Source organism: Chelonus insularis, unplaced genomic scaffold (genome assembly GCF_013357705.1).
Source record: "Chelonus insularis isolate UGA/USDA-ARS -01 unplaced genomic scaffold, ASM1335770v1 contig_41_pilon, whole genome shotgun sequence".
NCBI lineage: Eukaryota > Metazoa > Arthropoda > Insecta > Hymenoptera > Braconidae > Chelonus > Chelonus insularis.
This window is the reverse complement of record NW_023276571.1, coordinates 288,446-360,534: the sequence shown is the minus strand read 5'-3', so window position 1 is coordinate 360,534 and position 72,089 is coordinate 288,446. Positions and strand designations below refer to the sequence as shown.

The 72,089-nt window shown below is 30.1% G+C and overlaps 2 protein-coding genes across 2 annotated transcripts; both read left to right on the top strand.

Moving 5' to 3' along the window:
* Nucleotides 1-10,385: 10,385 nt before the first annotated feature.
* LOC118069552 (LIM/homeobox protein Lhx9-like) lies at nucleotides 10,386-20,732 on the top strand. The gene is made up of 7 exons (XM_035087742.1): nucleotides 10,386-10,912; nucleotides 14,711-14,849; nucleotides 15,154-15,313; nucleotides 17,335-17,508; nucleotides 17,594-17,817; nucleotides 19,669-19,904; nucleotides 19,961-20,732. Exons 2-7 carry the CDS (start codon nucleotides 14,738-14,740, stop codon nucleotides 20,213-20,215), a joined length of 1,161 nt encoding a protein of 386 aa, XP_034943633.1. The 5' UTR covers nucleotides 10,386-10,912; nucleotides 14,711-14,737; the 3' UTR covers nucleotides 20,216-20,732.
* Nucleotides 20,733-38,256: 17,524 nt separating this feature from the next.
* Nucleotides 38,257-65,236, top strand: mfr (misfire). Its single transcript, XM_035087671.1, has 28 exons — nucleotides 38,257-38,427; nucleotides 38,496-38,637; nucleotides 38,840-38,993; nucleotides 39,346-39,517; nucleotides 40,711-40,900; nucleotides 41,225-41,430; nucleotides 41,720-41,888; nucleotides 45,170-45,363; nucleotides 45,852-46,166; nucleotides 46,262-46,594; nucleotides 46,733-46,849; nucleotides 46,924-47,058; nucleotides 47,167-47,328; nucleotides 52,953-53,207; nucleotides 53,915-54,128; nucleotides 54,195-54,421; nucleotides 54,581-54,652; nucleotides 54,947-55,081; nucleotides 55,530-55,674; nucleotides 56,486-56,615; nucleotides 56,736-57,093; nucleotides 57,734-57,862; nucleotides 58,659-58,846; nucleotides 59,031-59,266; nucleotides 60,520-60,689; nucleotides 63,092-63,192; nucleotides 64,480-64,715; nucleotides 65,188-65,236. Exons 1-27 carry the CDS (start codon nucleotides 38,257-38,259, stop codon nucleotides 64,658-64,660), a joined length of 5,001 nt encoding a protein of 1,666 aa, XP_034943562.1. The 3' UTR covers nucleotides 64,661-64,715; nucleotides 65,188-65,236.
* The last annotated feature ends 6,853 nt before the right edge of the window (nucleotides 65,237-72,089 follow it).

The window sequence follows — 72,089 nt, the reverse complement described above, 5'->3', positions numbered from 1 at the left end:
GACGAGTAGAACGGGGTTTTTGCTTGAGGGGAAATGTTGCCTGAAAAACTCGGCTAGTTCCCACAACGCAACTTTTTAATGTCTTTTTATGTATACGTATAGAAATATATGTAAGGTACCCCGTGGTGTTTCTCATCTAGTGTTATCAATTTCGTCACAAAGTACCGCGTTTTGGTATTTTCATTCATCCATATTTCCTTTCTTTTTATACGAAATATTAATTGAGTGACAGATTTTTTTTTTAGTTTGACTATTGAGAATTGTTATTTATTTTCCAGAAGATGGTCTACGTTTTTTCTTACCTCGGTGGTCGAAGGAGAGGCTTTAAAAATGTATTGGGGAGGGTGTGACAAATATTAGAACATATATTTTGGACAGCGCATGCGTGGATGTTCCGTTAAGCGTTTTGAGTGCGAATCTTTAATGAATAATATCTGATAAAATAATAATAATACAATAAAAATTGAAGAGACAAAATTTGTAGATTTTAAGTTGAGGAATCTTTTCGTGTAATTAATTTTTTGATTTAAATTTAAATTAAATTTAAATTATTTATAATAAAAAAAAATGGTAACTTTCGAAAGAAATGAAACGTGTAGTATGACAAATTTTAGTTTTTCCTGTCAATTTAATAAGCGTTTTAATTATTTTATAGTTAATATTCAAATTATTATATCTTTTGATTTTGAAATATATCCATCGAATAATAAAATATAATTTTCCCTATCACTACAACTTTTATCACAATCCGTAAAATGAAATATAATTTTGTTACTTTAAATCGTACATTTATGAGGGTTAATAAAATTATATTATTTCACCTTCAATGGTATAAGGATATGATATCCTTGACACAATTTTATCATAGTCATATATAATACTACCTACTTTAGCATAATTACAATATATTTTTAACCATATGACTTTTTTATACAGATAACTTCATTTATTTCCTATCCCTAAACACAACATCAACTAAACACTTTTATTTTTTATCGAATTATTAAAGGTGACAGCTTTAATTCAACACGATATTATCACATTGATTTCGGGTGGAGTGGATTAATGATAGACAAACCAAGTATTGAGTAGCTTAACCGGATCCATAAAAAGAGTAAAAGAGAGTGAAGGCATGAATGAGCTGTCGTTATGGGTTCAGTTGACAGATAAGAGGAATCGTTAATTATCAAAAAAGTAAGTAGTAGTCACTTAAGTATTTATCAATTTTATTGATTGAATTTTTATCTTTTTTTTTTAATATAATTCGCCATTGAGTGTTGTTAATCTTCATTTATTCCTCGATGAAAAAAGGTAGAGAGGAAGTGTGGAAAATATTACGTGTATTAAGATTTGAGATTGGTAATAAAATTTAGAATTTATATCTATCATCGTTATAACATAAAATAGTTTATTCAGTAAAATAAGATGATATATAAACATTTTAATAATTTAAATGCATTTTTGGCTAAATTGTTATAATTAAGAAAAAATAGTTTGAATTAAAAATTTTCCTTGCATCAAAAATTTTTATTATTTTAAATATTATTGGTTACAAAAGTATTTATATTTTATTTTTTGTGGTTATTTATATTAAAAAAAAAAATAAGATTTGAGTCTTTTTCGACCTAATAATAATAAATGCATCTATATATTTTTCTTAGTGCATCATTGTGCAATTTAAAGTCTTCATAAAATAAAATGAATTAATAATAATCTTATTTTTTGGAAAACAAGGTAAATTTAATTTTTATACTTAAATATTAGTAAATAATTATAAACTTATTTTTAAAGTATAAATTTTAATTGCACTATTGTTTAAATAATTCACAATTACTAATAAGAGAAAATAATTATACTTTATGCATAAAATATGCTTGATTATACACAAAAAAAATGTACGAAAACAACTGATAATTGAAGTGAAAAAAAAAATGATGTGCCTTTTGGTTATATTGACATCCGGTTCTCGTTTAAGAGTATCTTGATCATAGTTACGATACGCCGTCGATCCGGAAATAAACTTTTTGTTTACCAAGGTGTAAAATGTGAAACGCGCGAGTTATTGCAGCACAGAACATCAGAGAATGCCGCTGAGGAGTCTCGTCTCGTTGACGTACACGTCAGTATTTCCGGGCATATACTTAAGTACGTCAGCCACTCTCTTGCTTCTGTGTTTAAATCGTATATTCATTTACATCGAAAAAGAGACAAGTATAATAATATTTTTTTAATCTTCAAACATGCCGTGGTTTTACTTTGTAATTCGAGATCTTTAATTTGGAGGGGTTCAAAATATGAATAACAAATTACTCAATTGACAAAAAAGTTATTTACATTTTTAAAATTAACAGTGCAAAAAATGTTTACTTTAACGTTCACTTGATACTATTTTTTACTCATCAGTTTTGTCATGAATAACATATGGCTTTTGTTGTGATAAATATATTTATACTATTGACAAATACAACATATTTAATAAAAAATTTAAGTATTATTTATAAATACAAAGATGTGAAAACAAGTAGATGTGACAAAATGCAAATTAATAAATTATTTACCATCTAACCAAAAACAGCCCTTTGGGCCTAAGGGTATTCGATCATTAAGCGAATTTAAAGATTAATCTATAAAAACTGCAAAAGTGTTAGCTAATAATTCCAAGAATTCAAGTTCGCTTTATCAATAAATTCCACCATTTAGTTTAGCAATAATAAATGTATAAAGTTCAATTAAAAGTTAGGTTAAACACTAAACCCAATGGCACCAATAAATCCATATTTCTCGTAAACAAAACGGTCAAAAGTTTCATAATTTTGTTTTATTTAATATCAAATATTGTAATTTATCTTTAAATTAAGTTTCAACAGGTTTTCCCTATACTATATTATTGTTCATGATCGAACAACCTTAAATGACGAATGAACGATAATAATTGTTCATGAAACTATATCATTTAAAATAATACAAAAAGTTCTTAAATCATCAAAAGCCAAGTATTTTTATTTTTTAAAAAGATTATTTATTCTCAAAATAATTTTGTATTTGATTACATGAACTGGCTCATCAATTTATCATCTTTCATCAATACCCCTCAAACTGTTCAATGTGAACATTCTGTCAACGTATGTATCATTCCAGGCTTGACTCTTGCATCCCCAATCCAAAAAGGACCTTTCCAAAGTGTCCTGGCTTGACGTCCATACGGTGCCCAGTGTAAAAACATGAGTTTACATTCTCACTCTTTGTTTATTTCTCCTCCAGTAGTTTGTGGCTTATCACACTGTTTTTTTTTTTTTTTATTTATTTTCAACCAAGTTGTACACTAATACGATTGTTTGTAGATGTTATAAATCATTTAATATTTAGTTGTCAATTATCGTACACAGTAAGATATCACTTTTTCCAAGTCTTGCTTAAGCTTGGACAAGGTGTATATGTTATTGGAATGTAATAATTGCCGGCCCCAGGAAACACAATACACAATTTATATAATTTTTTTTTTTATTACATTGTATAAAGTAATCATTACTTTACTGCTTGGTTCAAGTGTCGTAAAACTAGTAAATATATACATAATGATATTCAACTGTATATTAATTTCAAATTTTTTTATTTTTATTGTTGCCTGGAAGCTTTTTGTCAGCACTGTATCTTTAATGCATTTTAATGTGCCTAAATTTATTTTTAACATTTCATATAATTTGTATATACCTCATTTCCATGAGGGTAATGATGCCAACAAAATAAGTCACTCCACTTACTCTATTCTCCGTTAAACAATCTGTGATTGAATTGTTAAATAACCCCGTGATTGACATATGTCATTGATTAAAAGATAACTAAGTTCATTATTTAATAGAGCTTAAAAGCGAATGCCAGTGGTAATTTAAGTCATCCATACGATAATATTTCAAATAAATGATACAAAAATGTATAGAATATGTTACATTTACTTGAAATAGAATTCATAAGGAAATTTATAAAACAATTAATTAGAAATGTGGGTTGCTGAAGTGAGTTGCATTGCTTTAGTAAGTAGATAGTGTAAACTGGTTATGCTCTATACCCTCTTTCACTGAGATTCTGACTACGATAGAGACGGAAGCTCAAATAAATCGCTTGGCCGCCGGATGCTCAGTGCAGAGTAAACTTTAGTAAGAATAATGAGAATTTCATTCCTTGAGTTACACGCTCGCGAGACATTCAGTATCATAAATATTATGAGACTTGAGAAATTTCAATTCATTATTTTTATTGATTCATTCTCTGTGCTTTCTTTATTTAGAGCACATTAATTCAAATATCATCGTGGATTTATATACCATTCGTGTTAGTAACAAATACAAATTTCATTTTGGTCCAAATTTTGATTTAAATTACTTGAAATTTCTTTAAATGTATTTACAAGTAAATGAGATAAGAAAAGTTTGATGATGAAATAGAGATAAGATCATTTGGCTTCAGAACCGGTAGGCTTCCTCTCCTGGATATTCAACAGATGCTATCTCGATATTTCTTTCTAGACTGTCGTCTTGTCACGTCAACAACTTTGGGATATGTGTCTGTTGAGATATACTACGTGCAATTTCTAAACTTACATATAAGTAAAACTTAATCATTGTAGTAATTAATGTATTGTAATAGCATGCATTAAAGCTATGTGTAAGTATATACTGTAAAATCGTTGAATGATAATAATTCAATCTTGACGAGTAAAGATGTCTTTAGTTATTTAATTTTTTTACATGCCGTCACATTAAAATTATTTAAGAAATTAAATTTACCTTGAAGTTTAATTTCTCCCTTCTTGATTACAATTAATTTGACTCCTAATTAAAGTATTTTAAAGACGAAAATTTGAAAATCTATTGATCTTGTACAAAATGTTCCTAATTTAAGAATAATAGTTTTTTTTTTTAATTTCAGTTTCACAATATTTCTCTTAGTTTGGTGTTACTTGAATCAGATATTGAAGAAAAAAAAAATGGTAAGTAGACGAAGGAAAGAAGAGTAAAAGACCAACATGGGTCAGTCGGAGTTGAGCCTAAGGATTTATCTGATGTGAACGCGCGAATATCTTGCCACGGCTTCCGGCGCCCAACCCGTGATTACCACGTCGATTGCCTGTGAATGGCAGTATGAAGAAAAGAAAATAAAATGTGGGAGCGAAAACAAAAAAATGACTCGTATGAATATATGATTTACCGAAATGAATGTGCAAAATTATTTACTTAATATATATTTAACAACTCACGATCATCAATCACCACACGCACATATATTTATAATTAACTCCGTGTAATTATGTACGCCTTAGAAGTTAAATTAATTTTTAAAAATTATTTTTTCTTATCAATATCACAGAAAAATAATTCATTTTTATTATTGAATTTCTTTCTTAAAATCTGATCAAGAAATCTTAGAAGAAATAATATATATATATATATAATAAAAATATAGACACTTATAGATATTAATATTTATATATTTTGAAAAAAATAAAATATTTTAAAAATATTATATCAAGTTAATTCTTAATGAAATTAGTATTACTCAATATAATATGGACTCATTTACAAAAAAAAATATAATGGTGGATCAGTATAAGATTTTTTATTTAATATCATTACTTACTTTTATTAATACAGTAGCGATCGAAAATACTTTGATGAATATATTAATTCCGTTAATTAAAAACAAAGAAGAAATACAAAAATTGATATGTTTTTTTTTAAAAAAAGATATTTAATGATTTAATGCGTCCAAAAAATTACAATCAACCTACTCCTTATTTTATTAAAGAAATTTTTCAATGCAGTTTTAAAAATAAATTTTATATGTAAAAATATTTTTTAGCACTACTGTATATTTACTTAATTCAAATAATTCTTTATTTCGTACATTTTAATTTTTTCCATCTCAAAATAACTTAGTAAATATATTGATCTAAGTAACTCTGCTTAGAGGTAAGTACACTCAAATTATTATAAATAAAATTAGAACCCAGGTAAGTTTAAATTTACTTCGTTAATTTGGTTTTATTTTCACTTAACAGCTGAAAAAAAAATGTGACTTTTTCACATTGACTTTTATTAATTCGTTTGATTTTGCATAAATTATTTCATCTGTGACTGTTTATATTTATTTATAAATTTAGCATATGATATAATTGCGTGTAATTAAAATAACATTGAGGTTAATATTAATTTGAAATAGTAATTTTATGATTTAATGTATCAACTCATTATTATCACTACATTGAGCATCGAACTACTTGTAAGTACACTGAGAAAAAAATTTACTTCATACAAAAAATATTTCATTCGATCATTAACATCGAAATTTCAAATAGTCACAATAAAATATTTCTTCGAAATTATGAATATTTAATTGAAATCATTTTATTTACTCAAATGAATGAAATGTCATTTATGTTCAAACTTGTCGCAACATGGAACCAAATGACAAAATGTGTTGTTGATAACACTACTATTAGTCTGAATAAAATATTATCTTGAGAATACTCCAACTTTCTTTTATTGATTGAATAAAAAATTCTTTCATTCAACGAAATTTTTTTCTCAGTGTAGTTTTTAAATTTATCAAATATAAATAATGATCATCAATAGTTATAGAGAAGGTAATAAAAGCAATGGTTGATATTTTTTTGTTGTAACATTCGTCAAAAAGTCACTATAGATAAATTAATTACTTCAATTGGCAAGTTTAATTGTCGTACGGAAAGTAATTTAATTGGATTACCGTGGTAGCTTGTACAGCATATCCTGAGTGTATCGATAATCTATTAATTTAATTTTATAAGCACAGGATGTATGTATGAGTAGTCATACAACTTGTTTATACACATAAGTATGTAACATCCACGTTAAATACCATGCCGGTAGATTAACCAGTGATACACGTTTCTATCGTAGTAGATAGCATCTTACTGAATTGAAGTTGTGTATTTTTGTAATAATTACAATGTAGATTGAAAATTTTCATCAAGTTTTCTTATCTTTTAGCATTGTATAATTATGTGAATTTGTTATTTCAATTACTTGGTGATATTTATCGTAAGAAAAAAAATTATTTCAAAAAGTGTTTACACAGAGAGAGAATTTTTTCACTAAATGTAAGTGTAAAAATGATAAGTGCACATTTCGAAATTTAGAAGTAAAAATATTTTTATTTGATAGTAAATTTTGAGTTCTTGTATTCACTATTCTACAATTCTATTACACACTCGAATTGTAATATTTCATATTTATCCTTGTATAGTTCACAATTTTGATTAATAATAAAACTTTTACAAGAAAAAATTTTAATGTATACTAATTAAATAATTTCTTATTACCATTTTTCTATCCAAAGCGACAGACTACTATTTATTGGAGTAAAATTTACAATTCCTTTTTCTCCGTGTAGTAAAATAATTACTTAGGATAACGTAAAAATTATTTACAATAACCTAAAATTCACTGTTGAACAGAAATATAGTTAACGTATAAATTGAACGGTTAAAATTTTTGATTGATAATTTTTCAAAAATTCCTATCTTAATTACCATAAACATAATCAAGATAATTTTTCCTATATATTTTTTCTCATGTACATGTAAATAAATATGTATACCCTTGTTATATATTCGTTTCATCAGCATTCAATTGTACAATGAATACGCGCGGACAAAAATTGAAAGCGTATGTGCAAACTGAAAGAACGTCTTTTGCGGTTGTCTTTTCTGATTCGAGGCCCGGAAGATTGTTGGGACTACGCGCCTGTCGCAGTGAAACGTACCATTTATCCACGTCAACCTCGTTCGCCGGCACCGTGAGGCGTCTTCGTATTTTCTCTTTATATACTCTTCTTTTTTGTTAATCTTTTTATTATTCTTACCCTTTCTTTTCTTTCCATGCCGACATCAACACAATATTCTGCAAAATACACACATAAAATAAAGTATGTCTGTAAAGACACGTACAACAGTATACATTTCACGTATCCAGTTGAACTATTAATAATTTTTTTTTCTCTAACGACGATGAAATAAAAAAAAACTCATCAACTATCCCTAGAAGGTTTTAATTTTTATTATTCGATATTTTTCTACTGCAATAATTAGCAGTAATTACACTGCAAATCTAAGTGTGTTATTCTTGTAAACACTTTTAACACACTAAGCCTCTTCAATGTTAAATGCCATAAACAAACTATAGATTTTAACACACTATGAAATGTGTAAAATCATGTATAGTTTGTTTATGGTCATTTTACATTGAATATGCTCTATATGTGTTATTTTAACACGTTTATAAAATCTTGGGATTTGCAGTGTATTCCATGGAATAAAATAATACTGTAACCGGAAGTGAAAAGTTTAGTTAATCGATGCAAAAGTTATCTAAAACATAATTCAATTTTTCAACACCAGGGGGGGGGGCGGAAGAAAAATGAAATTAAAAAGGTGTTTAATTAATTCATTTCTTATATTTAATTTCAATATTAAACAGTTAACTCAATTAATGTTCAAAAGATTCTTTATTGTTTTTTCAGATTAAAAAAGGCCCAGCAGTCTTGTACATTTGTATACATATTCAGAGTTGCGTATTCCGGATAGACGCGAGCGATAACCATGCTTAATGCGGAAATTAACCGTTATATCTTTGCACTTATTTACACATGCCTCAGCCGAGATAACTTATCCAAACGATATTTTCGCAAACTGCAGCCTACAACTAAATACAATTATTATTTTTATATTCTTTGTGTTCAAATGCCACTTCAATCACATCTACTCTCTGTTGACTTGAGGTAAGTGTAAAGATAGAGTACATACTTTATAAAAATGAATCAGTGAAGATCCAATGTACTTAATATTCACTGATTTATTTTTAGGGAGTATTTTTTAATTTAATTCATCATTTCATTGCTAGCTTTGATTAAAATTACTAAAAAAGAAAAATAATCAGTTAAATGTCATTTAAGGTTCCGTAATGTGGTTCATTTACTTTATTAGTCTACCAGTAAATAATTCCTAGCAGTAAATAAAATGCAAAAAAATTGTCTATTATACTTTCTAGTTGCTGAAGAGTCTTAGAGATATTTTATAGAATAAAATATAAAATTCTAAAATCAAACATTTGCCCACGAGATGTCTCTTGTTACTGGCATCAGTTCAGATACCAGTTCGACAATTCTCTTGCTCTCTTCATTCTCTTTCTCATTCACTTCCCAGCGACTCTCTACAACCAATGACGAGGCGACTTTATCATCGCGAACTTGCTTGATTGGTCCGCGTATCGTGACTCCTATCGAGCGATTCACAAACCGCGCCTAGTTTCTCAGATTCTATACTTGAAGTATTCAGGTAAGTTATGCCACACTGAGGGGTTACAACTCGCCACCTAACCACTTGCTTTTGTGTCAACAATCAACATGATGTCTTGGAGCTGAAAAATACAGAAAACCCAAATATCAATTGATAGAGGGGAGTTTTTGTTGTTGCTGTTGTGTGATGTGCGTATGAATCAGAAAAAGATGAATCTCTCTATTGAGGTGACTGACTTCTAGTCTTTTTAAAAACAGTCGAGTGTCTGTACAAGAGTCCTTGAAATTTTTTAAAAGTAGACTCCATTGCATTATTAATTTAATTTTGTTTGCTCCTGGGGATCAAAAATAGCTGATAAATAATTGAGAATATCTAAATGGAGAAAAAAATTAATTTGAAAGTTTGTAAAATTTTCTGTTAAATAAATGTTACTAGAGAGAGAGGGAAAATAATCGCGCAAGCGTCGCGATATTCTCGACCCTTCATACTTCTCTGCAACCCTCTTGCGCTGAGAAACCCCTCCCTATTCAACGCGCTCCGATGTTCGTCAGCTACCCCTCTTCTTCTCTTCCTTCCTGACGTCTGCTGCCGCCGGCAAGTTCTCGTTAACTATATCCAAACGCTTCCTCGTCGGGTCGTCGTAACCGACGGTATATTTTCGGCACAAGCATCAATTTTACATCAATCTCGTTGGTCCAAGTGATTATTCAAGTGTTTTATTTTTTTTTTTTTATCATCTCTTCCTGTCATCTTTATTAATTACGTGATTGTTATGATAATAAACCCAATTATCCAATGATCATTGCAATAATTGGATTAACAATCATCTCCAATGGATTGGCAAAAACCAAAAAAAAAAAAAGAAAAGCCGGTGAAACTTGTGTAAATGACAACTTTTAACAAGTGATTACTATAATTGTGCTCGTACATTTCTGCAGTTTACACCTTTCTTAATCACGAAAATCCAACAACATTTTACGATAGATTAAATAAGGATATATGTAGAGACATTAACATAATATTTTAATTTAGCAAGATGGTTTTTTTTTTTATGCCTTAAAGTTGATTTAATTTAAATTGTTAATTATATTGAAGAGTTAAATGTTATTTGGTTATCTTAACATGTGAAAAATTTAAATGAAATTACCGTTAATACATCATCCCTATAAAGAGAACAATGATGTAGCTTTCAAGAGCCGCCGCTCTTAGTCGTAAAATCTTATCTGTTGATCGCGGAAGAACGAGAAATAAATGATGAAATTATACGCTTATATAATTTTATACGCGTGTGCAACTGTTGACTTCAGTTTCTGACATATGGGTTTATATTAAAATCCAACACCTTTTTTAATTTTGAATTTTCAAGAAGATTCCATTCAATCACTCTGAATTTTTTCCTTTCTTAAATTTATCTGCAGTGATATGAGATACTATTTAAGCTCTTTAAATCATTCATTTTGGAATTGAAGCAGATGAAATTGGCAAATAAGTGATTGTAGCTCAATCAATGACTCTGGTAGCTAAAAGAAGACTCGTGTTGGTTCTCAACGAATTTATATCAACACCAAGTTGAGGATTCAGGTAAGTGTGCTAGGAATTATGTAATTGTTGGTAAAATTTTAATAAATAAAACACAAAAGTTATCTCAATTGAAAATTTTTATCAATCATTTTGGAACATTTTTTTATTCTGATGAATAAATCTAGCTAAATAGATGTCTAAATTCTATATATTAAAACTCATGTTATAATTAAATGTTTATAATATTTTTTTTTGTAAAATCATTGAGAGTACAATTCAATAATGATAATAACAAAAAAAAAATTTTAAATTACCGTAATAAATACCAAAAAAACAATAATTAAAAAATACAAAATTAAATCGACCAATCAGAAAAGCGTAACCATTTTATTCGTGCGTTGATTGGTCGATTTTATTTTTAAATATTCGAAATGAATAAAAATAAAATAATTTTTTACATTGTTAACTTGCGACAGTTATTATTTTATTTACTTCCTAATACTTATTTATTAGTTTCAATTATCATAAATAAACAAAGCTGACAACATTTGTAATAATTAATATGTTCATTAACACTTTTAAATTGACAAGAAATTTTTTAATTCACCAGAATGTGTGTAAGATATCTGTATCATTACTTATTTCACCACAACACATTAAACTGCCTAACAATTTTACTATAAAATATTCTCAGTACATAAAACTAGAAAAATTTGCCCTGGTGCGATCAAGATATTGCCATAAATCAGAAAACTTTCTTTTAGCTGAAAAAGTTGATAGACTTTAATTGTATGAAAGTTCATGAGAAAACAGGCCATGAATGATGCCGAATCCACTGGAATTTCCATTGTATTTTATACCAGAAGAGAAAAATACTGTTATCATTATCTTTTTTTTGCTAATAATCATGAACTGTAACGTAATACAACTATTCAAACGCTGGAAAGAAGAGATATTCAACAATTAGAAAAAAAAAAATAATTTAAACAATAACAATAAAAAATTGTTCTTCACTGGTAATATTTACTTTCAATGAGCTTACATTGATTGATATTCTTTATTTATTTTAAATGAATTCACAAAATTATGAACTAATTAAAATTTAATAAATAATTCCACTTTTTTTTTTTCTACCAAACGAAAATGATGAAGTTGAACAAATTGAATCACATGGCGAATGGAATCGAATCAGGATTAAGCTGATATTTGTCACATGCCAATAAAAACTCACATTCCATTCGTTCCCATTCTTTCTTTCTCTTTTCTTGTATTGACAATTAGTATTAATAAGCTTTGAATGATAACTCAAGTTTTTTTTAATCTCGATCATAGCAACAATCACTTTTTACTTTGATCTGATTTCATGTCATGAAATAGACTTGAATTCATTACTCTAGTATACATGAAACCCAAGTTGTGTCATTTCCAGTGGGGAAATGAAACTTAATTCAGCATGCTGTTAATCCAGTCATGTAGGAAAGTAAAGAAAAAAAAAATTCAATTGCTTGACAATAAAATTAGTATCAGTATCAGCAGTGAGAATATTTTTTGTGTGAGTATGTAAATATGTTGTGCATCCTTTGAAGTGAAAGATATAAATGACGACAATGTATTTAGATTGGGAAAACAGAAAACAACTCTGCTCAGAGTGCGAAATAACATCTGTTTGCATTCATGAGTTGACTATTATTTAGCTAAATCTACCTTATGGGATTAAATAATAAATTGTTTGTAAAAATTTTCAACTTTTTATACAAAAATCAATGTGAAATTCGATATTTTTTCAATTTATCTATAAAAGATAATTGTTAAAAAAAAATTCTAAATAAAACCATGCTGTAAATTTATTTTGTTTAATTTTTTTTAAGCATCTTTTTATTTAAACAAAAACATAAAGTAGCCAAAAATAAATTGTTTAGTTGTTGGATGACTATTACAAGTTTTATTCAGCACAGTTTTTAATCTTAAAAAGCCATTTCAAGGAAAGGAGAAGCAAAAAAGATGAAAACAGAAAATTCTTAGCTTTTTAGGTCAAAGTGAACTGCTTTTTTTTTTTAATATTTTCTGTTTTAAATAAAAATTACATTTTTTACTGTCTAGTTTAGAGGCCAAAAAATAAATTACGATAATTACTCAAACAGTTTGGAGTATATTTCTCCCAGAAATTTATCAAATTCATCATAATAAATAATCAAAAAGTCACGAATGTTTTCTGATGAGCTTTTAATTAATTCACTAATATGAATGTATCAGAAATAAATAATGTAAACCAACAAGAATGTTGTCATTACAAATAAGAAATCCAAGTTATTCGTATCATCCTAGAGTTATTGAATGAACGCATTTTTATTGAAAGGACAATCAAAGACATTCTGATATTATTTATATTTAGTTATTATTGAATTAATTTCCTGTAATGTCAACATAACATTTTATATATTTATTTTACCTTTCTATACATGGAGTAAAATTTTTCCTCAGTTATATTTATTTTAGAGAAAATTCCTGTACAGTAAAATATAATGATTTTTCATTTTTTTCCCTTGGTATACAGTAAGGTAAAAATTAAAAAAAAAAAAAAGATTTATTTATCAGAAAATGAAGCGAGTTTTATACTGTAATTGATATTTCTCTTCCCATGGACTTGAGAAACAGTCGAGTACCCACGTAGCAGAATCCTCTCATATCATACTCGACTTTTTCTCTCGTTCATCTTAGAAAATGAAAATACAACAAAAACATTAATCAGCCTATTCCTGCAACATACCAGTATTCCTTGTATTGTTGTAGCTTTTTAACGATTGTTATGGCAATAACTGCCTACGGACGTGAACTGAAATACCCGAGTGGTGAGTTAATATGAGAGTATGGTACCATAAAGCATAGACAGGCATACAGTACACGATAAATGGATAAAAAATGTCAGAATGCCAGGAGCAAAATGTAATAAGCCAAAAGAAAATAGTGATGATGGTGAAGGAGGAAAAGAAAAGAGTCTGTATGGAGAGTAGGGACGTTGAGTTATCGCCGAGAGACGTTTGCCTTGGCTTCTACCAATTAGCTACTTGGTCGATTCGAAACTGAGCTACTACTCCGGAATCCATTCATTAACGGGACGCCGGTCACGAATTGTTTTCATTCATGGATTCTCGTGCGTAGTATAGACACGAGCACGCGCCTCTGAGCGTGTCCTGAATGAACGAGAAGCGGTCTTTTTCTCAGTGTCTTCTCTTCTCTTCTTTCTCTCTCCCTTGCCATTAGCGTGGACGTTAACGCGAATGACTTTGTTTCTACCAGGCGCGACGATACGGTCGATGATTTCAATCTCCTGTGAGTAGGATATCTTATCCTCGTTCCGCACTCGGTGGCTCGAGAAATCCTTTTGACCGTCTCTATCATCCAATGCGATTGAATTAAAGATTCGACGTTAATTGGTATCTTATTATCATGTTCCCTCTTAATTTCTTAATTACTTTTCTATATAGAGGCACCTGAGAGACACTGGGCTTTCGAGAGCTTCAATAATCATTATGTATGTCTACTGTAGTTTTGATACAGATGTCCTTTCATGCTTCTTACATTCAGAAACAACTTTACATCCTGGTTGGAATTATTTCATGCCAGATTAGACTATGAAATGATCAGAAGGTAACAATTACCTTATGAAAGAGAATATTCTTTAAAAAATGGAGCAGTGCAATTCAGTGAGCATTGCAAGAGCATTGATCAGCCTTTAGATGGAAAAAATATTCGACAGGATGCTAAAGGGATAAAATTAACCCTCTAGTGAATTATCCATTATTGATTAAAAAAAAAAAAATTAATACAGTTTGTTAATGTTTTAAAATTTTTTTCCAGAATGTTTAAACTAACTGGAGGTCCGTAATGCTGAAAGAAGTGGGTTGTGGAAGTAACACACCCCCATCAGGGGAGCGCACCCCTCGACAAGATGTAGAAAATGAACGACATTTGGTGGATGGCGGACTAGCTTGTGCAGGTTTTTTATTCATAGTTTACTTTTGACACTCAAGTAATTTATTCACAACTATTCTATATTATATTTTAAAAGTTGGTAACACTGCTCAATCAACCAATTGATTAATTAACCATGATCAAATTCATCCTAACAGCAAAACAAAATCACTACTTGAGATTAAATGAAATTAATGATTGTAATTAACTACACATTACATATATCTGATGTTAATCAATCTTACATTTTATTTCAATAGCTATAAATATTTATAATTGATAATTACAAGAGCTAATAATTATTATATTACACGTGAATGCTTCTGTAGGTTGTGGTCAAGATATTGCTGAAAGATGGTACCTGAGGGTGACTGATCGAGCATGGCACTGTGGCTGTCTTCGGTGCTGTCACTGCAGGGTGCCTTTGGCAGCTGAACTCACGTGTTTCTCCAGGGATGGAAATATTTACTGCAAAGAGGATTATTACAGGTTAGTACGAAATAAATGATCATAGTTTCTGGGGGGGGGGAAGAGAACTCAATGCAGTCCTCTATCTAAATTTCACGGTCTCCTATGCTCTTCCAAGCTCTCTACCATCTTGATATTTATTACGGCAGTTTCAAATTTGCATAAAAGTCAGTTGTAATTCTTTGGACCACACAAAATGTTTGCTAATAGACACTGTTTAAATACTACTTTTGTTGGTATTTTGATGAAATGGTTATTATTTTTTTATCGATCATCACTATTGATAGATAATTTTTAAAAACTTTTTTATTTTTTAGATATTATATCGTTTATTGTTATGTAATGTGAACATGAAAGAACAAGGAAGACAACATGATGTAACACAACAACAGTTTAAAAATATTTTGATTGACGCAACTTGTTGTTTAGTAGACGTGGAAATCGCAGTCTCGTTACCCGTTGATTTATTATTACGACATACAATTGCACATATTCTAACATCTGGGATGCACAGGAAAAGTCTTATCTTTTACCGGTTCATATTTTTTTATCATTCAAAAGTGAAAGCTCCTATTTAAAATAAGAAAAAAAAGCTAACAATCATTTTGATTGTTCTATTGTTTTAGAATATTTTGAATACGCACTATCTTCATTAGAAATTCATTGATTTAAACTTTTTAACAGACTTGGTTATAAAAAAATTATAATAAAAGCTCTTATCATCTGGTAATATTCATGAAAAGTTTCCATTTCTCTTCACTCTTTCTTTTCTATTATAACTGGATTTGCAATCAAATCTTTTACATATTTTATTTTATGTATTATCTCTTCAACATAGAATTTTTTTTTGATAAAATAGATATTCAATGGAAAATAGAAAATCTTAAAAAAAGAATAATGCTACCATCTCAATAGAAAAAAAAACAATTTCATTTGTAACTATTGAAAATTTTGATTTTATTAATTAAAAAAAAAAAAATATTACATGTTGACAGTAAATTTTTTTCTCAATGTATAAAATTGGAAATAGAGAGGATGAGAGAGAAATGTAAATTGAAGTTGATATTTCCATGGTTCTGGTTCGTTAGGGTAGAAAACATCACTCCATGCAATATGCAACAATAAAATACGACTCGTGGTTGGACCAGAGATGTTGGGATGAATAGAAGTATGAGAGTCGTAGCAGGCGAATAAAAGCAATAAGAAGAAAAGCAAATGCCTTTGTCTCTATCGTTGTATATTTCAGAAATGGCTAAGTCGTGAAGCTTTAGTTCTTTCGATACCAAGAATTAAAAGCCTCTATATTGTCGAATGAAAATATAGCGGCAGTGGAGAGAAAGCAGAAAGAGAGAGAGAAAGAGTATTGTCTGCCATTTCTGGGATATTTGTGGTGGTCTATTGAAATGCGGGAGGGCTTCTTTAAAGGAAGATACGTCAGATCTTATTTGCAAAGCCATTATTATAGTCTTTGCTGGTACCTTGTTGTCATAATCAGCAAAAAACGTGGGAGTCACGTTGGCAGAGAATTCTATTGTTCATTACAAAGGTGTACAATGATTTTGACGTTAACGAAAGTAATGTCGGCTTTTAAATGATCTTGACTTATCTTATTTTTAAAATGGTATTGACTTCAGCTTCTGATAATTGGAACCGTCAAGATCATTTATTCATGCTGAAGACATATTCAAAGTCCATGACATTTTCAAGATCAATCTCCACTTTTAATTCTTTTAATTATCAATTCCAACATGAACTAATTATTTTATCAGACAATATTTCCAAAAATAATGATTGTTGGTTGCTATTGCAACTCTGCTATCTTTACTCTCCCATTTGATGCTATTGAAATGCCTTACATTCATTTTCATTTATTGAAAATCTCAGTTTTTTGGAGTGTTTTACTTCAATACACTGAAAGTATCTAATTAAAAATAATAATCTGCTAGAGTAATATAAAAGTTTAGATAAAATGAGGTGTAAAACTTGTAGATCATGGTGATACAAACCTTCCTACATGATGATCATAATTTCATATTTTCCAGACTCTTCGCAGTCTCAAGATGTTCACGTTGCCGAGCAGGAATCTCTGCTTCAGAATTAGTAATGAGAGCTAGAGAATTAGTTTACCACATAGCCTGTTTCGTCTGTGCTTCTTGTGGTATTCCTCTGAATAAGGGTGATCATTTTGGACAACGTAATGGCCTCGTTTATTGCAGGTAATTTTTTTCATTAAATTTCTAAAACACCCAAGAACATAAGTTGTTTTTTGTCGACATTAAAAAACAAAACCTTTGCTTACAGACCTCATTATGAACTAATTTGCTGTACTGCCGATTATGGGAACACTTCTGGAAGTGTTGAAGATCTTGGTTCTCCAGGAGTTTCACCACTTCCGGGTTATTACAGTGCAGCAGAGCAAAGTCCAGTTGCGTCAGTACAGAAAGGACGGCCTAGAAAGAGAAAACTATCAGAAGTTACTGGATCAGAAATGTCTGTGTCTATGAGGCTTGGAGCTGGAGGACTAGGTAAGTTTTGAATAGAGTGTCCCCTCATTATTGTGTATAAAGTAGAACAAAAGATCTCATGAGAAGTAAAAACATTCAGACAGTATTGAATAAAGTATTACTATTCTCAAGAATACACCCTCGTGAAAATGAATGCATGACAATTGCTTGGTAAATACAACAGCTCAATGGTCTGCTGAGTATTAAGCAAATAATTTTTTTATCAATTCGCTTGCCAGCCGGCCAATTACACTCTCGACCATTGATAGACGTTTTTTGTTTACTTCTAACTGCTTCGTTAATTGATGTCACGCTTATCAGCTGGTTGTATGATTCCAAACCAAGCTAATGAATCAAAGCAAACTTGTCCATTGGTGGAAATGAATATTAACATCTAACACCTAATTAGTAGTAAAAACCTAAGTATGATGAGACACTAGAATGTGATACAATGAGTATTTCAAGTATTGATAGGACTGAAATGTTGATGATGCTGATCAAGATCCAAAGACATTCCAAAAAGTTTAATTGGAGAAATGCTATAACAAATGATATGAACAAAGTTGGTGGATAAAAAAGGTCTGATAGTCAACACAAACCTAAACTAATTATGACAAGTGGTATCGCAAACTAACGGATGAATACCCTGATCACGTCATTCTCAGTTATTTTATAATCGTTGGACAATTAAAGAAATACCACTAAGTTCGCAACGAAGAATTTATGACCAGGAGCTATAAAATTGTTGGTTCAGTCTCACTATCAGGTTTCTCAATGCCTATTTTTTCTCATTCCATCCACCTATCATATCTTGGTACCAAAAATAACAAAATGATCCAAGTTATAGCAGCATTATTATAACTATCAAATGTTTATATGACATTAGTTGATCAATATTTCATTGATTTAAGTTGAAATGAAATAGAAGTAATGTTTATAGATTATAAAGGACTGATAAAAGAGTAATATATCGTGGATAGGTAATAAAAAAGCAAAAAAAGGATGAAAGAAAGAAGTACGTTGGGGCCCGCGGAGACAGTGACAGATGGGTATCGATGCTGAGATGCATCGATTGGCCGCTCCCTCCCGGAAAAGAATGCCGCCGCGGACCAATACCCAGCCACTGCGACCAGAATGGCCGTCGAACATTGATACCTACATTCCCTTACTTGCTGCTTCTTTCTTATTTTCTTTTCTTTGTACCATCTCTCCCTTATCCAACTTAGCAGTTCGTTCCCAATTTTTGTCCACTACGTGACAAATTGTGACCTCATTCTTGAAGCATCCATTCCGCATCAACTGTCTTCCTCGCAATACGTGTGCCAGATCTCCTTGACATGATCGCAAAAATAGCCTCCACTTAATTAGGCACTTGTGCATCGTTAAGTTTTTCAGATCAAGGGAGCACATACCATGTAGTAAGGTTCTTTCTTACACCGGAAGTTATACACCTTGTTGAAATATTTTCTTTTGCTGTAAGTTTAATACTAGCAAATCATAATATATATTTCTTTCTTTCTTTCATCTTTAATGTATTTTTATTTTATTATTCAATGATTATTTTATTTGATAAATACAATCGATAAACTTTAATGTAAAGATTTTTATTGGTTCCCTAAAATTGGTAATGGCGTCTCACAACCTGTCTTTCAAGACTGTTCCGTTATACTTGAACCAATCGATCCGGTCTTCAATGCTTTTTTCCAAGGCAGCTGCTACGCTTTTTTTCCTCCCCACAATCCATTGTCTTCTTTTTATTATTACCAAGTTAATACATGGTCCATCCAGAGCACGTGCTTTCAACATTTCCTCTGAACAAATCATGTTTACTAATTGTACCACGAATCTACTATTATTTTTATTTATTTACAGAATTACTTCACCCAAATGAATTATCATCGTCCATGGAATCATTAACAGCGTATGATACATCAGTTGGTTCACCTGGTCCAGTTCACTCAACCCAACGAACCAAACGCATGAGGACGAGCTTTAAGCATCATCAATTACGTACTATGAAAAGTTACTTTGCTATTAATCAAAACCCTGATGCCAAGGATCTTAAACAATTGGCCCAGAAGACAGGACTTTCTAAACGAGTACTTCAGGTATGGCTTTATTTTGTTAATTTTGTTAGAGGATTTATTTGTGATGTTCTTATCAGGTTTGGTTCCAAAATGCCAGAGCAAAATGGCGACGTAACATGATGAGACAAGAAGGAAATAGTGGAACTAATAGTGTTGGATGTCCTGGAACACCAGTGCCATCATCAACTGGCAATTCTCCTAGTCTTGGACCCAGTTCTTCATTCCTTGGAGATAGCAATAGCCAACCATCAACTTCCATGGATGAAATTCATGCTCTTCATCATTTACACTCTAGTGTGTCACCACAAGTTTCATTCTCTGATCTTTATTGACATCAACTGCAGCTTAAAAAATAATGCTGCTGGTAGTTTGATGAAGAGTTGAACAAACAATAGACTTACGGTGCTAAGTGCTTACTAATTTAATGGGTGTCATATAAAAAGTAATATTTAAATATATTTATCAGTTTGCTTATAATCATTAGTAAACTAATTTTAGATATATCTAAATAAAGATCTCATTTTTTAAATTAATACAGCCATATTCTATCTGATGACGTATTATAAAGTGATGGAGAAATAGAGGGAAAGAGTTGGGATCAAATGGTGATTAATAAGGGATCATTTTTAGGATTATTCATTGTGAGTGGATTTAGAAATAGTGATAAATAACAATTATTAATTAGAACTAGTGGACAGACATTTTTCTCACTATATAACTGATGATTACTCGTAAAAGTAAATATGAAACCACCATCTTCGTATTAGATGACAAGAAAAATTCAAAATTATGTGCGGGAAAACAATCACAAAGAAATGAACTGGATCACATTTTGATTGTAAATTGACATTAGGCTTTCATAAAACAACAATAATAATTATCTTAATTTTTATTATTTAAATATTAGGATTAAAAAATCTAAATAATTTAAGTCTAATTTATTAAACATAAAATTTATTTTTGAAAAAAAAAAAAACTATTACGAGTGAGAATATTTGTTCATCCTATCAAATCGTATTTTTGGGTGGAGTTCTATCTCTTGACTATCCTCAAATAGCTGTCTGGTCTGTATCGTCGTTTTTCTACTTAGAACATCAGTTCTCATGAATACTTATGGAATAGGTTTTTAGATGAGAGAGTCTTAAGGTGTTGCCTAGAAATAATAAAATGCTAAAATGTTTTTAATTAGTCATGTCAGTATGTTGCTTAACTTATAAAAAATTTTGCTTTTTCTAAAAAATGTGCAATATATTTTAGTAATGAAAACCTAAACAGCTTTCATTTACTCTAGTATTAATATTTCACGATCCATAAATGATAAAAGCAATTTTGGTCTTAATTTGAGCTAGAGTCTCCCTTGTAATATTTATTGTTTATTAATACACTTTATTATTATACTCTTTTTATTTTAATTTTATTTACTCTAGATTTAATAACTTTTTTTTAATATTTTTGAATTTATCCAAAGCAAGTACTGATGTTATTTGTGTTCAGGAAAAAACCTTATGAACTAAACATGTATGATCAGGTGATATCAGTTCTAACTGTAATTCTACTTCCGGTTGAAACTTTTGCATTAAAAAATTATTCTTAAATTAATTTATTAAATATTTTCAAGTACTCTCTAAAATGAATCAGTGGATATTCACTGATTATTGGTGCTAATTCTATCATTGAATGAACCAGTAATTGGATTAGCACTGAAAATCAGTGAATATTCACTGATTTTCAGTCGTTTTCACTGATTCAGTTAAAGAGAGTATTTCATTCATATTATTTTTTATTTAAAAAAATTAGCTATAAAATGATCAGTATGATAATTTATTATTGTCAATAAGTTGAGAACTGATTTTTTTTTTATCTTTTATGAGAAGTAGATGTGTATACATTGAATGAGATGAACAATAACAAATTTTTGCAAGTTATGTTTAGTATTAAATCGGTATAAAATCGTACATTTTAAATAGTAAAGAGTTAGTAGGTACTGATGAATTCTAATTAGCATCAAATTAGGTATATAAAAATTTCACGAAGACAAGGGACACGAAGGCGTGTCTTTCGGTCATTCTACTTATAGAGCTTATACTAACACATTGAGTCTCGTATATAAATTTTAACTCTACTCAGGTTGTACAAGTACACAAGGTCTAAACTCTTTTCATGCTTACGAGTATGGGAGTGAGAACCACATGTCGTATATTTTGTCGGCGCTCATATAAGTTAATTTTCAATCTATATGCGGGTTTCGATGGTTGCGCCGCGACTCATCAACAAAATGAAGAAATTCAAACTCTCGTTAATATTTAATGAATAAAATAAAAAAAAGTAAAAGTTACAATTATAAGTAATTTTATAAAAATGACCATCAGTGTTATCTGGACAAAATATTAAAAAAAAAAAAAAAGTTTTAACAATTGGAATCAATAGAAAAAGAGTGTTGGAAATATTGGAGATAAATAAAAGCGGAAATTCATAAATGCAGAAAATGGAGATCAGTGTTCCATACCTGATTGAATTGGACGTTAATTAAATTGGACTCGTTAAGTAGAGGAACAAGTGTGACTGGAATAATGAGGGGTTTGTGTAATAATAAATATATAAATAAAGTATGTGTCTATGATGGGATTGATTAAGGGTAGATGGTTGAGGAGCAAACAATAAAAAGTAAATTTAGTTAATAATGAAAGTTTTATCCAGGTGAATGTTTCCCACGGAGAGAGTCCAAGAGTATCTTACGAAGAATCCATCTCCCCTCAATCCTCTCGAATCATAAATCCCACCAGTCTCGTCTGGTTGCGATAAAACCTCGGTCTCCTAAACCACCCGGATCGATTCGTCCGCGACGCCGTTTGATGTACCGCGCAAGAAAGCGCGCAGCGGTATTTCCACTGTCCCACCCTAAGTTGTGTCTGACTTAGGATGGCAAAAGACAGGGAAAATAAAACAACTAAACTTGTAGCTTCTATACGAATGATGAGAGATTAAAAAAGTGGACCAATTTTCAGTAATTTGTACGCGAAAGGCTTTGAGACTCATCGTGACAGCAGAAAAGACCATCAGCGCGCCATCTACGCAAAATAAATGCGCATAAGGAGACGACGCAAGTACGCATGCGTATAAGGGTGTGAGGGTCAGCGGAAAGGGAGCTGCGACTGGCGATTTTGTCGAGAGAGGGAAGTGGAGGTAGAGAGGATCCGGTCGATAGTCTTTTGTTCTGTCAAACGTCGGAACGTGGACCGCGCCCGGTTTCTCTTCCCTCTTTTCTCTTCTGTCCTCTTTGCCATCACAACTGCCCTCCCGGTTTCTTCTACTCGTGGAAACAGGCGATGAGGACGATACAGACGCCGTAAGTTTTTATTGGGGCGGCTGCGATCTCTCTCACTGTTCGTATGTATTTGTTCTTTATTCTCTATACCGTGTGTCTTTCTTTTCTACTGTCGCTTCCCGATATGACCATGTGCTACACGGTTTTGACTCTGACGACACTCTTCTTGTATTTACAGCAAGAAGAAGGGTTGCCAGCTGCAGTGCGTAGAAGACTCTTCTAAAAGACCGCTGAATCGTTGTCTTCTTTTCATTCCGTGTATATATACTTGGATTTTACCTTTCTTCATGACAGTTTCTACTGAGAATGTATTCAATCTCATTCAGCTAAAAACTCATTTGTTACCACTAATTAATGGCCATTTTCTTTCACTGATTTTGATTAATCTTATCAACGCTAACTACTTATTTATCTCATCAAATCAAACTATTTAAATTTACTTTCACCAATTATTATTATCTCCAAAATTGAATCAATGAAAATCAGTGCGAAACAGTGTATATTCACTGATTTACAGTTATAAAGACAGCGTGACTTAAATCAACAGTACATTTGTAACTGTAAATTACTAAATAATAACTATTTTTCAGTAAAATTTATTTAAAATAAATCAGTGAAATATGTACTAATTTTTTGAATCAGTGAAATAGTCACTGATCTATTTATTACTTTTTTTAGTTTTATTTCTATTCACTGATTAATAAATAAAAATAAATAAAAATTATTTTTTTCTATATAACACATATGTTTATAATTCAGTGATAAATTATCCATCTTCAGTATCAATGCATTATTCTATTTATCATTGAAAGCGTATGTACACAGTATTATTGATCTAATTAAATCCAAGATATTCAGTACTTTCTAAAAATTAATTAATAAAAATTACTACGAAACAGTGAATGTTCACTAATTATTGACTTATACTTTTAAATGATTTTCACTGATTTCCTGGTAACTAAAAATTTCACTGATCCATTTAATTTAATTTCACTGATGATTAATTATGTGATTACTTCATCAAGATAAGTAAATTTTCCAGTGATAATCAGTGAATATTCAGTAAAGTTACACTGATTTATTTTAAAGAGTATAATTGATGTTGTACATCTAACGGCATATAAAGGCCTTGGTAGGATGCAAAGTGAAAGAGAGAAACAGTAAAGCTCGATTCCGTGTGTTTAAGTGAGTTGACGATAACGATAATGACTACTGCAGTATATCCTCATGAGTTTAGATAAAAGATTTCTAAAAGAGTAGAGAAATGGTAGATTGTTGGTAAAAGACTATTCTAAAGCAGATGCTATTGCATATGGAGAACAGGAAAGGAAAGAAAGATGGCTTCTTTTTCCCCCTCATGCATTGTCTACCGCGCTTGCCATTGTAAATAATGTCTCCAGCGTCCGAAGAGCAAACACAGAGGTTGGAGTTAACTGGAAACCTCTGTGGTTGGACTCGACGTTGGCTTGGAACCTGTCGCGCATAAACTGATGCGGTCTCGATGTCCCTTTCATTCCTCGTTCTCATTGGTCGATCAGGTTTAAGTCTTTACCCAATTCCCGATAACAGATCCTTTTTTGCTACTGTAAATTTACTGTGGCTATTTAAGATCGATATTTTTGTCATGTAGAATTATATATTGAAATTATACATCCTAAACGAGTATTCATTTTTAATCGAAACATCTTTTTTTCAGTTATTTATTTATTATTTATTTCAGATTTTTGTAAATTGATCCATTTTTTTTTTTATCATCACTTTGTTTTTAGTGGATGATTAATAAGACTGCTTTTAGACATTTATTGAGACACAGATGACTTATGGGAAGTTTTATCGAACTGACATTTGTACAAATTACAATAACACATGTAAATTCTAGAGTTTATAATATTTGTTTTTAACAAATACATGAATATTTTTGGATAATTGAATGATGCTATACAATTTGTAGAATAATTAAATAAAAAAATAATTGAGAAAAGAAGTGATAACTTTAATCAGTAGAGCATCAAAAATGATATATAATCAGACAAAATTTTTTTTCAATTCATTTTTGAACATGAGTCAAAGAAATCATCTGTTATTTATTATGTTAATATTTTAATAAATGTTAATAGACTTCACATAAAAAATGGACATTTATCAATAATGAACCAACATGATATATGCAAGCTTCATCAATGTTATTCTACATCACCTTTTTGTTGTTCTTCCACTGATAATCATTTACTCTAACCGATCATGAACAAGATAAAAAAAAGATGCCTCATGCATCGAACAATTTTTCAATTAAATATCATTAGTTTAATATTCACCGAATGGTGACTATTGGACTTCAACTCATACAACTGAAGAGGGTTTTTTTAAAATCTCGAGCGCATTTGAAATTCGATGTATTTTGGTCGAACTACCCTGTAGGTGTAGACTGTTATCTCGGTGGACTCGTGAGACAGGAAGAGTATAGAAAGAGTAGAGGAAAAAAAGAGACCCCGGAGCACAAGAGGAAGGCCGATCTGGACCCTTGACTGCAGTAAGAGTTCACGTTCCTGGTCTTTTTTCCTCTTGGATTATCCAACCGGCGCATCGCTTATTCGTGTATCAAACGTTTTTTACGCTTTTTCATTCTCGGGACGCAAAGGCAGATTCTTTGTTTGCCATGGTCGCTCCAGGAAGAGGCAATGTGGGTAAGAGAGGTTGGTAGAGATAAAAAAAGTGAGAGAGAGGATGACAAAGTGAGAAAGAAGAGCAAGGTGGAATAGGGAGGGAAGATAGTGGCCATTGTAGCACGATCTGGACAAAGGTCGCCATAGCGACGGAATTCAAAGGGACACGAAAATGGCGATTTATGCTAATTGAAGCGCTTCTGTTCCGTTCTCCCATTTCGTTATTATTATTTTTATAAATTTATTTTTTTCTCGTAATCATTTTATTCTACTCATACATACCACACACACACACACTTGCTATCAATTCATGAAAGTAACTGATAATTAAAATATACTATCAACATTTTTATGTTAATTTAGGTAATGTTCATGTCATTCAATTCCACTTTTTTTTTTTTTATTTGAAATGGAATAAATAATAAGCTCACATACGTCAAGTTGAATATTTATCGTAATGCAATGAAAAGAATCGGTAGGATTCCATGAGGACAGCGCAGGTGCTGGACGAGAAAGCCATTACGAGAAACTGTGCATAAATATCAGTGAACGCTTTCTGAGACGATTCCTTTTCCTTTGCTGATCCTAAGTAGAACCTGAGTACGCATTATTCACCCTTCAATATATATATATATATATATATATCGACTCAACATTCCACTATACATCTGTCTAGACTCAAAGTATTTTTAATAAAGATCTACCATATTTTACAATCAATCCCATTTATCACTATCTACATGTTGGAAAAAAAAAGAGACATCAAAATTATTTGGAATATTTTTTTTTCAACTAATATAATGAAAATTTTAAATAGTCATAATGAATTATTTTTATATATTCACTTTTGATGATTACAATCTCTACCATTTTTAGTTAAATTCAGTGATTTCCCAATTTCAGCCTTAATTTCACTGGACTATATTGGTCTGCTCTAACATTTCATTGAATTGATCTTTTTCTATCAAGATCCATGGTGTCTCAGAAGGTAATAATTAATGTCACTTGTATTAAAACTTGTCATAATCTTGAATTAAATATTAATTCAATGAAATATTTTATAACAAATATTTCAAATTTTTCTTATTAATTATTTTTTTATGTCATAAATTTATTTCTCAGTATATTATTTTCCTTAGTTTAAATATTAAAGAAAAAAAGCTTCAACAATAATCATAATATCAGTGTTTCAGTATAAAACAAAAGTAATTCATTCTAAATGAAAAGCAGTTTTCTCTAAGGGCATAAGGCGTAGGTTTGTTTTAACAAGGCATTTAAAGAGTACTCGGTAAACATACAGAAAGAAATATTGGTTGTTTATGGTACAGTGATTTATCTTCTCTCAGTTCTCTAAATGGGACGTCGTGAGATGAGTGGAATAAGTTCAGGTAAGGTGCTTTGTCTGTGTGCCTTGTACCTTATGCGTTTCTGCTTGATCAACATTTAATTCTGAATTCGAATGATTTGAGAAGAAAAAAAATGCCAATAACCAATTGGAGTATTTATTGATGCTATGATGATCAACACAGAGAATACGTGATGTTGATGGAGATGATTTAGCTCCTAAAAGCTGCCACTCTAGAAAAGGTAATGAAGGAAGGAAAGAAGGTCAAGTGATTTTAAAATGTATTGGATCCAAAGTTGAAACTGTTTATAGTGTAAATGTTAGGTTGGTATGAAAACCTTTATGAATGTTAAAGTCTTTGGAGGAGAAAAGAGCTGATTTTATGATGTAGCATTTGATGCATAAAAAGATAAAGTAGATTCTAGTGATTCAATGGTAAAGAGACAATCAGAGAGAGGCAATAGATCAGTGACGGAGATCCGATAAGATATAAATACATCAGATGCAGCGTGCACGCGGCATCATTACACGTCTTGTTTAAGTCCGAAGGATGCTCATGCAAAATTATCTGACTTTCAATGTACATTTCAATAAAGGATTCTCTTGTAACCAATAGGATAATCCAGATTCCAAGCAAAGGGACAATGTTGCATAACTCAGTAAAGGAAGTGGTCTTCGTATTTGGATAATTTTAATTGGCTTCGTTATGCGGTGAAATGAAACCATTGGCCTGTTTCAATTCCCGGGCTACGAGTGTGAGCCTTCAATGATTTGTGGGGACGTGCGCTATTTTTAAGTGGCTCTGCCGGCATTCCAAGTTTACCAGGGATCCAAGGTGCCAGAAGCGTGATCTATTCGGTATATGGAAAGAATAGAAGAGAGCTGAAAGGGAAGGAAGTAGGTAGATATTTCTCATAGCTACCGTTAAATTCAGCTACTGGGATCAGTGCTATTTTATATGATGATGATTCCACTGAATGAGTCCTTTTTCCTAGGAGGTCTCAGCTTCGACACTTTAATGATTAAACAATGGAACGCAGTTTTAAAGAATGTATGGTATTAGTAACTCGTTAAGAAGATGTTTTAGAAATGAGGCAAACTCTTTTCCCTATTTTGTCTGTTCAATTCTTGGCGCAGTGGATTCTTAATCTTCATTAGTTAGCTTTGGGATTTGCATACCAGGGAGCCAAGCCCATAGTTATCTGATCGTAGCGACCACATCAGGTGAAAAAATACTCTGTTGTTTTCAGAGTATAATTTCATCTCCATACACTTTATTGGTGAATCATCAGGTAGCAGCTATTGATGTCGCAAAATTGACTAGATAAACTACTTGACCACAAGTCAAGCCAAGATATTTCAATTTTGGATTTCCACGAAATCGGATTCAGTAGCTAACCGTGAGAAATTCATGAGACACGGACACTTTTGGTTATGAATAAAGATTGGAAGAGACTGATATCTAGGGCCCACCCAATGGTTTCGTGACCGCGAAGGGAGGATACAGTATGGAAGATGACTTTGGGAAGTATAGCACACTTGGAACGGGCCAGGAAAGGTCAGGCTTAGCCAGAGAGTGTGCAAGCAAACTTACCTTATCGCAGCTCTCGTCCGGGTGGCCTACTCGGCCTTAATTGCGGCTCCATATCACGATTCAATATGGCCGCCCACTGAGTATTCAACCAAGAAGGTTAGTGCTCCATCCTATAAGGAATCAACGTGGGACATCAATCCTCTAGTAAAATTACACCCACATCTACATATCAATTGCACTTAGCCATCACCACACATATTAGTTACTCAAAACTTGGCTTACTTAGACTATAAGGAATTGGATATCAAGAAGAAGCATCCACGACGCACCTTGGAAGACTGGACGACAGAATGGAACTAGCATTGGTTTTCTGACTCTGCTTGCCCAGTTATGGCTACGCTGCCGCTTAACGAGTCTAATTAGCAACGAAAACGAAAACGAGTTTAACCTTTTTTCACGGGGCCGCCTCTGCGATCGAGAAGGAACGATCAAAGAAGTAGTAGTAGAAAGAGACCATCAAACTCTTTGATCCTGCTTTAGAAGTAGATTCCGTTTGTCTCTTGAAATCGGGTCAGCAGGACAGTCTCTGATGTGCAGCGGCTCTTAATTGGAATACTTTCGTTCCAAAAGTTGGGATGGCTTGTGTGCGAACCCAGAAGTCACTAGAAAGAGGAAGAGAGTTCAGGATGGAGAGGTAGTATAACCAGAGAAGGACGTTCAGAGTCAAGGAATGAGAAGAAAATGAGAGTATTCGTTCGTTCATTAATTAGTAGAGGCTACCGACCTTAAGAGAACCTCGTTAACCGGTATCCTCTTTACTCCTCTGACTCCTCCTTGTCTTCCTCTTTAGTGTTAATCTCTACCAAACCCACTTTGACTTCTGGCATACTTTTACACTCAAACTTTCCCTTTCTACTCTTTCTTTTACATTTATTTTTAACACACTTGGATTTACTATCAAATTAATCTATATTCAGATCATTGAGGTTCCTAAAAAAAAAATACTATTCATGAACCTACGATGCAAATATGAGGTGTGTGTATGGATACCAGGTGATCATCATCACTCATTTATCATACACTTCAAGCATTGGAAAAATGAAACTTGACTATTTTCCTCCTTACATCCGTTTCATAAATAAAATATAATTACATTAAATAGTTTCAAGAAATTGATTACTCATCTACGAATATTTTATTGATTCAAGATACAATTATCTCGGTAATCTTTCTCGTATACTCGTGTAATTTATTCATGCTTCTTATTACATATAAGTTAAACTACATAAATTAATCACTTCAGTACATATTAATGATTGGATAAGTATACAACTGATGTAAAATATTAACTCAACCACTTAAAAGTTTATTTCTTTTCTGCTCTTACATAAACTTCATTTTCACTACATTGATAAACATGAATTTAAATATTTCATTTGTCAATAAAATTTTCAATAATTTATTGTTAAATAAAAACATTTTCTATAGATGTATGATTGAATTACAATTTTTGCGAAATAATTCGATGCACTGAATAAAAAGTTTAGACTGCAGTCTTCTATTTCACGTAAGCTTATGATATAAGAAGGAATGAAAGTATTCCTGTCGATAGAGAATGAATTTGTATGGATAAAATTACCGAGGAATTATATTTTTGTGGAGATCAAACTTGACTTCAACTAAAGTAATTATATACTTTATTTATTGTATTAAATATTTTTTTAAGTAAATCATTTAATTAAAATAGAACTTACTGAGTTTATGTAATTTTTTTTCTCTTAGCATTAAAACAGGGTATTAAAAAATATTATCTTATCAAGACCATTGCATCAACTGTTATGCATGATTAGTGAAGAGGATCGAGGAATATGTTATGCAAAATTTTTTACCAAGAACAATAATCATCAATAATGATATTAAAACTTGTTTACGATATTGGCAAAGTACTCATGCCATTTGTGATGAGTTCAAAAACGATGATGGGTTGATGGACCTGCGGGCGTGTCCGAGTAGCTGATACCGTGCGCGTGATCGTAAGACCTCCCGGGGACGACCACCCTCGAGGGGGCACAGGTCGACTTGTTAGGCAGCCCGAGAAAGTAACGGAGACTGCACTCGCCACCAGGGACCCAGGGACAATGTTTCGCGATCATTGTCCCAACCTCTATAATCTTCTTGATATGTTTCTCATTTTTGCTTCACGACAAATATATTATGTAATACTTCACTTTGTGATGAATAGGTGGGTTATAATCGCACGTTAATTACCTCAGGTAATTGATGCCTCATTAATCCAAAAGGTCGATGATTGATAAGAATATAATTACAGAGAATTAAAATAAAATTGTATTTTAATTATGCTCAACATTAAAGTCTTCATTAAAGCATAAATGATTTTAATCCTTAAATTTTCTTTTCACAGATCTTCTCAGAATGATTGATAATTATAACCTGTATTGTAAAGATATTCAATGTAATAACATTTTATTACTTTTGTTTCTAGATCATTATGACATTGTAAGAATAAAATGTCACAACCACATTCTCTTAGGAATCAGTGAAAATCACTGAGAAGCAACAAATTGTGTTTAATAATTTTTTAATCCAGTGGCTTTTAATGATAGTATGGCAGTTGATAATTTTTTAGAAAAATCAAGATAATTATTTATCAGGTCAAAAAATTTTTACGATTCTGTTTCTGTATCTCTTGCAATCTTACCTCTCCAGTCTATCAACGTCTACCTGAGCATCTTTGTGACTCACAGATTTAAAATTATCCTCATAATTTTCAGATTGAATACTCTAATTATAGAACTGATGATTTGGTGTTGTAAATTAATCAAAAAAAAGGCTGTGAATTTCAAATTTTCTGGTTTTAGGACTGTTTTAAATTGTTTACTCATAAATTGTAGAAAAAAAAGATACTTTGGCATTCAATTAACACTAAATATTCATCAGAGACAATTTAGCTTTTGTTTTTTTGAATTCCAATGCAATGATTAATCTTCCAAGGATTGATTTAAGGATATTTTTTGCATTAATAGTTGGTGTTTATTTTTTTCTATCCTTCTATATTGCATTAATTTCCATAAACTGCTAGGTATTTTATCTTTTCTTTTTCTCGGTTGAAATTTTTCAATAAAAATGCATTCTCATGTCTTGACAACTGGTAAGTGATCTCTGCTTTAAGTTAAACCACTAAAAACTCCTGGAATGAAACAAGAGTGATTCATTTCAGGTCCAGCATTGAATCAAACCTGAAAATGTTGCTCTAAAGTTGGACCAGCGATATGCTAATCTTTTTATCCAGAGGATTCCTGGACTAGTGTTATCATTAATTCAATTCCCACAACTGGACCACCACTGTACATGGTAACCAATGTTGGTCTAGTCTTGGGAAACGACTGCATGATAACATCAGTTCAGGATTCCCCTGTATGGGTTGCTCCTACTATGGACCTTTATTCCACATGGAGGTTAGAACCTTGGAGTTGTGCTAGGTAAGAAGACTTTCAATAAATTCTTTGTTATGTTTTTATATATTTCTTTATGCTCCATTTATTTAATAATTAAAGTAACAGCTAGATGATCACATTAAATAATAATTAACATATCAAAACTTCACTGATGATTTCTAGATCAAAATTCATTTCCACAAGCTCTGTTCACAACCTATCTCCAGCAATATCAGTGTTATCATTATAAATAGCAATCAAGTTGGACCAGTATTGGGACATGACTGGATGATCATACTTACTTAAAATTTAATCAATAAATAAATTAAAATTCTTTTTAATTATTGACCACAAATTGTTGTTATGAATATTATTATTTGATTGGAATAATTAAAAAACGTTTTTAGTATCTAAAAAACAAAGATTAATATTAAAATTAATTTTCAAATGTAATAATAAGAATGAATTATACGATTTTTCAGCGGTTATGAATCGCGAAACGCCTCCACTACATTGAAATCGTGGGAGGATTCTTGCGTGGGAACTCATAGTGGCGAGTCTTTAACTCATGTTATTCAACGGTTATTTCGACTTAACCCTTGCGCACATACATGTATGAACTGCTCTTGCACTTGTGTACCTATACACCCTACAGTGCATGAGTCAGAAAGCCAGGTTCTTTATAACTAAAGTTCTACTTGATAAAAATTTCTTTGTATTTGTCAGCATAAAATTACATTGAGAGATCATCATTGCTTCAACGCATTCATTCATATTTATTTCAATCAATCGACACTATACTGTATCCAATATAATAGCACAAAGGTCTTATAGTCTAATTTATTATCCATATTTTATAATATATACAGCACGAAATGTTTATTTATTATTAATGTGAATTGGCCTATAACTAGTATGAATTTATGAACATTATCATTCAATGAAGATACTTGTGATGATGTATAAGCTTTATTGATAATTCGCACACTATTATTATTATTTTTAACAATGACAATATATTGATATAACTATTTTTTAAAAATAAATCATTAAAAATAACTGAAGATTGGTTAAGATTTACTGATTATCAGTGACAATGTGATCATTATTAATTTGCCTAGATCGAAACTTAGCACAGATTCTTTTCATGCATTTTTCAGTGTGTGAAAAAGCTTTAAAATATCCCAGATATTAATATTAATATCCGTAGTTATAAAGTGTGAATGAAGATCTTTAGGTTCAACTATACTTAAAAGCTCAAAAAATATTTTTTAAGATACCTCATGAGCTTTTAATTATGTCAGGAGATTTTAAATATTCTTTTAAAAGTTCATTGAGCTTTCGAGTACATTAGAGGGCTCTAAAATATTTTTAAGAAGATTCAATGAGCTTTTGAGGAATGCTGATGGGCCTTAGGAATATTTTAAAAAGACCCAACGAGCTTTTAAGGGCCTTACATTTATTTTCTCTATTCTACATTAATCTATCCATTATTTTCGGTGTATTCCATTCAAAAAAAGACCATAGAAAAAAATATTTCAACCAATTTTTAATACTTAATTTATACTTTTTCACCATTTTCCATGCTCGACATACATTTATTTTGAATTTTTTTATAAAAATTCTATGAAATAACGATTTATATTTTCGTAATTAACTGTATTATAGTCTCTTAAACTACCCCTAAAAATGGTATAGAGTCAAAGTAGAACATTAAGAGGAACGTATGTCATGTTATATTAATATGATGTGGATGTGTAAGTTAACCTTGGTAAGTGTTAGCGACACACGAGGGGGCGTACACCCCGAGGCTTTTCACTGTCGGGGGTGTTCATTATATTCTAGCGATTCATTCCTTACTCCTCTCTTCTGTCTCATTCTCATTATTTTTACTAGTCCTTTCTACATATTCTTTTCAATGAGCCACGTGCCTCAACGCACCCTCTTGAGCTGATATCGTATTTGTACAACACGCACTATATACCTCATCCATTACTAAAATCTGTTGTTTGTATATTTTACACACTAGTATTTCGCTCTTTCGTTCCATCGACCAACTTTTTTATTCCAACTCTTGGCTCACACACTTATCCATTCAAAATTTTAGTCCATTATAATCGTGAAACAATACATTCGTTTCATTGGAGTATAGAAATCACCTTCTTTCATTACGCATCATCAGATAACGTGAGAAAAAATTGATTTTTCTTCATTTGTTTTTTATCTTACTAATATTTCTAACATTTATTATCAATCTCAATTTTTAAAGATTTTTTTTCTCATAATTATTAAGTGGCATAATATTATAAAATGCTTACAAAAAAATTTGAAAGCTTACACTGTAAATTTTAGTGTTTTATTTTAATTAACATTTAAAAATGTTTTAATATGACGTCACCCATTTGATTAACATTGCCTCGATTTTAAAACACTTAAACAACCCATGCAACAATATTACTATTATTTTACAATAAAAATCAATGCTATTAATAATTAATAAAATTAAGAATTAACATATTTTTCAGTTGACTTCATAAATTGATTATTACTAAAAAAAAATATTTATATCAAATTTATTACTGTCTTATAAAATAAAATTTTATCTTTATTTTAATTTTATTTTTTTTTAATAAAATATTTTATTGGATTAACCAGATCCTACTGTAATGGGTAAAAAATGTGTTAATATATGATTATTTTTCTATAGTTTTAAAAATTTTTTTATCATCTGGATGGTGTAATTTAATATAAGACAATTTTTTTTCTTTTAATGATGATCCAGTTTTCCAGTACAACCTGAACTCATGATTCCATCATGTTCTAGGTTCTTCATGTATTGAACTCGCATTTCAGCTACCAAGGTACCTATTCTAGTCTCCAGACCAACTATTTTTTAAAAGCACTTTCATCTGAATCCTATATGACATTTTTTATCCATTTTATTTAGTAGGATTGACTAGTAGTAAAAAAAAAGAATCCCAGTATCAATGGGTGATCATTACTACCATGACATGTCAACCAAAGCCACCACGCGCCTATTCCCACTCATGGGGTTGGTTTTCGAGAGAATGGCATTGAGGTGAGGGAGACACCACAGTTAAGAATAGCTTGGACGACTCAGACACTATTATAGGCGTACAGTTAGTTTGGCCACGTGCCCTTACAAGTGGTAAATTGCCATCATTTGCTTTTATAAAAGGATAGAAAAACTTTGAGTACTTTATTCTACGATGCACTTATCATTGCTATTGGAATCATAAACGTGACAAAATTCCACCTACTCAGCTAGAATCTCAATATCTTTTTGATACTCCAATTAATTGGGACAATATGCTATAATTGATCGACATCTAGACTAGTCAGTGCTATATCTTCAAACGTCAATGTAAAGACTTATTTGATAAACATTTTTTTAAACGCTCATTAAATAAGGATTAAATGCTAACAGAATATAGGATTCAATAGAAGCAAAGGACACAATTTCAAGCCACTAAGCTAGAGAAGCAGCATGAAGGGAGAATTCTGGAAAAATTTTATTGATTGCAGAGTAACTCATGTGAAAAAGAGTCTTGAGAGGGAGTCTAAGGAATATTTTTTGACAAAATAAAATCTATTTTTTCAATTAATTATTTAAAGTAATCATCAGAACTGAATTTATAAAAATGATCAATTTCTTTTAATAATTGTTATATAAGGTATATTTAATAATCAATAAACAATTATAAATTCTATATTGCCCTGACCTTCTCTGTAGCTTCAATACCTCCAACACCTAAAACTAATAATCAATCAAACCAACTATACTATCTTGTACTATTTTTAATTATCAAGATGATTATTTAATTATGAATTATTTAAGTATTGTAATACTAAGTATATTTAAATATAAAATGAATACAAATATACTTTTGACTTATTATTATCTTTATAAGCACTAAAATCAAGCCATTAAATACAAGCACACAGTGTTATTGTTGAATACCTGAAGCTTATGTTGCATCAAACTGGTAAATATTTACAATAAAAGTTAAACAAACAAGTAAGAGGAATATTAACAGGTGAAATGATGAAATGTCAATAGACGATTATAAGTTAGAAGCGTAGGAATCTTGATGATACATTAACACAAAACACATAGTCACAGTGTCAACAGTAAATACAAGAGGGGTGATACAAAATGACAAGCACAAGTGGAAGCTTCTCATGTCAATCGTCGTACGACACAAAGTGAACGGCATTCACTTTTCAAAAGCTTCTCTTTCATATGTTATCAGTAATTACAATTTTTCTTGTGTCACGATAAATATTTATCCAGACATTAAAGAATTTTATGAGCACTAAAAGGTGTAATAAATTGGTTATACATGAAAAAAAAGTAATCTGAGCGTTGAAAGAAAATTAATGGATTCCAGTTAGCAAAGAAAATGCCGAAAGGGGTGGAGAGATGCGTTATCGTTAGATGTCATAGTATGAAATACGAGGGAGCATCTTGTTGGCGTCCATTCCGCAAGGAACATTGCAGAACCAGAGGACTTGAAGTATGATGCACGAATGAGCCGGGGACACCCATGGAATGTCGACCGTAACGTCGGTAGCCGGCATTCTTTGTTGAAATAAATCGGCGCATTTAAAGAATTTACGAAGTAGTTGTGGCCAGCTACGGTTTTGCAGACGGAATGAGTTACGCTCGTCACTCACTAATCTCCCGCTTACCACCAATTGATATTCTTGTTTTCCCGTACTGAAAAAGACTTAAAGAAGTGTTATTGCATTTCACTGAATCGCATACCAAAATTTAATATTGTGTCATAAATTGACGGAATTACGGTAAGAAAGTATGCTGGTGCAGAAAGAAGAATTATTGGCAGTGGTTATTGGACTAAAAATAATCCTACTCGGGAGATGAATTTGTTTTTATTCTATTTTTGATGAATTGAGAAGCAAAAAGTGAATGAAAATGTTACTTCAATTTATGGGGAATTATTTTCAAGGAGTTTTCAAGTCTTATAATGATGGTTTGATTTTGATAAAATTGAAAATAAATGCCAATTTTAATTTAAAATTTCATGAAATATTTTTTTCGATTTGACACTTTTTTTACATTCAGTTCTGATGGTTATTTAAAATAATTTATTGACAAAAAAATTTTTATAGTGCTTGATTATTTTAAATATAATCATCTGAGTATTGAAATTCCCAAAAATTTTTTTTTTTTAACAATGAAATATAATGAAAATATTAAAATTAAGTGAATAATATTGTACATCGTAATAATAATTATATAAAAAAAAATCTAAATAAATTATAATAAATGTTAAAAACATTCAAAAAAATGCTCCAATTGTTTTTTATTTTAAATCAATTATTTAATTAAAATTTATAAAAGAAATCACCATATTATTTGTTGTATTTAAATCTCCCAATATAACCGTGTTTTTATGACCCCAACACATAATAGCAACAACTAAGTAACTGTTATTTAATGATTAATAAAAATAACTTACCGGAGGTAATTTGTTAGGCGATAATTACTACTATACTTTGGGTTTCGGCTTAATCCATGCCTCGATCGCCGGCACCTTTCGTATAAAATTTTTAGCTGATCTAGATGCAGACTTGAGACACAGAGGACCAATTTAGACATACCATCGAAATCGATTCAACTTAAAACCCAAGTCCCCGCACCTGCGCCCATCCCAACAAATTGGTGAAATAAATCCAACGATGTCGTAGAGATTCTCTTTCACCTTTCTGTTGATATCTGAAGGTTTTTTCATTTATTTATTTTCTTACTTCGACTTTTTCTTCTCTCCAATTCGATACCATCTATCAATATATTTACACCCCTTTTTCACTCCAAGTAGTCGTGACCAGTTAAGACAAATAAAGATGAGAAATACTTGCTTAATTTCTATTGGACCGAAAAAACATTTAAAACAATTGAGAAATGTCATGGTGATGTTTCTTTATATTCAATATTGAATCAAGAGTTACAATGTCTGTATTATAAGTTTATTTATCTAGAAAATAAGTAATAGTTAGTGATAAATCATGCATTGTGGTAGAAAAAAAGGCAAAAGTGGTGTTTATCAAATAGCAATAACTATAATTGAAGCAAAATATCTCGCTCAAAATGCCAATCCAATGGTTGTGGTTAAAGTTGGGAATCAGAAAAGAAAAACTGTCATACGAAACAGAACTGATTCACCATACTTTAATGAAGTATAAAAACTTCAAACATCAATAATTAATAGATTAATTAATATTGATTTCTTTTTTTTTTTTCTTAGTACTTTGTATTCAGTTTCACTGGTGATATACAAGTTTTTCTCAGTACAAGAATTTCTATCTCAGTTTACTTGAAACGTTACTTGAGGCTTCAATTTCATGGTGGAATTTCATTTGATGTTGCAACAGTTTGGGATCAACCAAGTGAGTTTTTTTTTTTAAATTTTAACACCTATAATTTATCTCAAAGATACCTGTAATATCTTTTATCGATAAAGTAGTACACATACTAATCATATAATGTTTTATATCATTATGTGCAGTTGGTATATTTTAAATCTGTTTTATCAGTAGTTAATAATTTACCATTAGTCGATAAATTAAATTCTTTTCCTTACTACAACAGATCGTGAATATTATCATAAATGGGCAATGCTGACAAATCCAAAAGATCCAACGGGAACTCCAAAAGGGTATGTCAAATGTAACATAGCGATTAATGTAAAGGGTGAAAAGATGCCGATTCATGCAGAAAGTGAAGGAGAAGAAGATATTGAAGGGTAAGTAAAAATTTAATTAATCATCAATGAAAAAAAATGCTAAACATTTAAAACATTTATTTATCTGAATGTTTGTGATATCGCTGCCCTCAAACTGATTGACCGATGCTATTTTTTCCCAATCTGGAAACTGATTAGATTAATCAGGATTATTTTGGACTCGGTTTGATAAATATCTGTCCGGTCATTTAAAGACCATCAGCTGTTTTATTCAGTTTTAGTGAGAATCTCAACCATGCAATAAATGTTTATTTGTATATTGGAGTTTTTTTATTTAATTTTGAATTCAACAATTCGTTGCTTTTTTTGATTCAATTGATATTATTCATTTATAAAAATATTAATTTTACAGAAACTTGTTGATGCCAATTGCAAATTTTTTTCCAATGGGTCGACAAAAAGCTCGATATATATTTTCTGTTTATCGAGCTGATGGATTGTCGAGTAATAATTTTAATTGTAGCTATGGGGAATTTGATAAAACAGTGAATCCATTTATTCAAATATCTTTTGCCGGATTGAAGGTATGAACAGTAGTCATTCTTCATAATTATATGGCTCATCTCACTCCATCACATTTATTACTTTACGTTTCAGTACATTTTGTAGTTCTACCAATACTATAAATAACCATCAACATATATTTCTATAGATGATCGATATGTCAGCGAGTTAAGGAGAAACATATTATTTCTCGTTTCCAACTATTCAAACGTGATAGAATGACATACATATATTTACACATATATAATATTTAGCATATCGATTATACTTAGATAGTTAGTCCAATATTTTTTTTGTTCTTTGTAAAAAATTGTTTTAACATGTTAACTAATCAGTTGGGGTAGATGATGTGATAGATATGATAAATTTATAAAATCATGTGCCCATAATATTTAGAGCACATTTTTCAGTACACTGAAATTGACATGGTATCATTTTTATAAATTTATTTGTTGACGGTTACTCAGAATAATTCATTGAAAAAGAACATATTTTTTGTTCGATTATTTTCAATAAAATATCTGAGTATTTATAATCCGTACTCCAAATTATAAAAATCAATGAAATAATTTTTTTTCTACTAAACAGTTATTGTAGAAGCTTTTGAAAGTACGCATTATAAAGTGGAGCTTTTTAAAATATTTTATACTATTTTATTTTAAAGTAGTCAAGTCATAAAATTGAGTAAACAATTTAATCTTTAAGTAAAGATTACTTAGTAAAATAAAATTGTATAAAAAAGAAGAATAAAAGCTTCAACTGCACCTTTATAAACTCCATCAAGAAAATTTGTCGACATTTTTTTTTTCTACAAAAAGCACAGCACAAAAAATCTAAAAAAGGAGATTAAATAATGTCTTTTTCTGATGTTGCTGTTCACTACCTTCATTCTTACATTTAATTCGCTTTTCATACTTATTACCATAAACACGTAATATTTTTACTCTTCACAATTTTACCACTATTCATCTCTTGCAAAGCTAGAAAAAATAAACATCCAACTTTTAACATTAAAATGTTTACAACTGAAATTTGTTTTATTAGATAATAACAAATTTTTATGAGAGTCCAAGAATAATATAATAAAATGCTAGAATTAGATCTTTTTTTTCTACTGGAAAATCTTGTGTACCATAAACAGGACCATTCACGTAGAATATGAAATTACAAAGTAAGAAACAAAAACACACTCTTTTAATAAACAAAATTTTAGGGAGAAACAAGATGGCATACTAGAACACACACGGCTTGTTTTTATGAAAAAATCATTTTTACGGAAATGTTTCCACCATTATCCTATCGAGTTAGAATCGCCATAAAACATAAAGTTGATAGCTGTAGATCCACTGTGCTTGCTACTAATATACTCAGCTTAGCAAAGCTGTCCAATTCTGGAGAATATGGTGAGTATTAATAACAGCTTTCTAAACCTACAATTATTTTATCAAGATAAAATATTATTTATAATCAACATTTAAATATGGATAAAAAGAATATAAACTTTCAACATAAGTTTGAGTATCAGTTGGTCTCCAACTTGGTAGCATAGTTTTAATCCTGTCTTCAAAAGTGTAACTAAGTTAATCCAGTTTGATTTTCCATCAAGTTGAAGTTAATGAACATGTCTAGGTGAATTTTTTGCTAACTACTTGGATATAGAGCCTTAAAAACGCTAGGATGAACCTTTTTCTTTGTAATGATGTTTTATTTTCTTATCTACCTGATAGGGTTCCTACCGACTTATGGTCCATCATTTATTCACTTTTACAATGGTGACAGCGTGGATTCAAGGAGTCATTGTGCTAGTAAGTGTCAGGTCATGCGACCTATTTATCAAGGCAGAGTGCTTCTTTCTCTGAAGACAGAAATTGATGATTCAGGATCACCTATCATTTCTGGAGTGGATACTGAGCCCATTGCTCCAATTATCGAGGTAAAACTCAATTACTTGGATATCACATTGTTCAAAAAGTTGAAATTATTTGTAGATTGATTGATGTTATTGCAATATGAAAGAGAAATTAATCTATACTTTAAGTTGATAAGAAAATAGTGAAATACCTACAATAACTTTTTATTCCACTCTTTTTTTAATAGTCTATAAACTTTAATCAACAGTCACCATATGCATCAATGATTTGTGTTCATCATAAACGTTCTCTATGATCACTAGGATTTATTGAGCCTGGGATATTTATTTAAAACTTGGAACATTTTTGTAGCGAAAGTTATGGAGCACAGAAGAATATTTACTTGTTGGAATCATCTATGATGCTTCGATGATTGATCGTTCAAGATTCATGAAAAAGTCTATAAGCTTTGAAATTAACATTGGCAATGCTGGTAGTCATATCTTTCCTCACAATGTAGAAACTTATGACCATGTATTACGTGAGTAACTTATTTTACAAATAATATTTTGACAGATGATCAAAAACCAAGCTAATATATAGCTATTATAATTGCCAATGAATATTAAAATTTTAACATATCGTTGTACAACTTGCACTTTAACGATCAAGCTTGCTCTAATAAATTTTTTTTAAATTATGCTTATGTTTTGTCTGACTTTCGGTTGGGTCCTTAAGTAAAAACTATGGATAAAGTGTAGTAAAACAAAATTTATCACAATTTTGTGGGATAGTTTTAATGATTGCTAGAGTCATTGACTGGTGGATCAGATAAGTCCCTCTGACGTCAGTAGTGACGTACCAAGATCAAGGTATTTTCATTTCTAGAAAGTTCTAAGCACTAATGACGTCATAAGTGTAAGTGACAAGTTTGGACAGGTTTTAACAAGTTCATTCCTGCATTCTTTTTTATGAATAGATCATTTGTAGCAACTTCTCTCAAAGACCATGTTAATCTTCACAGCATTCATAAAAAAATAATTTTAAAAAAATATTTTAATAAAAACTTATTTCGATTATGATGACACCCACTTCTGTATTGCATTATCCAGTTAAAATAAGACTGAAAAAAAATTCCAATACATCTGTTTAATTTTCTTTCTATTATTAGATACATCGTCATACATAGCTTTTTATTTTATATAAAAGTACAAAGGACTTAAATAATATTAGAATAAATATATTAGAATTTTCCTGACAACTGTAACAGTAGTTGATTCCATTTTCACTACTCGTGATACCGGATCATAAATGCACCGTATAATACGTATATAAAAATAGAAAGATTTTATTATATACGAAAAAAATTAAAAGAAAGACAACACTACAGAATTTTCATGTATTGGAGCACTAAATATAATTTTTAATATATGTGAATAAATATATGGCTTCTATGCATTTTTACATAACGACAAGCAAGTGTCTGCTGTCGTTCCCACCGTAATACTGTAAATATAGACGATCATTCAACGCTAATTTCTTATACCAGAAAAATGGTCTGTCATATTCTACCTTCGATGCATTAAGTGTGGTCTTTGGTAGAAGTATTTGAATATCATAGTCAAGTGTTGCAAGGAATTTATTCCCAACTATTGTTGATATTATATTCAAATCTGTTACTTTATATCTTCGGAACACGTCCAATTCATTTATTCTTTTCGACATCATCTTCAGGCTGATTGTTAATTCAATCTCGATGTATAATCTATATATCATACGAAAATAAGATACCGGGAAACAACGATGCGTACTGCACGACAATCGAATTATTTCTTATCATATATAGAGATACAGGTATCTCGTTCGTTGCATTACTTAACTGCTTTTCCTGAAAACTCTGTTGGAATATAGATACAAAATAAATTCATTACTATCATATCCTATGAAATTAGCGCACATCTCAATTCTTCAAGCTCGTTGTTATTTCATTCCTGTATTAATATATGGATCAAAATTGCTTTTCACCAAGATAAATAATTTGCGTATTGAATATAAACGCGAATTATTGACATTAGTTAGGCCTATTGGATCAGGAGAAAATAAAATGGACAGAAGTGGCATAGAACCTATATGTCAGAGTTAGGCCCCTTCCTCTTTTTTGGATCGATGAGAAAAAGATCAATACAGATTTTTAGATTTCATTTTGTGGTAATGTACTCTGCTGTATGGCCTTGAGCATAATGTAGTCAAAATATGCTTGTCAAACAGCGGAGTTCGATGATAAGTTTTGGCAAAAATTTTTCCGAAATTCTTAAACTCAATATGATGCGTAGATTTTCAACTAAAGCACAAATTGTTGCTTTGTTGATGGAAGATTGAAATTTTAGACGAAGCAATTTCTATATTAAAAAGATAAATACCGTTTTTCTTGTAAAATACAGAAGTATAGATAAATACTTCTTATAGGCTCATGCAATCCGGATACTTGAGTAAGAACGATCGCTGGCCGAACAGAGGCCGAACAACGGCTACTCAGTTTTTTACGGGTGTACACGGGCTGCACAGAATATAAAGGAATTGATAGACTGTAAACTTGGATCTACGAAATCAAATTTTAGATGAAAGATCTAAATCGTATGCTTGGTCTTATGGCTAGCTGTATTAGCACAAAAATGATATAATATGCAAAAATTTATTTAAATAAAGGACGTTTTGTCAATTTTGCAATAACGTAATTTTTCAAACATTGGAAAGTACCCTTCATACACTAGTCGACAATACAACAGCTTTCACAATTTTCAAAACATATTATTGTTAAAAAATTTTTTGATTAATCAATTAAGTTCTCAATCTTTAGAGTGAATCTTAATTCATACGATAATCATAATATAATCAGGACTTACATTCATTATCAAATGGTTCTCATTTATTACAGACACACATGTCTGTAATACACGTATCTTGCAATTTAAATATCAGATAAAGTTATCAACTCTCAGTAGTTTACTCCATAGCCCTGCGGCTCGTCCGTGGGGTCCTGGCTTTTGCAAATCTGAGTTCGATCCCAATCAAAGCCAATTTTTTTTTTTTTTTGCTTTTATCAATTCTACTAAATGTTAAATGATTCTTTTTTAAAATTTTTTACTCACTAGAACAAATTTTGATTAATAAATTATTGAATGATTTTTGTTGACTAACGATTGATGACAATATAATACGTGTACTTTGCGAGTTAAATGCGAAATAAAGTGAATTGCTCATACACATTGTCGCCATAGCTCTGCGGTTCCCTCTTCGGTGCGCCGTGGGGTTCTTGGCTTTTGCAAATCTGAGTTCGAATCTCAAAAAGGTTAATTTTTTTTTTTCTCTATTTGTTAAATTTATTGTTATTAATATTCTACTAAATGAAAATAATTTTGAAAATTCGTTACTATTTAATGACTTTCTTTAAAGCATTACATTTGTTAACAACAATTACTCACAGTAGAAGTTGTAACTTAAATAGAATGAAAATTTTATCAACATGAATTTATTTGTAAAGCTCACAATACTCATGAGCAATGTAAGCAAGCTCGATAGCAGACATGACCTAACAGAATGAATTCTAAATATGGCAAAGTAGAAAAGCTTACAGTGAAACCTGAAATTGAAGTGCATAGTTGGAGTAAATCCTAAAATCCGAGTTTAAATTTTGCAATACTAGTCTTTATTTTTATTTTACACAAAAAATTTAAGAACTGCAAGTATCCATACTAAGGAATTGTTTCGACAACACGTGAATTTAACCAATTTAAAATAGAAATGTATATGTATGATTCACAGACAACGTAATTGTTGAGAAACGTCCTGATTTTGAAAGCAGCTCTACGCCAAGATTAATGACTACGACAGATGGCAAGTTTAATTACCTTCCTATTGGATCCAATAAACCTTGCTTGTACGTTAAATCCTGGTGGCCTAACTTACAATGGAGAGTCTCTAACTCCAACATACTAATGTATATTCATAATTTTCTGGTAAGTAACTAGTTCATAATAAACTTCACTCAACATGGGTGTATAATTGTTAATAATCATATAAAGAATAAGAATAATTTAATAATAAATATCAAACAATTACTCACCTGAAACCTTTCTCTGATTCATTTGGCTAAAAACAGTTGGTCCCCTTCGCCATCTAGAGACGTTCTTTTTGGTACTCAGGTGCATCCAACCTTTTTTAGAGCGATTATGAAACCCAAGTAATTCTGGTTAACATTAAATGTTATAACCCCATTAAAAAACACCAACAACAGCTTAACAGTTGATGCTTTTTAATTAAAATGACTACGAATGTCTCTAAATGTGAAAAAAAGCTATAATGCTTGCATTTAAAAATCCACAAAAAAATTTACTTGCTTTTTTTGTAGTTATCTTAATGAGTAGGTGTAGATATTAATGATAGACTCAAGTATCACATAGCACATTGAACCACCTTGAATATTAATTAATTAAAACCATTTCAGGAAGATAAGCTGAGCAAATTGGAGATGCTTATTGCAGTAGGAAATCCCACAGTATACGAAACTTATAATGATATTATTGAATCGTTGAAAGGTTACTGCATGCAATACCTCCAGATATTGGATACGGAAACATTTTATGAGAGTGGTGGAACCACAAAATTAGACAGGCATCGGGTTAATCTTTGTCGTAATAGCATTCAGGATATTGTCAAAATGATTGATATTAATGGAAAACTACAAAATAACAATTACGTTAAAATTGCCATGTTGCATGCTTATAAATACTTAAGGAAAATTTATGAGATATCTGAAGATGTAATTATAACATTTTTTTTTACAATTTTATTGCTTGGAAAGTCAACATCAAAATTTAGATGACATTCATTGTTTGAACTATTATTGATCTCCAGCCACAGCACAGTTTTCCTGATATTTTCATTTGGATGGTGTCTGATAATAAACATGTAGCATTGGCACGTCTACCAGCATCAAAAATCATTTATTCAGAACAGTCAATGTCTTGTGGACCACAGTGTGGACAGAGAGTCAATTTATTTATGAATAATATTGATGAACACTCTGGAGTTGTGGATTATAGTGCTTGCAATATAGAAATATTTTTGTGGTTTGGAAACATTAAATTTTCATCAGCATGTTGGGATGTTATACCTGAAGGGTATGATGCTAACCAGTTCATAAACAGTGAAACGTTTCCAAGAACTTTGAACTACGTTGTGACTCGGGTAGAGTAAATTTCATATGTTTGATTTGAAGTAATAAAAGTTTATTATTAATTAAACAATTGTAAAAATGACTATTAATTCATTGTAATATTGAAATTTATTGTTCCCAAATAAATATTTTATGACCTATTCTAACAGAAATTCCAACTTCGTGCTCACATTTTCCAAGGTCGCTTTGATTCAGGACTAGATCCTTCAGGTTTGATGGATCCATTTATTCGAGTAATGTTCCATGGATATACTGCTACGACAAGAGTATGACTTTCTTCAAAAATTTTACTCCAGCAATTTTTAGTTGAAACAAAGTCTAATCAATGTTTTCTATTCAGTCAATTAAACAAAGTCTGGCTCCTGTTTGGGATGAAACTCTAGTATTTCCGTCAATCAAGTTATACGGAATGAAGGAAAGTATCAAATCAATGCCTCCAAGGGTCGTGATTGAAGCTTTCGATTGGGATTTATGCGTACGTGCTTTCAAGCTTTATATTCAATTCAAATAAACGATTGAAGATGTGTGAGTGATTTGTAATAAAATTATTTACAACTGTCAAACTATTTACAATGATAATTAGGGAGCCCAAGAGTTCTTTGGAAGATGCGTAGCTGTTCCAGTTGTCAATTTTCAGGATGAGCCATATTCTCCACCAGATTTCCCACCGACTTTGACTTGGTATAATCTTCTCACGGAATTAGACTTTCAAGGAAGCGTACTAGCAGCTTTCGAACTCATTCAAGTAAGCTTCAATTGGTAATTTATTTGAATTATGGATTTATTTAATTAATGAGCACAAAGTTTTATGAATATCATCTCAGCTTTCATCTTACCTCTTTTTTTCTCTGCATATATGCAAAAACTAAAAGATTAATTGTTCTAAGGTTGATATATATTGACAGTTTACAGCAAACAATAAATTCATTAAAAAATTTATAACCTCATGTTTATTTTTTTCATTATTTGTAAGTAAATCTTACTAATTTATTTCATATGATTTTTGTTTATTAGTTGCAAATTTGGTTTTCATAAACATATCTTGCAATTTAAATATCAGATAAAGTTATCAACTCTCAGTAGTTTACTCCATAGCCCTGCGGCTCGTCCGTGGGGATATGGTTTTGCAGATCAGGGTTCGATCCCAATCGAAGCCAATTTTTTTTTTTTTGCCTTTATCAATTCTACTAAATGTTAAATAATTCTTTTTTAAAATTTTTTACTCACTAGAACAAATTTTGATTAATAAATTATTGAATGATTTTTGTTGACTAACGATTGATGACGATGTAATACGTGTACTTTGCGAGTTAAATGCAAAATGAAGTGAATTGCTCATACACATTGTCGCCATAGCTCTGCGGTTCCCTCTTCGGTGCGCCGTGGGGTTCTTGGCTTTTGCAAATCTGAGTTCGATTCCCATTAAAGTAGATTTTTTTTTGTTTATAAATTTTTCATCGATAATTGCGTACCATTTGATTAAATACTCAGTATTACTGTGTTAAGTTTTATGTGATTCAATTGTTTTGTTTAATTCATTTTTGATGAATCCAATAAAATTTTTACCACTGACTTTTTCAATTTATTTTTAATGTGAAATTTTAAAAATGTCAAATTAATTAATTCTAAAATATTATTTCATCATCTACTATAAAACCTTTTCTTACAACGTACCAATTTTTTTACACTAAAAATCGAGTAAAATTGACTTAATTATACTCCGAAATTGTAGTTGAGATGATTTGCATATTCAACTACAAACTCCTACTCTTATCCAGTTTTCAAACTTCACTTCAATTTCAAAGTAACCAGTTGGACTATTTCAAGTAGTATAGAGTAATTGAATTTATTTTATTTTACACTGATAAAGACTAAGTGAATGTTAAGTTTGAGTGAATTAAAGATTACGTAGTCAGAAAAACTTTAGATTAATTGATTTATATTAATAACTATGACTTTAAAAAGATGTCATTCATCATATTTCTCTTTTTTAAGTAAGTTTATTAATGAATAAAATCAAATAATAATGGTCTCAATAATGTGCAGATATAATTGATATTTGTTTTCTGTTCATGTTCATATAAACTATCAAAATATTGAGCTTCGGATCATTTGTTTATAAACTAATAAGGCTGTATCAAAATTTTTACAGCCTTCACACGCCAGTAGCAAAGTTGAGTAGCCGTTGTTTGGCCAGCGATCACTTTTACTTGAATATCCGGGTGGTATAAGATTGTAAGAAGTAGTCTATCCATGCTTCTCAAACAAGAAAAGACTTGTCTGAAATTTTAGTTCATTATTTTCTAAAAAATTTTTTATACTATCGTTAAAAGCTTACGCATCAAGTAGCTTATCATTAAATCTTGTAGTTAAAAAGCATTGGTTGACTTCAATGTATTCCAGGCGACACATGTACGCCTTCTGTCTTCATCTTTCCCATTGGAAAGAGTGAGTAAGAGAAAGATTCCGGGACTTACATTGAAACTTAGCGTTGATCTTTCTCTCATCGATCTAAAGAAAGAAAGGGGCCTAACGTTAACATATATATTCCATGCCACTTCTATCAATCTTATTTTCCCCTAATTCAATAAGCCTAACTAATGTCAATAATTCGCGTTTAAATTCAATATGCAAATTATTTATGATTGTAAAAATTAATTTTAATAAATATCTGAATAAGATGAATATCCATAAAACAATTAAACTATTTCGATTAAATGAGTACACAAAAAAATATTTGAGGTGAAAAGTGTTAGTAATAGAGGGGGGAAAAAGTTAGGCAAATGTGAAAAACGATATGTATAAATGCAATATAATGAGATGTAATCAAAAAACAGATCATAATTGATTCGACTGTCGTGCGGTCCAGGTCGTTCACTCTAGTACCTCATTTTTATATATCGAGATTGAATTAACAATCAGCTTGAAGATGATGTCAAAAAGAATAAATGAATTGGACGTGTTCCGAAGATATAAAGTAACAGATTTGAATATAATATCAACATTAGTTGGGAATAAATTCCTTGCAACACTTGACTATGATATTCAAATACTTCTACCAAAAAACACTCTTGGTGCATCGAAAGTGGATTACGACAGGCTATTTTTCTGGCATAAGAAATTAGCTTCAAACGATCGTCTATATCTTCAGTATTATGGTGGGAACGACAGCAGACACTTGCTTGTCGTTATGTGACATTGCATGGAATCATGTATGGTAAAAAAATCATATTCAATGATCAAAGACATATCCTATATGAGAAAGATCTTTGCTTCCTAGCTAGATGACGTAGTGAAGAGAGATTTTGTCGACTTCTTTATCACATAGTATCATAGAAAAAAAACTATGTGTCTTTTTTCTATGTTATTCATGAATAGGCCTGGACTTCGAGGCTCTTTTACTACTGCTAGCGGAGCTTACCATTTGATCTATCAGTCGATGCACATCTCCAATAACCATTTCAACCTTAAACTTGCTACTACACTACTCCTAAAACATTATAACAAATAACTTTACTCGTTTTTTTTTCGTGAACGATTTCTTTTGTAATGTATTTATAAATAATGTGAAATAGTGAATAAGTGAAATATAAGTGACAGTGGTAATCAATACAATTAGATAAACGTTATAGTTATAAAATTAGGTTAAAAACATATTATCTATTATCTTATTTAATCCTGTTTACTTTTATATAACGATAAAAACTATGTGAAACTCAATTTAATTAAAGATTCAGTAAATAAATTTATTTAATACAATACAGAATTGTGTTTGATCATGGTATAAAATCCTCAAAATCATCTAAGCAAAATGTCAGAGATTACGCTGTAATTTTTTGAGTACATATGGTGCATTAGAAAATAGGGCGTGGTCCAAAATTTTGGTAGCATTCGTTAATTATGTTTTGGTTGATCTATAATATTTATCTGTTTTGTTCCACCAATATATGTGAAGATTTCTGAACATTAATCTAATTAGATTAATTACTAGGCGATGGTGAAAAATACCATTAGTATAAACAAATATAAATTCTTGGTCCATGTATTATTAAATGAAATCAAAGACTCAATCTTCTGTTTACATCTCTCTCAGATTTATTATCTAGTATATGATAACGAACTGGATTTATGTATAGAGAATATACTCTTAGCATTATCAACTGCTTGCTAGGTGTGCTTCTCAAAGCCTCAAGTTTCTACACAGGCGCTGAAAACTCATGCGCGTGCGCATGCGTAATAGATGATTAATCAAGGCAAAATACGATATAACGGAATATACGTCGTAAAAAAATCATTATCGATTCAGCAGCCAAGCGATACGGATCGTCTCTTCTAGCTCTGTGCATAGATATCAAGATACTGATAAGCATCAAGATGGTGACGCAAAAGAGAACTAATTTGGAAACATTTTACGAGTATAAAGTGACGAATTTAAAATTGATCGAATTAACATGTGGAAAAATCATTGCTGTAACTATTGAAGATGATATCTATATAATCCTTCCAGAAGGAGTTATAGGCTCATTGGAGACAGATGACGGTAGATTTTCCTGGTTACAAAAATCAGCTATGAATAATCATCTATATATCAAATATTATGGCGATAATAAATATGTGTTTTTCCATAAAAAATAATAGATAAGCGTTCATTTATAAAAATATGGTAAGGAAATCATCTCAATAAGGACAAATGCTCAAGTGAATCTTCTATCCCATATGGAAGTGTAACTGTGATTTTTGGACGTTCAGATGATCATCAAACATAGGAGAGAGAAAGAGACAGAGATCATTTGCCGTTTGGATCATGTAGTGAGGGGTAATTCTGACTTTTCGGACTTTCCTATTATGTATACTGGTAGGAAAGGTTCGACTACCCCACTACTGCCAACGGGACTTACCTGATCCACCACTACAGATGCCATTGTTAAACAGCCAATCAAATTTCAGCATGAATTTACTATATCTATTACATCATAAATATCAGTAAAAGTGACATAATTTATATATCTCATCCGCTTATAATCAATGCAAAAAATTTTTACTCTGATTTACTTATACATACATATATAATGTATGTAAACATTCAAATGATCTCGACTTAATGTTAAGAAAAAAATATACTAAATTTGTCTTATCTACATAAAAATAAATAATTTTATATAATCATGTGTGTCTATCAATAAAAAACTATCATAAAAAAATGTGTTTATTTTATTATATTCTATGGCTATTTTTTACTGAAATTGTATACATTTCTATGAATACATGAATGATTTCAGTTTGATTAATTTTTATTTTAAATATATCCTTAAGGGTAGCTGTTTAATGATTTCAACGTAAGTCGTCTCAATATTGATAATATAAGTTTGAGGTTAGATTCATGTTAACATATCATAATAATTAGATCATAATTATACTACTGTTCGTGTCGTTAATAAAAAAAATATGAATAACAATTGATAAAGAAAATACGCATTTCATAGTCTGTTTAAGTTAAAATAAACAAGAGAAATAATTATATGAAACAAATAAAATCATGTATGAAATATATGTAGTCAATTCTTCTCATATATGATCATGTCTACCTTTTTTCCTCAGGTCGTAATGAATAATAATAAGTTATTGATCTACAAATATTAGTAGCATTGTTGACCAAAACTTAATTTAAAAAAAAGAATAGATTACCCATGTTGTATTCCCAATGACTGGACGATATTTTATTTAAATCTATTCGTTTATTGTCAAGTAAATAGGTACACGATATTACAGAATATTTGTTGTATGAGCGATCTAGAAGATCTGAGTAGTTCAGATGATAGATTCTAAGTAAGTCTCTGGATATTGAAGGAAGGAGCTTTATTTAAAGGGCTGACCCGAAGGTCCAGGAGAAGGGTTGAAGTCTAGCTTATAGGGTTAAAGGAAGTGTTTTTATGTGAGTCCAAGGTTCATACTTTAGAAATCAGGGATGATATAAAAAAGGGTTTTCGGTGAAGGACTTGGAATGCATATAAAAACTAGATTTTCCCTGTAGAGGAATCTTAACTTTCTAAAACTATAAAACTAATGTTTCTTTAAAATTATAAGTATATAGGTAAGGTATATAACACCCAGCATCACGACACTTAATAAAAAAACTTGCATACAACAAAGAATTGGCTGACCAAAGCAGCTGTAGAAAAAATTTTGCAGTTGAGAAACTACAACCACTTCTTGTCTGTTATATAATACTTCTTCTTACCACTTGTACAAATTTTTACAAAAGATACTTTCAAAGTTGTTGGTCTATAAGTTAAATGTTACTTTTTTAGAGATAACTTTTTATTCGTACACTTCTTTTATTATATCTTTTCTTTATTTTATGCTTGGAAGGTAACAGAGGCTGATGAAGAATCTTCTACAGATATCAAAATTTATAATCTGCCTGATGATATCCGTCCCACTATGAGAAGTCATCGACTTGAAGTGATTTTTTGGGGTGTAAGAGATCTGAGAAAACTTTATTTCAACAAAGTGACTCGACCTCAAATAATAATAGAGTGTTCAGGAGTCCATGTCAAGTCTGAAATAATGAAAAATGCGAAAAAATTTCCAAACTTTCATCATTCTCATGTCGTCATTGAATTGGTAATTAAAGTTTATTCTTACACATAGGATCTAATGGAGATCACTTCTTGAAGGTATTTTACATCTAAAATTTATCAAAATGGTATATATAACCTCAAAAAAATAAATGACTACAAACTTAGCATATTTCGCCCTCTATCTTATGTTGATCACGTTAGATTCTATAATTATTTGATGAAATCTATCTTCTGAGACTAATGTAGACTAAATAGTCTCAATGAAAAATCGAAAATTCATGTTCACATAGCTGTGGTATACATGTATGTATATGTATAAACCCATTAGTCAAAGATATCAATCCTATCGATAAATCTACATGCACATAATTCGCTTACACATTTTACTTTATCACATCATCAATCGAAAAAGCTCATGGTAAATCAAAGTGAGGACACAGTCGGAATTTTTTTTTTTCGTATAAATATGTCTGCAAAGTGCTGCCACCTTTAGGCTTATTGGAACACAATTCCCACAGTATTCAGATAAAGACACAATGCTGAATAAAATTCCTCAAGACGATTATTTAGGTATCAAAAATTTTTTTGATTGATTTAAAGCTCAAAATAAATCAATGAACACCACTGAGATGATGAACTAATTACTGACATGATGAAAAAATAATTATTAAAATGCAATAAATTATTTCTTAACCTTTCAAGCAAAGTTAATTTACAGTGTATTTGATGATGTTATTTTCTTTACAACAGGATTTGCCTGAACAAGATATTTATTATCCTCCAATCACCATCCAAGTCTTTGATTTCCGGAAATTCGGTTGTCTAAAATATGCTGGTGTTTGCATCGTACCAACAGCTCATATTTTTCTTGAAGAATTAATCACTGAAGCGGAATACAATTATCTAATTTATGGAGAAGAAGTTGGTGAGACTTTTCAACGAAAATCGGAATCAGAGCTGATATGTAAGTAGCCTATGATTATCTTAAAAATGATGATAAGTTGAAACTTTCATCCATGTATATTTTTAGTACCACTTCCAATCGATTATGATCCTGAGGAAGAAGAAAAGAAAAGTTTGATTAGTTATGAAAAGGTTCCAAAAGTGGATCGTCCTTCTCGCATGATGAAGATTTTAGATGTTACAAGAAAATTTTTATTTGATAGCAGAGATCAAGAGAAAAATGAGGAAGAAAATTATGGAAATGATGAGGATGAGAGTTATGACTGGTGGAGCAAATATTTCGCATCCCTCGAGGTCTTTCCTTGGAAAATTTATTTCAAAAAATACATTTTTTATTCCCTCACATCACTATATGTCATGCTTATTATTTTCTCAGATAAATTTGTGTTATATTCTTCCAGAGGTTTAACTAGGAAATGTCAGTAATATATTTTTCTTCTTTTATCTTTTCAGGAAGAGAAAAATCGAGAGCTCGGAGAGAAAAAAGTTATTGCTCCTGGTCAAAAACCAATTGCTACTTTCAAGGTAATATAGTTTTTCAAGATAACGTAGCATTAAGTGTTTGGAATTTTATTTACACAATATGATGTATGCTTGAATGAATAACGTCTGAAATATTAAGGTAAAATGCTATATGAAGAGTGAGTGGAGTTATTTTTTTTTTATCTTCTAAAAAATAAATTAATATAAATGTCACTAGTTTACCAATTGATTTTTTAAGAGTACTTAAAAAATTTTCATTTATAAGCATCAATCTCTATCAACAATATACCAACTTTCTTGAAAAAACGAACCTTTTTCTTCTTCAATGAATCCTAGATTTATTCATCGGAGCTTGAGATGCAACCAGAGTTTGAAGGATTCCAAGATAAATTAACGACATTCGAGCTATCGAGAGGAAAAGAAACCGGCGATTCGGAACAAGATGAAAAAAACTATGCTGGTAAATTTAAGGTTTGTTGAATCTTCATTATTTCCACCAGGAAACACATCAGCATCAACATTAATGAAACGAATTACTTTATTTTCCAATATTCAATACTCAATTAACAACTAATTAAATACAATTCCTTTGAAACTTTTCTCCAATTATCTTCATATTTTCTTGATGACACCAAGAATCTGTTTGTGTAAATGTTAGTTTCCACTGATGCTAAATGTTTGGATGTCAGCCAAACACAAAATAATTTGATAAATTTAGATCTGCCAAATTTAATTCATTCTGTTGTCACACTAAATTTGAAACATATGACCTTTAATGATATAATTGGTATCCATTTCACTACAATCATAATATTTAATTCAATAATTGAGAAAAAGATCAAAAGATTAGTTAATTGATTTCATGATATAATTTATAAAATAATTAAATATTTTATATATCGATTCATTTTAATTACAGGGTCATATTTCAATTTATCCATGGCCTCATCCGGATAATCTTGGATGTAAAACTAAAAATGGATGGAGTGTGTCAAGTGGATTTTTAGCAGATTATCCGCATCAGGAGCCAGTAAAACTCATTGTCCGACTATATGTCGTAAAAGGTACAATATCTGTTATTTATAAATTTAATGATTCTAAAATCTTCATGACTACTTTCAGAAAAGTAGTTATATATTATTAGAAATGAAATATATCAATACCTTGACTGATAATAGTTTTAATTTAATCGTATTAGTTGTGGTCACTTACATTATTATCTTTCATCACTGGATTGAGATTGGCATGGAGTGAAAATGTATTGAGTGGCCCAATCAGCTCGAGATTAACGTGACTAAGTCAGTCATTTGTCTAAAGCCTTTAAGATCGATTATCGATTGGACTAATTTGTTCATATTCTATGAGGAATTATGTAATGAGTTAATAAGATTATCTTTGATTTTTTAATCAACATGACATACTTCTAGAGATGTTATATTTTTTATTTAAATCTAGAGACATTAATTAAGCACTAAGATTAAATTTAGAATAGAAATTTTTAAATTAATGAATATTACACCATATTATGTACTACAATCATCCCTTTCACTGAGCTTTCAGCTCTACAATTCAATCAACGAGACAATTATTAACCATAGGACAGAGTGAAGAGTAAAATTCATTAACTACTCTCAATTATAATCCTTCAATTATCCTAGCAATATAGGAAACTTTCTTGTAGGGTAAGAAATAATTACTCTAAAAAGTCTCAGATCAATCGGTTCACTGATCTATTAGAGCTTACCGTTAAAGTGCCAATTTATTTTCACGCTTTAATTCTCTCCATTTACTAGCACACATCTGCTATATCAGCAAGTGGATTTTTTTATCATAAAAAAATTAATTGAACTCACAATTTTATTATTTTTTTTCTAGGAATCAATTTACATCCTTGTGATCCATTGACAGGAAAATCTGATCCATATTTAAAAATCAAGCTTGGAAAAACTACCATCAATGATCAGAAAAATTATATACCCAATCAACTGAATCCTGTTTTTGGCAAGTAAGTATCCTACATGTTGTATTGATAGAAAAACAAATTGATGAATAATTTGCAACTTTTTGCTTTGATGATCCATTGAATCAAATTATGTAAGTTTGATGTAAATGAATGAATTTATAGATGCTTTGAAATCGAAGCAGAATTTCCCAAAGATCATACCTTAATTATTCAAGTGTGGGATTGGGATGCAGCGTCAGTTGATGACTTGATTGGTGAAACACAAATTGACATTGAAAATCGATACTACAGTGATCATCGTGGTCACTGCGGTATTTCTAGAACATATAGCACATCCGGATATAATGCTTGGAGAGATCGTGAGAAACCAATGCAAATTTTAGAATCACTTTGTAGAAAAAATAAATTACCTATGCCAGAATTCTCACATTTAAATGCAACAATTGGAAAACAGAAATTCACTTTCTCAACAAGTTTGGATCTCGTTGGAGAGTCAGGTAACGTGAGAAATGGGCTATCAGTTTAAAGTTCTTGCTTAGTCTTGAGATAGTAACATCTATCATGAATTTCACAGATCTATTATGAATTCTTCACTATTCTATGAATTCCAAAGAAATATTTTTAAAAATTCAAATAAGATAGATTGGTTGAACTTTATACCATCAAATATTCGTAGAAAAATTGATACAATTTGTTCTTTATTTATTTATATTATTGCTTCAAAGAAGCATCAGTAAAGAAGAGAATAGACTTTGCTCCTTAATTGAACAATTGATTATCAATAGAATGTTCCAATTAGTCACTTTGAACTATTCTAATTCCCCTACACATAAGATAGGTAATGATGTCCATGGTAGATGCTATTCTATATTTATATCCATAAATATTATATATTCATCATAAACGATCATGCATGAATATGGATGAATGGATAAAGTAAAGTTATCAAGTATCACATCTTGCCCCAGTTTCATATACTGCAATATTTAAAAGATTTCAGCTTTATGCTTTTCTGATACCGTAAAATTGATCATCATTAAACAGAGTTATCTCAAATAATAGCATACATGATACCTTAAGCTTATGAAGTTTATGATTTCATATTTTATATATATACATCATTTTAACGAAGAAATATAATTCACTCACTTGTTTTAGAGAGACAAGAGTGTATGGCTTTACACATTCTTCATCACTGGCAACAATTTCCTATTTGTGGAGTGGCATTAGTGCCTGAACATCTTGAAAGAAGATCACTTTTCAATGCTAAAAAACCAGGACTTGAACAAGTAGGTTTGATCTGATTAAATACTGATAAAAATTTTTATATCAGCACAACTTTTTGTGGTTTTAAATTTATTCTTCTAATTGATTTTTAAACAGAGCTTTTTGGAGTAAGTTAATGAAACCATAGATGTCCACACTAGTAGCTTTCTGATATTTGTTCCATGTATTTTTTCATTCTTATCAACATTTTTTTCTTTTTTAAATTAAAGTAGCAATTTTTTTAATCTCGATTTTATAAAAAAATTATAATAAGAATGCTTGAGAAAGTTTGATAGAAATATATTATTTTTAATGATATAAAAATGGTAGAACTAATTCTACTGAGAATTTAATAGCATTATATTGACGTTAACACGCACTGACTGCTGCCAGAGTAAAGTCGATATCTCAATATGTTCACAAGTTGTCGTCTAGGAAAAATCTGGTCACGACTTCCTGAACATTCATGAACATGCACACCTACTGAAGGAATAGTTTAATTCATTTTTGCATTGCCTTAGCATGACTTTATCATTGCTTTATCACCAATAAATAATTACAATCATTGAAAAGCTCAAAAATGTATTAATAAATATTGACTTATCATCAGTGACTATTAAGTGATCTCAAGTAAATAAATGACTTTCTTTAGAGAACAGTTATAGACATGGACTAACTCTATGAACCATGAAACTATAAATCAAAAACTATTAATCTACTATAACTATGATGATTGTTTGATCAGTCATTAATTGAGTGTGGATTTGTCTCATCGTCAAGTTGAGTGGATACTTGGACTAATCATGTATGTTGATGTAGGGTAAATTGGAGCTTTGGGTGGACATGTTTCGCATCGATGACCTACCACCAAAACCACCCATAAACATTTCACCTCAAATCCCGGAGGAATACGAACTACGAGTTATCATTTGGAACACTGAGGATGTACCACTGTCAGACAATCAATTTTTAACTGGAGAAAAGTGCTCAGACATTTACGTCAAAGGGTAACATTTTCTCTTTATATCTAGATTTATATAATTTCACTCGTTTTTCTAACGTTAAGCTTACTAGAGATTTAATCACTTAATGCTCTTACAAATTATATAAACTCGGATGTTGCTTAAACTTGATTAAAACCACAACTCTGAACTCTGGTATTTGAAGTTTTATTAACCTTTTCTTTTTCAGTTGGCTTTTGTATGAAGATCTCCAGAAGACAGACATTCATTACAACTCGTTGACTGGTGAAGGTAATTTTAACTGGAGATTTGTATTCCGTTTTACCTATTCCAAGTCTGAACATCTCATGATTGTCAAGAAGAAATTGTCTGTTTTTGCAAGAGATGCAACAGAACAAAAGTTACCATGTAAATTTTATCTACAGGTGTGGGATAGTGATCATTTTTCTCCAGATGATTTTCTGGGTAAATTTTATTACAATTTAAATAATTATTAAAAAGTTCTTTTACTTTATTGAACTTTTATTATTTAATGACCAGGATATACTGGACCTTTCAAAAACCGTTTTATGTCTTCTATAAATTCTATTTCTACCTAGTTTGAACATTAAAGGATTTATTTGCCACAGGGTTGACTAAAGACAAGTATTAGAGTTAAAGTATCATAAATGTTTGGGTTAGACTTGGTTTTGCAATTTTTTATAGCTTTGGAGAATAATATATTATTTTTTGAAATTAAAAAAAAATATTTTCAATTAAGTTGGTGGAAATAAAATATAAAATAATAAAATTTAATATCAATTTCTAAATAAAATACTGGTTTTAAACATTAAAAATTATTTGATGTTTATAAAACATTTATTTAATTTAGTTAAATAAAAATGAAATAAAAAATATAGATTTTATGGATAAACTTCACATTAAAAAAATTATGTACTTGAGAATATAAAGAAGCTCAAAATTTTTTTTTTATTTATTCATCTAGTTTTACTATTCAGAATAGGATTGCATTTATTAAAAGCTAAAATAAAAACTAATTTTTTATTTTAGATAATTAAAATACTCAAAAAGTTAACACCTTAAATAGCACCAACTGTTCATTTTATTATTTTTTTTTCTAAAAAAAAAAATTATTATTTCCAATAAGTCTCTTCCCACTAACATTATTGAAAATCCTACTTATTATTCATACGTTTTTTATGCCTGAAATAGTCTATAAAGACGATCATTAATGATTTTAACATAATGACAGATTGACTATTTCCATAAGCTTTAGGCCAAGGATATCCTGGCTGACATGAATCTCTCTATGGCTTAAGTTCAGAAGAAATAAAAGTTTTTTTTTCCATGCTCTTACTTGGTTTTTGTCATTCCTTATCACCCTCTGAACGTTTAAAAGACAGAAGGGGATGTTTCTCACATGGTGAGAGCAATTCACCGCTGACAAAGCGACTTTTCTTTCTCTCAGGGTTATTTGAGATTTTGTGAAAGCCCAAAAATGTCGTATTGACTCTTATCAATCTATATGACTACTGCCCTACCATTAATCGCCCTCACAAATTCGTCTTCATAAAGTCTAATTCAAGAAGTCACGTTTTATATTAAATATCTTAAAAAAAAAATTATGAATAAAATTTATCTTTAAAAATAACTATCAATAGCTTGAGTAAGAAATAAATGATTTTATTCCAAATCGATTATTCTAATTATCATTTTAGGCTTCCTGACATTGGATTTATCTCGAATGCCTCGAGGAAGTACCAATTCAAAAAACTGTACATTAAAAATTATGGACCCAGCATCACCAACCATCAGTTTGTTTAATGTTAGACGAACAAAAGCATGGTGGCCATTCATGTATTCAACAAATGGAGAATATATTCAAGCGGTGAGCTTTTTCAAAAATTAATTAACATCAAACTGGGACAGGGTAGTCCTGAACAATTCTCATTAATTTGTTATTCTTTAAAAATAAGTGAATAAAAATTTCATTGGTTTATCTAGTAAGTAATAATATTAAAACTCTATTTAAAAAAGTAGTACACCATAATTAATTCCTTAAAGACAATTAGCTGAAGAAGTTAAGGAATTATGTTCATTTTTAGCTTCATTATTGGAACATGACGATACTTATTAAGACTCATAAACTTTTTTAGTAAATTCAAGTTAGGTTTTATAGATAAGTTGAAGACAGTTTAACATTATTATGTGAGGAAATTATTTTTAATTAATGACTATCAATGATTGACAACCAAAAAGTAGATCAAATTGTCAGGTTGCTTTCAACTTAAAGATGAAAATAAATAGCCAGATTGCGTCCACTAGATCATCCAGTAAATTATAATTTTATTGGAGATCAAGTTATTTTAGATCTGCTTAAGCCATAAAAATAAACAATAAAATAATGAAGGTTTTTTTTTAGAGCCATGGTTTATAAAGACCTAGATGCTAGCATTGCGTTAATTATTTATCATTAAACAGAGCGACCCTTATTTCCACCTGACATATAATTACATATCATATATTACGAAGAAAAATATAGATCCCTTGAGTACTCCAGAATTAAATCGAATGGAAAATTTTGAATATTTATTAATTCATTGGTAGAAAGCATACATCAAAGTATCATGAAAAAATTGGATTATTACAGTGTAGCAATTAAGATAATAACCTAAAGTAATGTGTTTATATGCTATTAATTAAAATGAATAAATATTTCAATAAAAAAGGAAATAATATCCAAAAATAGCTTAGTTATAGCACGCAAACTTCGAATGGTTAGCAGACTGTGAAGGGTTGGTTTATGGAGGTAGCTATTGGGGTTCTAGAAGTTTAGATAATAATCGGGAAAAGATAGAAATAGAATTATACTTGATAGTAAGTGTTAGTTATCTAAAGTTCCGAACAGCTAATTCATTGAATGCCACTAATTACTATCAGGAAGAATCTGGAGCAACCAATGATAAGGTTGAAGCTGAGATTGCCAGAGCTATACAATTATCGTATAACAAAGATTATCCAATGACAATGGAATCTATCATAGTCCTAATAATAGTCGATTCGAATTAGTACATGAGATTATCTGGTAGGAAGCATGAGTTTCAGATATATGTGTTCCTTTAACCTGTGTAAGACGGATATAATTGATTCTAATGACGTGTTTCGGTTATACTGATAATCATAGTGTTCATGATTCTCGCATTGCATGGATCAAGCACAGTTATTGTAAAAAGTCATCTCTTTGATCATATTTTAATCAATAATTCAACAATTATTCAACCAATGGAACAACACAATGTTGATTAAATTTACTGATAATTATGTGCTGCAATATAATAATAGAATTGATTGAAATTATTCTGAATGGTTTCTGTTATCAGCTTCGATACATCAGTTAGATGATTAATTTTAGGCTATTTGATGGAGAAAATTAGTGAGTGCGTGATAGTTCAGATATACTGACGGTAAAAGTTCGTGATTCTGTCATGGAATAACATGCTTGATAGTTGAGTGAGAAATTGAAATTTGATATATCATTTATATTACCTCGCAATCTTCGACGAAGATAAGTGAATCTTATTCTGGGATGGTACAAGCAATTAATCAACAACACTTATGTCATTTAGATATCCTGCAAGTGGAGACAAATAACAAATTTGCAGAACATTTGCAAATAGATTCTTTTATGAAAAAATTTTTCATATATTCAACGCATTTTATAATTTCGATGAATACTTTTTATATTGATATTCGTGTACCATTACTTTGTAAATTTTACTCTTATTTGAGTTATAAAATTCGCCACCAGGTGGCGCGTGCCTATTTAATGGATTCCTAATTGGAGTAATTCTTATTCTTCAATTATAAAGAATATTTTTGATTAAACATTCTTTTTTCTTATTTTAATTAATTTTCTTTGCTTATAAAAAATATTCTAAAATAATCCAGAATAAATCCGTCACAAAATAAAAATACAAAAAAAAAAATTACTTTTATTCCAAATTACACCTTTAGTGTAAAAACTCTAGTATTTTAGTACAAATTTTTTGTCTCTGATGGAAATATCCATTTCTAGTTTATTACATTTCAAGATTAACAACCACAGAGTAGATATGACTTCATTGTGAAGTAAATAACTTTTTTTACAGGTTAACTTTAACACTTCTATTTCTCTTCCACATGTGGGGAGAATGATTTGATTAAAGAAACCAGGAAACTATGTTGTAAATTTCTGTACTTTATATGTTACGTTTTATAGTTCTACATTATAACAGTGATATGACTTTACAGGGTAAAGTGGAAATGGAAATGACTTTGGTTCCCATTTCAGAAGCAGACGAGAAACCAGTGGGAAAAGGTCGAGATCCACCTAATCCTCTTGCACCACCAGAGTAAGTTTAAATCGATATTTGAAAAATGAAATTTATCCATTTTTATCTCTTTCAATTTACTAACTCATCTTTCAAAAAAATATTTTCATCAAAAAAATTAAATATAAATTATTGTTTTTTTTCCAGCTCATGATGATAATTTTCATCACAGCTTATTTGTAAATATCATCATATCATCTAATGTATAACAAATTGTATAATTTTATCGTTGTATAAGATAACATGTTATGAAGAGAAAGGATAGAACAATAGAGTGTTTTCATTCGTTAATGTGTTGTTGAAGAGAACTAAGCTCTTAAAATGTTGATTTTATCAACAATAATGAGATCGCGTGTTACTATTATTTTAAACTGATTTCTATACGCTGTTTTGTTAAGAATCAATTTTTAATATGAACGAAAGTTCTTATCTAAATATGCGAGACAAATTAGAAAATTAATATAAGTTTAAATTCACCCATTGATAATATAACAAGATAAACTACTCATTTAAATACAGTGTTAATAACAAACAGCGGTGTGAGTTCCACACAATTAACTTCTTAGTAAAAATCAATTTTTACTGATAATATTTTATTGTGATTAATAACAGTCAGTTATGATTAATATTATTAAATTATTATTAAAAATAGTTCACTGCTATCAATAACTTTCAATTTAAATTGACAATCCTTGATTGTTTATCTTTGAGATGCTTTTCCTGACATAGCACTCATGGAATAGTAATAGGATAGTTCAAAAAGTAGCTTTGATGGCTATAAAATATCTTAACAGCACTGAAGATAAATTGATTATAGCTAATTTCCAATGATAATTATTAACGAATCTCATTTTATTTAAACATGATTAATTGGTTCGAACAGAAATAAACATCAGAGTCGTGATTAGGTCATTGTTGACAAATGCTAAATTTTGACAATTTGTCTACCTTCCGATGGTCTTCATCTATTAGCTTATTCATCCTACTCTTCTTTTCATGTCAAGCATTAAAGATAATTTTTCACAACTCTCAAGATCTTAAAAAATGACGACAGATTGAAATTTTGAATTCCAATTTCCGCACCCATTTATAAAGTTTTTCTATTAAAAGTCAATAAATATTTACACTTTAGAAACCACAAAAAGTTTTTCCCTCTTGATAAAAAATTCTTTTAATGTCCAATAAAATTACTCGACTACTTTCAAAAGTTTTGCACACTGAAGCCTGAAATCTAAAAGAGAAAAAAAAAAATAAATTAATAAGAAAAAATAAAATAAACTTTAATAAATCTTATTTTATCTGTTACAGCCGACCTGACACTTCATTTTCCTGGTTCCGCAATCCATGGAAAGCATTTTGCTTTGTTGTTTGTCGTTATTATAAATGGCGCCTGGTTTGTTGTTGTTCAATATTCCTACTTATTTTACTTTTTGGCTGTGCACTCTATGCATTTCCGGGCTATCTTGTTAAACGGATACTGGGTGCTTGAACTGAAAATAAACTATTTTCATCATTCATATTGCTTCCGTATTATTTTATTTATGGTAAGCTTATTTAATTCTATAAAACTAATTGTATTTTCACTGTTGTTTATAATCTCCTTAAATGTTAAACATTCTCTATCATACAATCTCAGAATTCATCTCAACATTCCAATTCCTCATGCTACAAATCATATCCTAAAACAATAGTTATCATCACATTTAGATAAAACGTTATGCCAATATAATATCTACCCAATTGTTAGAGCTATCTGCTCAATTTACAGATTTAGAATTATGTCAGTTTTTTTTTGAGATAACATTGGTAAATTTAGTGAGATAGAATTCTGATTCAGCTGTTAGATATTGGAAATGCAAATTGAGCGTTGATGTGTAGTGCAAGCTATATGATTCTGATTTCACATATGTCAAGCTATTGGGTGGAAAGAATAGAGAGATAGATTTGAATGTTTAAATTACTGGTAAATAGACATAGTAAATAACTGAGAATATATACAGATGCAGGTGTTTGCAGGTTTTACTTGGAGTTCAAGGGGTGCTGAGACGTCAGGGAGTAACATGACCCAAGTGAGAAATCAATAACTCAACGTTTTACACCTGAGGAAGACATAATAATCACCATTCACTATTCATTACTGCAGTTATCTGTTGCGATGAAAGCTATTGAAAGGTCCTTGCCATCTGGTATAAAAGTGCGAGAGCAATGTCTTCAAGTTGACAACATGTTTATACGATATTGGAAGAGATGTTTGAACACAAAAGGGAGTTCAATGTTCACAGGTGACGCATTATTTTATGGTCCTGCTTTATAAAATGTTTGATAGCTCAACCCTTAAGCTTGATTTTTGATAATAAATTGTTTATTATCAAAATATCAATAACAGAATAGTTAACTTTTTAATTTGTCTGTAAAAGATGTGGTTTTTGTTAGAATCTGCAAGAAAGATTGAAATAGTTGTGTTGAATGTGAGATTTAGTAGTCATGTTTTTAAAAGATTATCATATTTATTAAACTTTAATGGAAAAGTGCAACATATTGTGTGCTTGAGGATATGGTATAAGTTCAGCATTCAATCTTCTTTTTGTATGAGATATTAAAGATTTTGATTACACGTACGATGACTTGATGAAAAATTACTACGCTATTTCAACTTGTTAAGAGTAAATACGTTCAAGAAGTATAAAATATTTGCTCAACCTAAAGAAAAGACTTAGTCTCCATATATATTAAATTTATTGTTGGCAGAGAATAAAGTGAACTTTATTACCAAAAATACATCACTTTCGGGGTACTTATTATCTTGATGATAATGGAGATATAGCTCAATTGTACCTTACTTTTAAGAACAGAGGACTTTTATACAGTATTCAAATTATATCAGACCTCTTTTTACGACCTTTTCTTACATAATTATTTCTCAGAAAATTAACGAATGGTATAATATAAGTTTTTAAACTTTCTTTCATGAAAATCAATAAAGAACAAAATCAAGAATAGTTTTATTCAATACAGCTATACTTGGACCAGATCTGGTTCAATTGAAATAAATGAATTATTTATCCATTTGAGATTAAATTTAAAAATAAAATATCTAATAATTCCATGATTAATTTAATGTATGTAATATCGATTACTTTTGTCAGTAAGAATTAAATGCAGTGATATGCAAAACCACCCATACTCTAGTAGGAAACAAGACTGGCCCATTCTTGGTCTAATATTGGACCAAGTTGGCTAGACTATATTAGCATTGGGCCAAGAACAACCTAGTCTTATTTCTTACTAGGGGATGTAAAATAAATTAAAAAAGCTGCCCTTAGCTTGTGCCAGTCCTGTTCAACTCGGATCCAAGCTTGCTATCATGATCCAACTTGGAGAAAATCTTGAAATGATAATTTTGTACCAGATCTAACATATAATATTAGTTCACTGCTGATGCTTTAATTGATGATCGATTATTAATCATCATAAATTAAATATTATTTATAAAAAAAATATTATTCGTTTGTAGAATTATTTTTTACTTGTCTTGTTGAAAAAGGCTGATTCTTTTTTTAAGATTTTCTTTATTCAAACTCTTTCATTATTTATTTCTCACAACTAAGCTTTTATTTTCTTGCACCCTTTTTTTTATTTCTCTTCTGTTCTCACTTTCTTTTGCTTTCGTTTCCCACAGTATTGAATTTTTTCATTATAAAATTTAATCATGCTTTATTTCGTATATTTTTCTTTAGTTTAATTTGAAGAATTCGGTGCAATGTGAACTATTCGCTATTCCTCTAAATGAAAAATGGCAGTTTAATTTGACAACAGTTGAATACACTGAAATTCTGATTTTGTGTAATCGCGTGCAGTGCATGCATTTGGTGCAGCCGTGGATTCTTCGAGTCGCCTGGCACAATTCCAATTATATTCAAACGACAGTTTCAGGTTACTACACTGGCGACATCAAAAAGTATCTTCTTTTTACTGCCATACTTATTCGTACCACCATTTTTTCAATCTAACATTTTACCCAGATAAAGAATGAGACAAATGTATTACGACAAAAAGAATATTTTATATCCCTACAAATTTTGCTGCATGAACAATTTCTATATTCAGTTATAAACTTAAAAATTTTAATCTACAATTGCCAGTCCAACAATATTTAATGGACTATGGTAATCGGTTTTATTATAGACCTAAAATCATTTATGTATTTGGGTTAACAAATTTTCAACCAATTATTAGACTTTTTTCTGTTTTATAAATGAATCTTCATTGAATTTATGATGAGATTTCAAATTAATAATCATGTTGATCCAAAGATTCAATCATATTAAACGGATTCTACAAAATGGTTAACTAGTTTCATTAGATTGAATAGCATGTTGAAGAGTTTAAAGTCAGCTCTGTCTCTAATTAGAGACCTTCATGAAACAAGTTCATAGCTTTGGTAGTCAGTTTTTTATCCTTAAGAGTAGATTTGCTCAAAAATTGGTTTTTAATATTAAATAAAGTGGCAAAAAGTCTTCTAAAACTTTAGCTACAAGAGAGTACAATCATCATCAAAGTAGAAAATGATTATTTGTTAATTTTTTTTAGTAAAAGCATTTCTGAATAGAGCAAGCAAAGACATAGACTTATACTAGCTAATTTTTTTCTCACACGCATACCTCTAACTCTCTCTAAGCAAGCAAAACAACTCTTGTTTACTTAGTCTCTCTTGGATTCAAAGTTCAATTTAAATTTAACAATCAATAAGAGTACAGAAATTCACACATCAATAATTTTTTTAATTTATCAGACTTTAGCTTGAGATTTAAAAACCACTTTGATATATTTTAATCTTTATTCTTCCAGAGTTCTACTAAATAGTTAATTTTTTTCGGTGGTGTTCATCTATTGATCTATTTGTTCTATCACATCCAATCACTTGATCACAAAAACATTCAAAAAAACAAAGCAGCCAGACTGTGACTCATCAATATTGATAATTCATTTGTTCTCCAAATGTATTTACCACAACAACTTCAATTAGATCTATCAATGTATCTAAACGATAAGGATGACTTAACTGGGCTCATAAAATTTTCAACCCTCGATTGGTTGTATGGTAAGACTTGACAACTTTGTCGCATGGTCGAAGAACAACCACAATGCTCTTTAGCTTGAGATATTGTATTGCCAAATCGACCACTGTTCATTTTATTGGGGTATATTTTCATAAGAATCAATGACTGGAATGGAGGGGAAATTAAGTTAAGTATTGACGATGTTTAGAAGGAAATATTACTAACATTTTCTTTGATGTTTTTATTAAAACACATCAAACAAATATCATCAAAATTTCTAGAAGGTTTAGAAAAAAGGTTTAATTCCCCAATCATACTTTCAAGCACACTTGGTATTTCAGTAGTAATGAATAAAAACATCACTGAAAAAAAAAACGATTCGAGGGTGACTGGAAAATGTTTGTGTCTGATAACAATACTTGTTCTCATTGATCTACAAAACTGCAGTTTTATTCTATTCACTAAACTTTTTGCTATAGAAAGACTAGCATTTTAATGCTATAAAAATCTGTTTTCTACCTATGAGAATATTCATTCTTCTCTTTAGAATACAGACTTATATGAAATAAAATACCACATTCAACTCAAACGGTTCTTTCAAGTAGCTGAAAACTAGAATACTTTGAAATCTATAAGTTAAATTTCACGTATGGTCAAATACTCTGTATTTTTTTTTTAATATAAAAAAAATTGTTTTTGTGAATTGGATTCAATGAATTGAATACCAACCATAGACTTCAGAGGCAACAAATATTTTATTTTTTGAGTGTTTATTGATAAATTAGGTGAGTAAATAATGGACACATTAAATAATAAAAAATGATAAATAATTTTATACTGAATGAGAATAGAAATATTGACGTAATGATCTTTATTTATGATTTATAAATTATCTAATAAATTCTAATGATCTTTTATATGTTTACGTTATTCTAGACATAATACTCAAGAACTAAAAATATTCTTTATTGTCTCATTAATGTTTCATCATTCATTAATTATTTTCTTTATAGCTTTCCTTATTATGTACTGAGGCCGTTCATGATTATGACGTTAATATGACTAATGAATGAATAAATAAATTAATAAATAAATGAATAAGGTTGAATAGCTTTAATATGTCTATTATTCTGATATATGAGAATTTATTGATCAACAATAATAGGGAAACTATAATTGATATCATAATAAAACAAACTCAAAACAAAAATAAAAATAAAAAAATTGAAAACCAAAAAATCAATTTGGCAGATAACCAATGTTTGGAGTTGAATGACAGAGCCAACCCTTGTATAGATGGACAAACATATCAACTCAACAGCGAGTTGTTCTCTGAATTAATGATTTTGTGGTTGATGTGAATGGAAAAATACTTCTCCTACACTGAAAAAAATTTATACTTGTAGGAAGTATTTAAAGTATTGTTACAGACGACAGATAGCTTTAATAGCTTTGAATACAGACACTTAAGTAAAAAAAAAAATTGTTTAACCTTCTAAACAAAACTAACAGGATAATATTTAAAATAGCTGCAAAAACGATATTTTCAAAACAACTATTTCAGATATTGTCAATCAATTATTTAGATAATCCCTAGAGCTATCTAAGGAGATAGGTAATCTAAGGGGTATGGTATTATTCCTACAGCTATAAATTATTTTCACTGTGGTAATTTGTTCATTAATGTTTTCATTGATGCTATCAACAACTGATACAACTTTGACAATCTTGGAAATAAAAAGATTTCATTTACTGGTTGGAATTCAGTCAACTTTAATTAATTTAGTAGACACACAATGACGTGATGCTCATAATAATTATTATAGGGATAGAAGATGAAATGAAGAATGGTGTCGAAAAATCAATCGAGAACGAATCAATAGTATCATTTATCTTTCTGTTTTATATGTATTGAAAGCCGATTATAGGCTCACACAAAAATTTCAAGAATAGAGTCACTAAAAATATAAAGCTTCATAGACAAGAATGATTTTTAATACCAGACAAAGAGTAAAAAGCTGAACATTTCAATTTCATTTAGGAAATGAAATAAAATTGAATTGTTTTATAAAAGTTGTCATTGAAAATCTTTGATTATTACTCTCAATTTTTTTTTCTGTTGAAGAAAGCGATGATAATCAGATTATATTTCTGCAATAAAAAAAAATGAAGTAGAAAAATATTCGTATCGTGAGCTTTAAAAATAAGAAGCTCTTTGTACAAGTGACTTGTTAATATTTCAGATGTAAATATGAAAAAAAAAAAAGATAAAGCTTCAGAGTACTTAGCTGAGCATTTCCTCACTTTTACTGATTTTATACTTATCTTCATCATTCATTCTGCTATTTCTCACTGCTTTTTCTACTTCAGATTTCTTTCTTAAGTAATGTTAGATATATCTGATGAATAAAATTGATGCAATTCGGTCAAAATTGTATATATAAGACTTTTTCTATTTCTAAGAGCACTAGTGTTTCTTCGGAATTTAGCATAAGGTCAATTGATATAGGAAACTTTATAGCTGAATTGTGATATAGATTTTATTTCAATATTTTTATACAATTCTCAATCAACTTTTTTTTATTTTTATCTTAGAATAATTACTAAAAATCATTTTTGTGCATCATGGCCAACAAATTTGGGGTAAAAGCAATCAAATGATGCTTATTAAAGGAAGTAAAGGAAAGTTCCAAGATTTTCTTGGATTTAAAATGATTCAATCCAAGGTTGGGTGAACTTTTTTTGAAACTTCTAGGAAGGAGAACTAGTGCAATAATATTATTTTAAATGGCAAATTATCAAAGCTGGACTATGAAAATATCAGAGACGTTGAAGGACTCTTATCAAGAATGTTCTAAAACATGAGATTCTGATCAAACTGGTGGATAAGCTTTCAATGGAATTAATTAATAATATCACAGCATTCTAAGGTATAGAAAATTGATGCTTATGAGGATGAGTTTGGTGTGATAAATTCAATTAACGAGTCTCTAGATTGATAAACAAATTTTACTTGGATAAGATACATCAGTTGAACAATCTACAAGCTAACTGACACCTCATACAGAAGACTTTTGACATGGTGTTATTAGTAAGTCATTTTCTATAACTGTAACACCATTGGTCTCCATGCACAACTATAGTCTAGTTCTGGAAAATGACTGGATAATAACATCATCCAAGAATAGATCCAGGAATGGATATGATACACCTTATCAAGCTTGATAAATCATCAAGTAAAAAGTGTGCTTTTCATGAATGAAGTATTTAATTAACTAAATATTTTTTAACTTTTAATGAGTAAAATATTTACTTATGTCTATCACTTTATTTTCATTAAGATCTAGTTAAAAATTTCTTTCAACAGACATCTAGGTTTCCATGCTGTTATTATTAATTTATAGTAATATAAAATTCTCGCCCCTCTGTTTTAAAACAGAGATTTTTCTCTTTTTTATAAATATTTCCCAAGCGTAACAATAATTTGATAAAGAGCCTCTTTTGTATTTCGATATTTTTTTAGTCAGTCATTTATAAACACTCAAAAAAGTAACATGAGTTTGGAGTAGAGTTTCATTACTGAGATAAAAAGTTTTAAAATAACGGAATTGATACATAGTTGAGAGGTATAAAAAATTTTTTTTACCAACACTAATATTTAATTTCATGCAATAAAATTCAAAACTTTAATTGTAAATAATAAATAATAAAAAAAAAAGTGTAATAATAAGTATTACATAAAAGCTGGATCTTAAATGTTATCTTTTGTAATGAAAGGAAATTTTATGGTTTCATTTATGAAGACATTGGATGGACAAATATATCCTTGCATGATTATATCTCAAATCTGTTTTGTTT

Coding starts and splice junctions, on each gene's coding strand:
- LOC118069552 (XM_035087742.1), top strand. CDS start 14,738: ATGCTGAAAGAAGTGGGTTGTGGAAGTAACACACCCCCATCAGGGGAG. Junction 14,850..15,153: donor TGGCGGACTAGCTTGTGCAG/GTTTTTTATTCA, acceptor ATGCTTCTGTAG/GTTGTGGTCAAGATATTGCT. Junction 17,509..17,593: donor AATGGCCTCGTTTATTGCAG/GTAATTTTTTTC, acceptor CTTTGCTTACAG/ACCTCATTATGAACTAATTT.
- mfr (XM_035087671.1), top strand. CDS start 38,257: ATGCATTGTGGTAGAAAAAAAGGCAAAAGTGGTGTTTATCAAATAGCA. Junction 39,518..40,710: donor TATCTTTTGCCGGATTGAAG/GTATGAACAGTA, acceptor ACAAAATTTTAG/GGAGAAACAAGATGGCATAC. Junction 56,616..56,735: donor CTGAATCCTGTTTTTGGCAA/GTAAGTATCCTA, acceptor ATGAATTTATAG/ATGCTTTGAAATCGAAGCAG.